Consider the following 61,820-nt stretch of genomic DNA (forward strand, 5'->3'; position numbering starts at 1 on the left):
CAGCATGTGAAGGAATGCAGCAAGTCTCTCACCTCTGGTCCCAGCAGCCCCAGTCCCTCCTTGTTTGCAATGAGTGCTGGGCATGGTCTGTTTGGAGAGAGTCTCCAGTGTCACTCCTGAAAGGCAGGGGACACAAACTGGAGGTGTGATGATGCACAAGACACATCCTTGCTGTGCAGGATCAGTACTCCACCTCAGTCCACTTCAATTTCCTCAGTAACTTCTTCCCTGACAGGACAGAGCTCACAGTGCTGTGTCATTTTGCACAGAGAAGCCTCTGTCACTGTGCACCACCTGCCCCGTGCTGTGGAGGTCTGTGGCAATAATGCTCCCTGGCACATAATTATTTTTGTCAGGAGATCTCAAAGATAACTGAAATCAGTTAGCAGTGCTGATATGTTCAGCCATTAAGTGATATCTTTACCTACCTCTGAGTGGGCTTTGACAAGTGCTCTCACTCACCACAGAAGTTAGGAGTTGTCAAGGCCAAAAATAAATTAAGTTGATGTGCAAACTCCTCTGCAGGGAAGTCACAGCTCACCATGTAAGATGCAATCAATAAAATGGTTTCAATAACCTGGCAGCAGGTGAAGCCACCTGTACACAGTGCCAGCCACTGCCAGCTCCAGGGGAACACCACTCCTGTCTCTACACGGCTTCACAACCTCCTTCATGCCTCAGGGTTGGTCGAGCTCTTGAACAAAGCCCTTCAGTTCCCATTTTAAAATCTGTGTGCAATCCCTGAGCTGTGTCAGCCATCACCAGACAGGGGAGCTGCTGCAGAGCAGCCTGGAGGAGGTGTTTGCTAGAGAGGGTCAGAGCCGCAGAATCTGAAATTGGACTCCTCCAGGGTTCAAGTCAAGGGCCTCCTTGGTCCTCAGTATGGATGAGGCTTTGCAGATTCCATTAGTTCAGAGGTGTCTGAGCTCAGTTTCCATTTGAGGCTCTGTGAATGATGTCCCACACAAGCTCCTCAGCAGGATTTGCTGCATGTGCTCAGGCAGGAGCAAATATTTCCCTGCCCGAATTTCTGGATTTGTTTTCACCATTCAAACTTTTGTCTGCTTCTCTAACTCTGGCCATATGTTTTCCTTTCTCTCCCTCTTTTCCTTTGACTTGCACTATTACCTCCTGAATTTACAGCCTGTTTATGTTGGTCATCAGCCTCAGAACCTGTCCAGGGCTCCCATCCTCTAAGCACTTGGATGAATCACTCTTCTTTGCAAGATGATATCAGTTGTCAGTGTTCCAAAACAACAACCAAACTGTAAAGTTTTACTCACCCTGTTGAATTTAGTGGCCATTTTGCAGTGACTGCAACCCAGACAAATTACAGCATTTACATATTTATTTATTTATTTATTTGTCTTCATTCCTGACCTTGGGATGGATATTTTCTGCTGTTTCTTTCAGAAGTTTAAGTGGGAATCCAGTACAAAATTTGATTGTATGTCATTTTCCTGACCACACTGGTGTTTTTCATTTAAGGACAACAGCCACAAGCCCTGTCTGAGCAGAAAGGGCTTCTGTTTGCCTCTGTAATTGCATGTACCCCACAGGGCCCTGGGGAACTGTGCTCTGACTCCTGACAGGAGAGCATGGCGTACATGACCTTGGTACCTTGCTTTTGTGGTCAGCATTTTAATTCCAGTGCTGGGTCAGGCATCTGAGGATCAAAAACCTGAGGGTTTTGTCTTCAGAGCATCTGTGTGATGCAGGAGTAAAGATGCTGCACTGGTGGAGGGAGTAGAAGGCCTGTTTGATCCACACTGTATTGTTGGTTTGTCACAAGTGGATTCTAGAAGAATTCAGGAGTGTGTCACCAGCTCTGAGATCAGCAAAACTGCTGGACAGCAGAGAGTCTTAGAAATGCTCCAGAGTCAAGAGAATGCTGCAACATACGACCTTTAAAAAGAAACATGGCCTTAAAGATGCATTAACTTAATTTCTTCAGCAAAATGGCAACAGAGGAAGAAGAAATAAAAATCCATAATCACATTTTTGTGTAGCATGAGAGACAGGACAGGAGGTCTCACAGGGCTCTGTCTCCTGCAGGGACTGGTGGGGTCAGCTGGGACCACCTCACTTACACTTCTGTTCCCTTGATGTAGGCAGGAGAAACCATGTGTCTGCAGAAGAATGAACATCCAGATATCTGATAAACTTTTCTGCCTACTCCTGGCACCTTCTCCTGTCAGCTCCTGCCAAAGTACGAAAGGACCTGCTCAGCTCTTCACTCTTTTATTTCCAGTTTCTGCTGAGGGTATCTCAGAACATTTCCTGCCAATCCCATTTTCATCCCAACTGTCATGAGTTCCACACTGATTGAATGGCAGTTACAGCTGATGTGAGACTATATTCACTGTATTAAATAGAGACTGTATTAAACAGCAGGGACATTTCTGCATGGGGTTCTACTTCCCAAGGTCCTGACTTAGAGAAGTGAATTGGTCTCAGGTCTGTGTGCAGCCCCCTGGCTGGGTTAGGGAGGAGGCTCTTGTGCCTGGGTCTATCACCACTGCCAGAACTCACGTTGTGAGAAGCTGCTGCTGAACCAAACCTCCCCTGCAGGAAATCCCCGTCTGTGCTCACTCTCTGTCTTCCCTGAGCTCCATGAAGCTGAAACCCCGCTTCTTTTGAGTTCCTGAAGGAATACCATCTTTCCAAGGGAAACTCAGATCCATTAACATACAGGCAGGGCTGGGGTTAACACCCACAAGGGGCACACTGAGCTCCGTGATTGTTCACAAGCACTTGTGCTGCTTTGCTCCTGGGGTGCACGGGCTGGGAACGCTGCTCTGGAGAGAGCCCGTCAGGACATCACCATCCTTGGAGCGCTCCCTCGGGCAGCAGAGAGGCAGCCCCTGCACTCACACACATCTCTCACCATCAGCTCCTTCTCTTGTTTGTTTCCACAAAAATGTCTCTCTTGTTCCTCCGCTCCCCGTTCCTGCCTCGTGGCCTTGCGGTGACCGCGCGCTGCCTTGACAGAAATCTCTGGCTGGAATTATGTGCCTTGCCAAGGTTGTCTTTATTTAGACAAGGTTTCTGCTTTCTGAATTCTCTTGTGGGAATGGAGGGATCATAAAACAACTGCTGCACCCCACATGGGGTGCTCAGGGGAAAGGACCTTTGATATTCGTACCTTGTTTAGTGTCTTCTCTCAGGAAAACAGGAACTTCTGATTAATTCAGAAGTGTAGGCTGAATTAATCAGACAAGAAGGATTTTTCTGCTTTGAATTTAAGCATGTCAAGCACTGGGAACAATCCCTGCTACCAAGATAGTCAGGGCAGTGACTGCCATAGAAATCCTAAGTCACTGCTTCCCTGAGCAGTTGCAAAGAAACTGTGGGTAGGGTTTCTCCTCCCTTCCCCATGACCAGAACACAGGAGGCTGCAGCACAGGCAGAGTGGCACTGAGCAGTGTGTCAGTGCTCGAGGAGAGCCTCACCCAGGTCAGCCCTCCCAGGCACTGTACCTGCAGACAGCATTTATCCTGAAGAGCTGGCACCCAAGCACAGGAAAGGTCATGAACTGGAGATTAGAGAGCAACAGAAAGCAGATTTTCCCAGGCCAGTGACAAAGCCCGGAACAGAGCGCTGGCTTCTGTCAAACTAACAACATTTTCTAAATTTATATTAATCAGGCATAATATATTAACCTGGGTTTATTATAAGCAATTTCTGTACATATTGGTAACGTTTTCATGCTGGGTGTCAAGCCTAACACAAGGAGCTGAGATAGGAACCAAAGTGTTCATAACAGAACATGTGTTTATTTTAACTGGAAACAGAATTTAAAATTGTGATCCTGCCCCTCTGTGTGGGCTGTGCAAGCTGATGAGCCAGGGCAGGAAAAGGGTCTGAGTAGAGGTATCAAGTTCATTTCCCCATGCAGAGGGATTTAGATGAATATTTCATCAGTTCAGAAAGGTCTTTGACATATAGGGATGTTTAAAAATACCAGTTATTGTAAAAGAGGTCAACATCTACTTAAAGTGGATTTCATGGGCTTTCAACCAGATAAAATCAGGCATTGCTCTTGTTTGGGTGCTGTGACAGTCCTCTGTGGTTCACCAAATCCTTCCCTTTAAGGGAGGTGGGAAATGGCAGCTTCAGACAGAAGAGATGGATTTGGTCAGAAAAGGATTTAAATCAGCCAACTAATGTTGCTGATGATGCTGCTTATTTCAGATTTTTATGTGCTCAAGAGAGATATTTTACAGTAGACAAGTAATTCCTAACTCTGGAGCAGGATCTGAATCATGGGGTAGAATTGCTGCTTCACCACTTCCAGCCTCCCTGGTGAAATGTCTGCACCCTTGCACCTTGCCTGAGGTGGAATTTGTAAATATCCCTGGCAGAATCAGCCTTCCTGCCGTGCTGGTGTGATTGATGAGACACAAATCCATCCCAGGCAATCCATAAACATGAGTGCACACATCAGTGAGGGACAAAGTTACAGTTGTACAATCACAACACGTCACGGAGCTGGGACTCCCCTGAAATAGACAATTTTCTCAGCTGCACGCGAAAGTCAAAGTACAAGAGCTGTTTTTGCCATTAGCTGTGCTGTGACTTAGTGGTTGGACTGATTATGCACATGATTTTTGCTTTTAAATGCTCCTAAATTGAGGCGTGTGACATGCTGGGTGGTTATTTACTGAGGGCTGACTACACTTTGGGATATGACTCAGTGTCTCCTTATCTTTTATTCTGCTTCAGAACTGACCCCGCTCAGTGTGAACCTGTGGACCTGTTCATGAACTTGAAATATTTGAATGTTTAACAATTGGAACACTTCACATTTATATTTTATTCTGTGGCATAGGCTCAGCTGTAAGCTCTGCTGAAAGGTGAAGTTTGCATTCAGCATCCTGATTCACCCCTGTGGATGTGGCACCTGAGGACAGGATTTACTGGAGAACACGGTGGTGATGCTGGGTTGATGGCTGGGCTTTGTGATCCCGAAGATCTTTTCCAGCCTGGATGATTCCATGATTTAGTGATTCTGTGTGAAATTGTCAATTCTGTGTTCTAACAGCACTGACTTCAGTGTGTGTGCCCTGTTTCCAAACACTCTGTGGTTGCTGGACCTCAAAAATGCTCTTCTAAATCTAGAATTATATTTGACGATCGCTGTGCCAGAAATGGTTCCTAATGAATTTCTAAGAAGTTCAGTTGAGCAAATCCCCTGCAGATGGATTCAGCACAAACAGCCTGCCCGGCTGTGAGCCTGTCTGTGTGCAGGGAGGGGAGGAGGAGCTCCTGTGCCCTGCCAGGATGGTTGGAGGACATTTCCTGCTAATGAGCAGCACTCTGTCCCAGGTGCCCTTGTGTCTCTGCGTTCCAGGTGCTTTCCTCACTCTGATCTCCAGTGCTGGCTGGATCACACATCCCTGTGACAGCTGAGGCTGCTGAGGACAGGGATGAGCTGTCGGGGTGCCAGCAGTGTCTGAGCTGGCTGCAGTAACAAATCCCTCGGCTGCACACTCCAACGCAGCCCCGAGCTGGGCACTGCCAGCCCCAGCTGCCTCAGAGGGCTGACAGGAGTGCAGAGGTGAGCAGGGGCTGGGGGAGCTCCCAGGGGCACCCTTTGGCTCTGCTGAGGGGCAGCTTTGTGAAAGGCCTTGGCAAGGGTGGGTTTTGGGCATAGGAAGGAGCTGAAGCACGTTCAGCCTGAGATGGGGCTGGCCAGGGTGAGTCGCCTGCCAGGAGCACTGCAGCCATCCCAGCACACACTGACAGAGCCTGGGGCTGGCCCAGGCACTGCAGGAGGGCTGGGACAAGGCCAAGCCAGTCTAATGAAACCCAGAACTGACCAGCATCAGTAGGAAATGCTTTGCTTGATGCTAGAAACACCTGTGAGAAACTCCCCATCCAGTGGTGTCAGACAGAAAAGATCCCAATGACAGCATCATAAGGGACAGGTACAGTGGGCAGCACTGGTAATGCTGATTTGTGCACAAAAGTCTCTTTAGGATATCCAGGTCCACAAAGAAACTTCCAGAGTGGACAAAACCTAAAACTATTGAAAATGGAAACAGATAATTGCTGACCACTCTGTTATTTGTTACCCTCCCTCCACACAAACGCAATACTCATACTCACTGCTTCCTCTATTCACTTGTGTCCTTGAGCAGAATTTCAGTTGCATCTGCTAGTTTTCAAGCACCAAAAAAAAAAAAAAAGGTTTTAAACCTTTTTGTAAGTGTCTGAATGGACTGCTGTGTTTTACACACACACACAGCAGTTTCTGCACTCACAGCACAAAGGAGCCAGAAGGCAGACACGGGAACGAGCTGGAATAACAAGAGCTGATATCCTTGCTGTCTGCTGGATGCCGGCCATAAAAGCCAAAGCCACCCACCACAGGCTGTGAGGGATGAGAATTGCTGCTGGGGAGGCTGAGCCCCCCTGCTCTGCCTCTGTCTGTCCAGCAGGGTCACCCCCTCCAACCCAGCCAAAATACGGGCAGGCAGCAGATGCTTCATGCAGATCCTGCAGTCTCACAAGGGGAAAGTTCCACCTCTCTCAGCTCCCTTCTAACTGGGAGGATTCCTCATTTGACCTGCAAGTTCCTTTAAAAATGTCTGAGTTTGGCTCTAGGCAAAACTGACTGAGCCAGCCCAAGGAGCTGAGGCACTGCAGAACTGAAATCCCAACAGCATTTGTGTCAATGTCTGAGGGGCTGCCAGTGGTGCTGCTGAGTGACACCTCAGCCCAGTGAAAGGGTGGCTCTGGGCAGGACACTGATGGCACTTGCCTTATTCCACCATTACTGGCCTTATGACTAACAGACTTTAATTATTTCCCAACCTGGGGGCATCAAGCCTGGAAGAGAGGACCACAGCAGAGCTTAGGTACAAACCTTGCTGGTTATACGTAAAAGGGAACAGCTCCCACTGTTCCTGCTGACTTCTTTTCCTAGAAATGGATGCAAGACTTGGAGAGAAAACAAACCCTGTTGATAGTCTCAAGGACAGGAGCACAGCTGAGTTCACGGGGCACAGGATTCTGGCCCTGGTTCCGCCGCTGTTCAGGAATTCTCTTCAGTAACAATTGAATAAACCTCAGACTCCTCCTTGCTCTATTTTCTGCTAATTTGGCCAATTCCCCATTTTTTAAATGATCCAAATGGCTCTCAAGTTTCATTGCATGCCTTTTGGTATCTTACTTTGCCACGGTTATGATCTTTTATTGCCACAGATTCCCTGAGCTCGGGGGTCCCTGGGTGCTGCTCCCACAGCTCCCACAGGCTCAGTGATGCCTGTTTGTCCTTGGGAACATGCAGTCAGTGATTTGGCTGCTGAATTAAAACCCTCATGCACTGCTTTGCTGCTTTGCTTTTTTTTTTTTTTTTTTTACTGTTTTGGGTACAAAATGGAAACTTTGGTTTATTTTGGTATGTGCTTTTAAAACTTGACTGAAAAGCTGTAGCATTCTAAATTATCCATTAACTTAAAATTTATGTTTTTCTAAAGAAGAGGCAGAGGTATGATGGAGGAAAACAAAAGAGCACTCTCCAGGTTATTCCCTGTGTGAGGATGAGTCAACTAAATAATTTGATATTTAGACAAGGATTTTGAGTGCATCATCTGAATTGCTCACTACAAAAGAAAAAGTGAAGAGAAAAACTCTGTTGGGAGGATGAATTCTTTGTGGTGCAGTGGACTCAAGCTCTGCCCTAAACACTGTCCTCACTGATGGGCTGTTGCACACTGGTGGCCTGAATTTGAGAGAATTCCAGAACTGGAATTTGTGATAAGACTGCCTCTCTAAGGGCCCTTAAAATACCAGCTCTTTACAAATGCATCTCATTTCACAGAATCACCAAGGCTGGAAAAGACCTCCAAGATCATCCAGTCCAACCTGTGCCCCATCCTCACCTTGTCACCAGCCCAGAGCTCTGAGTGCCATGTCCAGGCACTCCCTGGACCCCTCCAGGGATGGGAACCAGCTCCCTGGGAAGCCCTTTCCAATACTTTACAGCCCTTTCTGTGAAAAAATTCTTGCTGAAATTCATCTGATTTCCTAACTTTTGAATAGCACTGCTGGGCTCTCATCCTTCTCCTCCATAAATGTGACAAACTTCATGGGGTTGGGTGTTCTGGCAAAGCTTCACAAACACCCCAGGCCTTGATGGAAATGGAGAGGGAGGAGAAGAGCAGAGCAGAGAGAGAACAATTAAAGCAGAAAAAATGAGAACAATTGAAGCGTGCAAGTTTACTGGAAAACCTCTAAAGGCCTGGAGAAGGATAGAAGTGTGGGTGTGGACATGTGCTGGCAGGGCAGGGCAGGAGAGCCTGAGAAGTTTCAGGGGTGAGGGGCTGCTCCCTCCCCTGGGGCCAGTGCTCAGCTCACCAGTCTGGAGGCTGTGGGCTCAGTTATCCACACTCACTCCAAGAGCCAGCACCTGGTTTGCAGATAACAAATCTGTCTTGTAAGGAGAGTGTTCCTCGGATGATAGATCGTTCACAGGCTTCATTTTGTGCCTGCTTCATAAGGCAGAACATGCTCCCTCTATATTCTCCAGGGTTCTGGTATTGATCTCCACCAACCCAGCCCCAGAAGAATGAAAGTGCAATCACAGCAGGGCTGCAGAGAGTTACAGCCCAGGACCTGTGGCACTTTAATAGACCTGCCATAAATGAACAGCAAGACAAAAACAATGTGCTGTGGGAACCATAAATATGTGATTATGAAATAACAAAGCAGGATTCCCAAAGTGCTAACAACCTCCTGGCATTCCATTTAATAACTATAAATCTGCCATGGCTTCAGTTAAGTGAATTCCCCATAGCATATTAAATTCTTTGTTTACAGGGAGAGTAATTACTGTGACTTTTAGTACAAAAAGGAGATGCCCAGTCCAGGGCATGTGAAACTGAACATGGATCTCACACTAAGCTGAAAGGCTCCCTCTGACATTTGGGGGAAGCCCCCTGAACTGTTCTCAGGTAGGAGGACCCGTCTGTGCCCATCCCTGCACACACCTGCAGCCTTGCCTGTGGCGGGGGCAGGAAGGGGTTAAAGTCTCCTGGCAGTGTCGATGTGGGCAGGGATGGATTGCAATGTGCACTCTGCAATGTGCCAGTTGCAAACTGAATGGGGAGGTTTCCGTGGGAGCAGCAAGGTCAGATCCCAGCAACAGGAGCTGAGGATTTCTGGGCTTAACCTCGGCTCTGGCACTGGCTGCTTGGTGAGTTTGGAGAAACCAGAGAACTCCAGCATGGAGAGATGGAGGATCAGAAGCTCACCCACCTCACAAGGAGGTCTGGCAGATTAATTAGGGTGTATTTTCTAGTGCTCTGCGTGTGAAATGTGCCAGGACACACAGCTGATAACATTTACAAATGGCCACAGATAAACTGAGACTGCTTTAAAACGTTTGTTACAAATTCAGTGGGAGCAACAGGAATGGTCCAGATACAAGAAAGGAATGGGAATGGAGCAGAAAACCAGCTAAATGCCTTCTCTCAGGCCATGAGGCTGTCGAGGAGTGACAGCCTTGACTCGCTTCCACCACAGAGAGTGAGAATTCCTGAGGGCGACAGGCAATTACCAAATGGACTCTCAAGGACACTGGGCAGCCACTGCCCAATTCTGGAATCTGGACTGAAACTGAGCAGAAGGGAATGACCTGAATTATGCCTCAGGGAGGAGTGAAAGATGAAAATAAGACTGACGTCAATCCAGTGGTCCTCGGAAACAGTCACTGAATGGATGTTTGGGTGAGAAGAAAACAAACTGGGGAATGAAAGTAACCTCATACACAGTGGCACAGGGTAGATACTGGGGTCACAGAGTCACACACAGAATGAGGAACTCCTCTGCTGGTTTATGCTAACCCTTCCTGGAATTCTTCTGAAACAAGAGGTTGTTGCTCAGATCCTGTCAGGTTGTGATCCCTGATGGGCATCAGAGGGTGGAGGAAGCAGAAGAGCCCTGTCCTGTTCCCTTTCCCATGCACATCCCACTCAGATTCCTTTGCTCCCTCCATGCAAGGTGCTTGCAGTGCCCTGCAGGCTGTGCAGAGGCACAGACCCACAGAGCTGCCTGGGAGCATGCTGAGAGTCCTGGCCAGGAACTCTGCTGCTCCCTGCAGCAGCACAGCAGGGTCCAGCAGACTGCACCTCTCACAGGTGAGCTGGAATGATGGCAAAACCCCGGAAGGAATCAGAGACCAAACTGGTTTACCTTGGACTTTTTCCTTTCCCGAGTGCCCTAAGACCATCATTCCTGCCTTATACTCAACTCCTAATTATGATTAACCTTAATATGCCCCTTTGCCATTCCCAAGACTTCCTTCCTGTGAGATCAGTTCAAATGTGCCTTTTCAAACCCTCTCCTTCAGCAAACCCAACAGACCCAACAAATGTGTTTGGGGGTGTTTTTATTGCACACAATCTGCAAAAATACATCTTACCTTGTTTCCTCACCATGGGTGCACATGGGCTGTGAGCTGCTCCCACAGGTGGGAAATGGGAAATGGATGAACAAGGAAAGCCATGGACACCCTCCAGTTCCAGCAGCAGCAGAAGCAGAAGTGATTGGATGAGTAAAAGGATAAACAAATATATAAAACAGCACTGAACAAAGCTGAGGCGTGGGGAAGGGCTGTGCACAGAGGGAGAAGGGCTGGCCCAGAGGGACAGATTCACAGAGGGAATTCTCTCTTTCATGCCAGTAGCCTTACACAGAGGAAATGGAGTTTTCTTTCTCCTTGAAAAACAGCTTTTCCAATCTAGCAGCCCACTAACCATCCTAAGGAAAGGGACAGTTTACAAGGTGATTCTTTCCTCATCATCTTTTTACTTTATTTACCATTATATAGTAGCCTGTGCAGCTGCTGGTCCTCTGTTTTCCCCTCAAAATTTACAATTCTTCCAAAAGCAGTAAGGTCCCACCCTCAAAGTGACTGGAAGCATTCCATGAGATTGATTGCATGCAAAACCTCCTTTCACAGCTGAGAAGAAGATAGAGCTGGATAAGGAATTGTATTTCACTTTGCCAAATTAGCCAACACAATGAAGGCAGCAATCACTCAGTAAACACAAGGCAGGACGTGGCACCCTCCTGCAGATGGAGAGGCAGATCAGGCAGCACATCCCAGCTACCCAACGGGCAGCTCTTATGGGTTGGCACTGAAATTACTGAGGATTGGAACAAGAGCAGATAATCTGTCAGAAAGAACCTTTCTCTGCAGAGAAGAGGACAAATTGGAAATACAATCAATTGGCCCACTCCACACCTCTGAGACACTCTGGGGCTTTTCAATAGAACTTTAAATATTTGCTCTTGCACTGGTAAAAACAGATTCCTTTCATGTTCCTGTTTTTCTAAGTTCTTAAATCTTTTTACCAAAAAGATTACAAATCAGACTCCAACCTTCTCTGCAGCATTGCAACACAGTCTGTTCTCTCCTTCTTTGAATCAGGTCTCTGATTCTTCTGCAACTCCTCATGCCTTGTTAGAGTCAACCAAAAACTGCAGACAGTTTGGATTCTACATTAATGTCAGGCCCCAAAAGATTGTGGATGCTCAAGGACATGCAGAAATCTCGTTCTCAGATCCCCTCCCTGGCCTCTGTGGCCTTTCTGGTCACACTGGGATGTGAAACAGCCAATTCACATTTCCTTGCTGTCTGTCTTGTGGCTTATTGACCCAATGCTCAATGTGTTTGTGTTCCAGGTCTAACAGAATTACTTGTACATAAACCAGATCCATTCTTGTTTGTTCAAATCAGTTTTCTCATTGCATTGTTGTTCTATGACAACTCAGTCCCAGGACTGGAGGATCTTCCAAGCCCCACTGGACATGGGAAGATGCATGTCTGTGGCTGGGGACAAAGGCACCTGCCACGTGTGAGACAGGGACAGCAGCTGGGCTGCTGGCACCAGGAGAGCTCTGCAGGACTCACTGGGCTTAAAAAACCACAAAGGTATTGAGGGGTTGCTGTCCTACTGCGGAGCTGCAGGGAGATCAAAAAGGGAAGGGAAGGATCAATTGCCACGAAAAGAAAGAGGCAGAGAATCCTCTCCTGCTGGTCTAACTCACTGTTCTTTAGCTGCCAAAAATTGTACAGCCTTTGCCTTTCCCTTGCCCTGTGGTAAATTCATGAATATTAATGGAGAAATTATTTCTTGGCTGTTCAGTGATCTTTGGGACACGCACATTTTGCTTTTCTTCTAAACTTGTTTTTTTTGGGCGTAAAATGCTAAAAACATTTTGGCTGTTGTTGTTGTTGTGGTGGTGGTGGTTTTTCAGGTGAAAAGCAGCTCAGTTCAGGTCCTGTTCAGCAGACAGAACAGATTTAAGGCACTCAAAGCTCTGTTGTGAGGCAGGACCCAGGCAGTGGCAGTGAATTTGAAACAGACTGCTCAAGCTTTGTTTCTCTTTATTTTGGGAACACCAAACAAGACTTTGTCTAATAGCACAGAAATGATGAGCTGATATGAGCTGGTGTGAGCAGCACTAGTAAAGAGGAATGAAGCACTAAATAATTGGTTGAAACTCTTGGCTTGCCAGAAAATAGCATAAACAAGGTTGGCAGACACCTCACAGAGACTGCGATGCAAGGGAATGCCATTTTCCTTTCAGGCTGTGTTCTCTCTAACTCAGATGTTTTTCTGCAGATTTACAAACACAGTGCTCATCCCCCAGCAGACAGGAGAGAAATCCTCCTCCCCTTTCTAAATCCAGGGAGACAGTTCACATTTTAACACAGCCAGAAGCCTCCTCTCTTTGCAGAAGTGATGGGCACTGCAGAGCGTGTCCTTAAGGGACCACAGAGTGTGCCAGCCTGAAGGAAATGCTGGGTGTGTGTGGATGTGCTGGGCCAGCTCTGTAATCCACCTGGGCTGTGCTGCAGCAAGGAGCACCATCCAACAGTGGCTTATGCTCTCAGTGGCTGATGCCTGTTTGGTGCCAACAAGCCCAGAAAGTTGATGCTTTAGGCTGGCTCCAGGTTAGAACCTGATGCTGCACCAGACTGTTTTTGCAGGGTTTCAATTGTGTCTAAATGGAATTAAAAAAAAAAAAAAAAAGGGAAAGAAAATTAATCAATCAAAACAAGCAAAGCTCAGCTCTGCAGGAACTAACTGAGGTGTGGCTTCACTCCCCACCTCTTCCCGCCAGCTGTGGCTGATGTGGTCTCAGGCTCAGGAGGAGAGGAGACCAGGAATGAAATGTGGTGCTTGGCTTCCAGCTGCACAGGCACATGCAGCCATCCCTCAGGCCTCCCTGGGGCAGGAAGGAGCCAGCAGCTCTCTGCATCTGCAGGGAGAGGGACAGCAAAGTGCCAGGGGATCACGGCACAACGGGGGCAATTAGTGACCTGTAATGAGCTGGGCTTTCTGGCAGGGTGGACACCAGGCTGGCCTGGGGATCTGTCAGGATTGCAAAGCCTGACAGCACAGAAATGGCATTTCTAGTGTCTGTTTCAAAATAGGGCTGGATATCAGAGGGATGGATTCCTTGGGGGCAAGGCTAAACAACAAAATACAAATATGCACAGGAACTGCAGACCTCTGTGATTAGTGGGGAGCTACGTAACAACAAGAAAAATGTTCTCCCTTATTTTCCTGTTAGTAAAGCTGCCAGTTTCTTGATGAGACATCTGCTGATGATTTACAACCACGGAGACTTCCCAAGGAAACAAGCAACAACAGTTTATGGAAGTACCCAGAGAGCATCACATGAAAAACAATAAAGAGCTCTACAAAGGAGGCTTTGGGCAATATGGTTCCAGATACAAATTAAAATTTTAAAGATAACAAATGTCAGTTATTGGTTGAGCAAGGCCCTGACCAACACTCAATTTGGTAGCATGTCTGGTCTCTGGCCAGTGCCCTGAAGTGTCAGACAAGGGCTGCAGCCACTGGTGTAACCTCTGTTCCCAGTATGGGACCAGACTGAGGTGTCTGTGTGTGCTGCTGAGGCTGGAACTGGAGCAGCTAAGGTAAAGCCTAAGGAATGAACACCCCATGTCACTGCCCACAGCAGCAGCATTACAGAAATTGCACCTCTGCCCAAGGTGCAGAGGGCTGGGAGTCTCTCAGGGAGATTTACTGCCCTGGAATTATGTCACTAACAGGTTGTTACACTATAAGTGAAAAATTTTCAATACTAATTGGAAGGCAGCAGGAGATAAATCACCTGTTCCACCAGCAGGTTACTTTTGTGCTGCAGGAGAACGTGGGGAACACAAACCCATTTGACCTCTCTGGGCTCTCTGTAAATTATTCTCACCTCTGTGTTGTAGATGTCCTGGTGACTTCAGACTCCTGTGCTTAAAGGTTTATTTGTTTTGATTCACTGGGGGCACTTTGAAGACACTACACTACACATATTTATGACTTTTTTCCAGGTCATCTAAGAGAGGCATGCTATGATGAATGCTTTTCATCTCTACTGTCTCCCTTGGGGATGCACTATTCTAGTTTTGCTTTTAATTTACTACCAAGCACACTTCCTCCTTGTACCAGAGGGGCAGGGAAGTGCTTCAGAAAGTGCAAGAAGCAGTGAACACCAGCCAGGCCTGGATTTGCCTCTGCAGGGGAGCCCAAGGACACCCCTGATCCACCTTGCTGTCATCCTGGGGTGCTGTGCAGTCTGCAGTGGGGAATGCAGCGGCAGCATCTCAGGACCTGCCTCCCAGTGAGTGCCCCAGAGTGTGTGCTGTGCAGGAAAGGAGCCACAGAGGAGAACAGGAGAGATGGGAACCCTCCCCTTCAGGGGCTTGGCTCTAAAGACAACAAAAAGGGCTTGTCACACCAGCCCATGCAGGAAGAGCTCCATGTTCAGCGGAGGGAGGCAAGGACTTCAGAGTCAGCAGATGGGGAGACAGACAGAAGTCAAGGTACAAGAGGAATGACTTAAAAGGGCATGGGAGGTGTTCCTGATGAAAGAATGGACCCCTCAGAATCCAAGTACCAGTAAAAATATGCTTTTGAAGTAAATTATGCAGTCTTTCACCTCCAGGACATTGCATCAGAGTTTTTGTGAGCTGTGCTGTAGCAACATGAAAGAGGTGTGTTGTTTTATTGAAGTTTCCAATGGGCAGTTTTCTTCCCACAGCAGCTCTCACATTTGATCAGCACAACCTCATCCTCTCAGTCCCTCTCAGCTGAGCCCTGACACACACCTTTCCTCTCTGATATTCTTTAGATGTGTTTAAACAGCAGTGTTGGAAACTGGAGTGTACAGTGACCTCTGAGGTGTGCTGGGGAAGAGCTGTGCCTGCTGAGCACAGCAGCATTAGGAACTGTAGATAAAGGAAAACATTCTGACACTTCTTGAAATCCTCAGGGTATTCAAACCCACAGCAATAACCAAACACAGCTCCACACTGAAGCTTGGATGAGTCCTGACCTGCTGAAGGCGGCCCAAAGTGCCCACAGGCTTCAGTGGAGCCACTGAACCTTCATCAGCCTCGGGCATCTCACTCTAGGTGGGCATCCCTGCCAAGCAGTGGACGTGGGCTTATCCCAGGCTTCTCCCAGCTGCAGACTGGGAAAATGGATCTGCCAGCATTGTTGCCTTGGACCAGATTTCATACTGGAACTCATCACAAACTTGTGTATCACCTCCCTGGCTCCTGAGAAACTCCAAACTCTGCCCAAAAGGCAGTTGTGTAAGACATGGGAAAAGGTTCAAATGTGTGTTTCATTAGGAGTGAAGATTTGTGTTGCTCTCAGCGCTGCAAGGATTGATCAACTGGACCAAGCACTTCAGTCATCTCACTAAGGTGCATGAACAGGCTGTTCTGAAAATCAGCCTCCAAGCTGTCAGAGAAGGAAAACATGCTAGTGGTTCTGTGGAGGTGACAGGGATGAATTTGGGCAAAGAGAAGAAAAACACTTCAGGTGATTGTAACTGTTCCAGAAGTATTACCTAAGACATTGCTCAGCCCTGTATTTAAAGCAGGATTTGTTCCAAGATGCAAACAAAGGCATTTGAGAGGCACTGTGCAGATCTGCCTCCCTCTGATGCTGCTGGGCTGATGCCACCCCTGGCAGGGTCCAGCCAGGGAGTCCTGCTGTGAGCCAGGTCTTTGTCAAACTCTCTGGGTTTTGGGAGGTGACAATGCTCAATCAGGCCCCCCTTGCTGAGAGAAGGCTTGCAGGGTGACATGAGCACAGCATGGCAGGATCCTCTCACTGATCTGTCCCAAATGCTTGATCAAAACTCACTGAGGGCAGCAGGGAGGTACAGATGATTCCTGCTCCAGGGGCACCTGAGCTTTCTTGGGTAAAAGCAGCATCTGTGTTGGCCACTAAGGAAAGGTGCAAGGAAGGGTTAAGCAACCCGTGCCCTAAATCAGAAAGGTGCAAGCTATGAGAGACGTGAGATATTATTAATGTTCAGAATTAAAATAGATGAAAGGGAAAACATTGTCTGCACCTTTCTGCAAGGGCAAATTTTAAAGACTCTTAACCCACCCATGTGAACTCACATACCTGTCTGATGAGACAAGGCAGTCAGCAGTCCAGGATTGACACAAATAGCTAAAATATTTAAAATCTTAAGAAAACGGTATTGTTGTGTAGCTCTTAGCAGCCTAAGAATAATAGAGTGCACAGAATAATGAGGAAAATCTGTGGGAGGCAGCATTAATGAGCCTGGTGTTCTACAGGCTCCTGCCTGGTTACTGTCCACAGGTGTGGGTGGTGGAAAGCTGGGCTGGCTGCTGCTGCAGCCCTAATGGGCTCCCACCCTGGCCACAGCATCCAGGGGAGTACCAGCCAGTCTCCCTGCCCTGTGTGTGCTGCTTTCCCCTAAATCACCCTGTCTCCCTTGCTGAGAGGCAATTAGGTGAGAGCAGAGGCACATCCCAACCTGCACAGGCACCACTGAGGCTCAGAGTGCCTCTGGCTCATCCAGCTGCCTCTGCCCTGGCGGGGAGTGGGATCTGGCACTTGTGATCCTTTCTGAATCTCTGCCATCATTTTCAATGCTCTGCAGAAACGATTCCTCTTTTTCTCATGCAGCTGGAAAAAACTCCACGAGTTCACCATTTAGGGGATGTTGGCAGGGCAGGTTCAGAGACAGGTTCACAGCTGTTGACATCTCCTCCCAGCTGGGGTGGTACAAAAGGAGGAGTGTAATCAGAGTAATTCAGTAAGTGATGGCTAATGGGTTATGCCTGCAACTGGCTTCAAGGAGTGGAAGCAAAACTGTCAGACTCTGTGTTACTGGCCTCATTTCACGAAAGATTAATGGTGCAAAATGATTGATTCTGTTCCTGGCAAGTTCTGTGGAACTGTCCTGATAACATTTGAGCTCTCTGTGGCTGTAGCTATGAGTCCTTAGAGATCACCTAGTTTTAAATGTTTTTTCAGGCAACAAAACAAAGGACCACCTGTTACTCTTGGGTCTAGAGGGAAATTTTTCATGGAATGGCCCCTATCTCTGAAAAATGTTGTTTGCTGCAGTTCTGAGCAGTCACACAGGACATTCTGAGCCAAAGGATTTTATCAGAAAAAGTTTTTTCTCAGTGTCCAATGTTTTTGACAGCTCTTTGTAAATAATCACCTTGGTACTGCTCCAGCAAAGCACTTAAGGGAATCCTTAACCTTAAGCACAGGAGTATTTCCTAGATTTCACTGGGACTATTTATACACTTCAAGACGAAGATGTGTTGAAGTGTTTTGCTGGATTGGGTTTCCTCAGCATCTCCCCCTGCCCAAACTGGAGCTCACTCTGCTTTCAATGAGGCCAGGCAAAGTGCCTGTTCTATGACACACAGTCGAGTCCACCATCTTCTATTTTTTTAACTCCTCATGCATTTAAATTGACTTTGAACTGAAAAACCAAACTGCTGGTGACATACACAGCTCAGACCTCAGCCTGGGCAGAAAGTCTTATAAATACCTGTATGGGATGTTAAATTCACACTTTAATAACCATTTACAGATATAAATTACCTGAATATGTGTTGCTGGGAGAATGGGAAAGTATAATTGAAATCCGTATCAAATTCAAGCTGAGAAAAGGACATCTCTAGAACACTGTGTGATGACTTCAGCAACCAAGTATAAAGATTAAAATTCACAGAGCTTTTAAGCATAGCATATGCAGTCGTGCACATACACAGCCAGAAAATCCACTAACATTTCATCAATTTTAAATGAAACGTGAGGACCAAGTTAAAAAAAACCCTTGGAAGATGCCTGTTCAAGGAATAAATTAAAAACATCTTTACCACAGATCATCAGTCAGAACTGAAGTGTTGGCTCTTCAGGCTAAAGTACATAAACAATTTTGCAGTCTTGCTTTCAGCACCTCTGTAGTGATCAACATTCCAAAACCCCACAGCAACATTCAGACAGGGGAAAATCCAGGGCCCTGTGGATGCTGCAGAGAGGGGAAAGGGCAAGGCAACACAAACAGCATCAAAGCCAAAACTCCAGAGCTAGGAGCTGAGGCCCCAACAGGTCCCATCCCAGACAGGATGGTTGTTTGAACATCAAAAGTCTGAACTGTGCTGAGGTCTTTGCAGGTTGTGGTGTTCCAGGGTGTACAAGCTGAGGTTGTTTCCTCCTTGTGGGAACAGTGGGGTCAAGCAAAGCTCTCTGGTCAGAACCCATGTCTCGTTTGAGGCATAGAGGCTCTTGTTCCTGCAGTGATCCCACGCTGCAGCCCCAGCCCTCAGCCCTTCTCAATACATTTCTTGTGGCTGACAGTGAGAATCCTCCTCTAGATGTTTTCCACAGTCTGTATATTTCACTCCAGGAGCCTGTCAACTCCGAGAGGCTGGAACAACAAACACACTGGAACCCACATCACTGGGCAGCAGATATCTTACAGCATCTTCCTTGGTTTTTACCATCTCAGGCGTTAGCTGAGCTGCCTTCAGTGCTTTAGGGGCTGTGGGACTTGGCATCAGAGCCCAGCTTGGTGTTTCACCCAAACAGCCAGAGCTGATGAGGTTTCTCTGCAAATGCTCTTCCTCACTGGTGGCCAGGGAGAGCTGGGCACAGTCCTGGGCTCAGCACGGCCCGGGGGTGGCAGTCCCTGCCCGCAGCCCTGCTGGGCGGCCGCAGGCACCGGCAGTGACCCTGTCCCCATGGCGCACACCCCTCCTCCCCCTCCCCCAGCTGCTCCGATCCCGCAGGCAGGATGGAGGACATTGCCAAATTTTGCTTGGCTGGACTTCGATTTTTATTTTTATCTTCCACAGCTTGTAAAAAGGCTTTTAAAAGATGGGATACGTCTCTCTGTTTTCCCCACGGGCTCCACTTATTTATGACTTTTTTCCCTTTGTCTTCAAAGGGGCTCAAAGTAACGGGCTTGTTTTAAGCTCCCTCGAATGAAAATGATTCCATTCCCAGGTTTCCAGGGGACGGTATCTCCCAGAAGTTGCTTTAGGATTGCTATTCCAGGACCAGCAAGGGGAGCTCAAACCTTGTTTACGGTAGGTCCCGCACTAATTCTCTCTGCTAGCGAGGTGTTTTTCATCCCAGTGCATGACCCGGGCGGGGATGCCCACGGGATGCTCGTGCTTTGGCAGGCGGGGGCTGTGGCACGACGCGGGGCAGTGGGAGGTGGAAGCGGGCGGCCGGTCCTGAGGCAGGAAGCGAACCAAGAGCTGCGGGGGTCGCCTCGGGCCCAGCCGAGGGTGGGGAGCTGCTGAGCGCCGACACGCCAGCGCCAAAAGGAGCATTTTTCTGACCAAGTCCGCCCAGCTGCGCCAGCTGTCAGCCGGGGGGAGAGCGGGGGAACAGCCGAGCCGGCCAGGGCGGGTGGCCCGCACGCACCCGCTCCATCCGCAGCCCAGCTGGGAACCCGGGCAGCCGCCGCCGCGCCCCCATCCCCGCCCCGTCCCGCCCAACCGGGGCGCGGGGGCCGGTCGGGCGCTCACCCGGGAGCCGCGGTGCCGGGCGATGTCCCCGGCGGGCCGGGCAGCCTCATCCAGCTCCGACCCGCCCGCCGAGGCGCCAAGCCCGGACATTGCGGCGGGGCTGCGGCTCCGCGTCCGCGCTGCTCCGGAATCGCCGCTGGGGCCGCGCCGAGCCCGGGGCCGGGCGGGCGCCGCTGCCGCCGCGGCCGTCACAGAGTTAATCGCGGCGGAGCCCCGGCGCGGGGCGGTCTCCCCGCCGCGCCTCCCTCTCCGCGGCCGCCCCCGCCCGCCCCTCGCTCCGCCGCCGCACCTGCCCGCGCCCCCGCCGACAACTTTCCCTGCCTGTTGCGCGCACCGAGCTCGGAGCCCGGCGGTCACTGCCATGGGCGCCGCCGAGCAGCGCCACGGGTAGGCGGCCCGCGGGGGTCGGGCCGGGAGCGCTGCCAAGGCTCTCCGCCCTCGCCTCGCTCCGCCGCCGCCGCAGCGATCGCTGCCCCGCGCTCGGCGAGCATGGAGGTGCAGCTGGGGGTCGGTCGCGTCTACCCGCGACCGGCGGGCAGGACCTTCCGCGGGGCTTTTCAGAGCTTCTTCCAGAGCGTCTGCGACGCCTTCCAGCCGCCGCGAGAGGAACCGGGCGCCGGGCAGCCGCCGCCAAGCGCGCCCTGCCCGCCGAGTCCCCGAGCGCCGCCGGACTCCCCCGCCTGCCTGCCGCCCCCGCCGGGCTGCCTGCCGCCCCCCGAGCCCCGCGCCGCCGGTAAGGCGCTGCCGGCCGCCGGCCCCGCCATGGGCTCGTCCTTCCCCTGCGCCGGAGAGCTGAGGGAGCTGCTGGGCGAGGCGGGTGCGATTCCGATGCTGCCGCCGCCCGAGACCGAGCCGGTGGACAAGGAAGATCCGCTGGGCGACAGTGCCCGGCAGCTGTGCCGCGCCGTGTCCGCCTCCATGGGGCTGGCGCTGGAGGCGCTGGAGACTCCGGCCGAGCAGCTGCCCCGCGAGGACTGCATGTTCGCCGGGCCGCCCCGCGCCCCGCGCCCGCCTGCCCGCGACCCTTCGCCCGCCTTCGAGGCCGCCCTGGCCGCCGAGCCGCCCGCCGGGCCGGGGCTGCCCCGCGGCTTCGGCCGCGTCAAGCTGGAGAGCGCGGCGGGGCCGGCCACGGGCGGCGGCTGGGGCGGCCCGTGTCGCTTCGGGGCCGAGCTGGTCCCGCCGGGCCCCGCGCCCCCCTGGCCCACCTTCTTCGCCGAGGAGGGGCAGCTTTACGGGCCGTGCCCCGAGCCGCCCGCCGGGCCCGCCGACTGCCCTGCCGATGCCTGGTACCCACCGGGCCGGGCGCCGTTCGCCGCCCCCGCCCCCGGCATCAAGAGCGAGCTGGAGCCCTGGGTCGAGGGCTACGCCGGCGCTTACGGCGACCTCCGGTGAGTACCCGCGTCCCGCAGCCCACCGGCAAGCGCACCCTGCATTGTGCTTCCCGCCGGCATCCTGCATCCCGCCAGTACCGGCATCCCGTGCCCGCATCCCTCATGCCGCCTTCTGCACCCCGCGCCGCCCCAGCCTCCCCGCCGCGCTCACCGCGGGTCCAACCCGCTATGTCCTGGCTGTTCCCGCTTTGGTGCACGTCTCCGCTGCCGAATCTTCCCTTTTGCCGCGATGCTCTCATTTGGGACTGACTAGGCGAGATCGTGCCAGGAACACGGCGCTGCACGCCTGGTGTCCCCGCCGTCCTGTGAGGTCGTTGTGTTTATCTCGTTTCCTCACGCATCTGTTATCCCGCTTCTCCTGGCCGCTGGGAGCGGGCGAGATCGGGACGCTGAGCCCCGAAGCACGGACGGATGTTGACATCGAGTTAAAATCCTCCCAGCAACTCGTCCCGCCGAGAGCTTCCTGCCGGGAATGCACTGTGCAGAGCAGGAAACCTCGAGTGTAGTGGCAGAGAAACATCACCTGTGCTTCGGGGCTGTTTTAAGTACAGGTAGCAAATGTGTTTTAAAGTAGAGCTAGAACAGAATTTTGGGAAGGAACCAGGCGAGGAGAGATTTTTTTGAGAAGTAAGATTCAATCAAGAATATTTTTTCCTGATGGATTAATTTCAAAAAAAGGAGATGAGCCATCTCTGTAAAATAGCCGTAGAGCATTTAAAACAGTGTGCACCTGCATTCTCACCTGTCAGCACAACAGAATGTGGCCAAGCTGATGGAAATGGGAGGGAGAAAGGGCTGCCCAAGAGATTTTCTGCTGGCAGCCCCATCCAGGAGTATGTGAGGCCTCAGCTGGGGTTTGCATCGTGGGAGTCCTGCATCCACACACTCACCCTGTGATGCTTGGGATGCTGAGAGCAAAGGCTGAAATGAACAATTAGATTTTACCTCTAAATTAGCACTGGGCAAGTGCACTGCCTCTGGGCTTGTTTCTGTTTTAAATGCCCAGAGCTTCATTTGGGTACCAGGGCAATTTCCATCCATACATGATTTACTGGGGGATTGTACAGAGATGTCAAGGGCTTGGCAAGAGAAAAAAGAATAAAAGTAATGACAGGTCAGAAAGAGTGCAGCTGTGAGCAGCATCCAGCTGTGAGCTTCGTACGTGGCAGGAGCTATGCAAGCTCTGGGTGTGTCTCTGGAGCCTGGATAAATCTCTGCTGGAATCAGTGCAGAGGGAGCAGGGAGGAATCAAGTTGGAAAAGTTCAGCATTCGGGTGCTGGTGATGGCGGTGCAGGTTTGTTCCGTGTGGCCGCTCTGCCTGCGGAGCTGTGCAGTGGGGTCCCACTCAGACAGGGAATATCACACTGAGGAGAGCAGGGGTGGGCTCCCATGGAGGTCTGCAGGCAGTCTTGGAGGCTGGACTAGGCAGCAGCAGGTACATTTTGCCCGAGTCTTGCTTTAGAGATAAGCAACATCTCCCTTGTTCCTGCGGGAAGTGCTGTGTACTCCTCTTCCTCTGTTGGGTGTGCTGTGCCTTAGCGGACTTCTGTGGGATCAGCAGGGTTGGAGCTGGCACAACAACCCTTACAACACCAGTGTCTTGTCCTTTGAACTCCAAGGCTCGTACAGCCCTACCCTGCTGCTGCAAAGGTGTAAAGGAGGGACATTGTCTCTCTGTGCTCAGATGTAATTTCCAAACACCGTAAGGAAAGCGGAACACTCGTTGTGGTCTGGCTCAAGCCATGTGTGTTAATCGCTGCCAGGTTTACATTTTATCCCAGCAAAGTCTCCATTAGCTTTACAGCATGCTGCTGGGCCATTCCTGCAGCTTTGCATTTTCTCCTGGGTCTGTGGGTGCCAGCACAGGAACAGCCTCTGCTGCTCCTGGAGCGGCGGATTGTGTACCAGCATCCCAGGCAGCAGGGCTGGTGGGAAGAAGGGTTTGTGGCAGCTGAGAGGCTCTGTGGTAAAATTCCCTGATGGCTTGTCTTTCCACACTTTTGGACCTGCATCCCTGTGCTGTCTGGTGCAAGGTCTGATCTCTTGCCCTACTTGACCTTGCACATAAAGCTTTCCCCTTGCAGGCTCGGAGGATGCAGCCTCAGTGTTCTGTGGGGACAGTGAGGGCACTTCTGGGGCTGTGCAGGGGCAATGGGCACCTCAGAGCCCTGTCCCTTGAGGTGCTGCTGGGAGCAGAGGCACACACAGGCCCCCTTGCTTTGGAGAATAAAGAGCATTTCAAGGTGTGCTGCTCCTACTTTCTTTCCTCTCTGGATGGTCCTGCTGTCTGCCAGCAGGATCATGGCTCTTCCCTCACAGATGGAGTTCTCCCAAGCCCCAGTTCTACCCTGCTGCAGTTGGGACCAGGAATGGATTGGTATTTTTTGAGTTAAACACCCTTCATACGACACTAAAGCATGAGCAGTTTTTAATCTTTGAGGGAGTGTCAGGGTTAGGAGGTGCTGGCACATCTCAGAAACACTGTGGTTATTAACACAATTTGTTTTAATTTAAAGCTTTTGGTAGAGTGTCCCTGACTGCACCAGTCAGGCTTCCATGTAATTAGCAAATTAATCAGATGTTTTATTACTCTGGACTTGGAGTTGTTTATCTTTTTGCTCTGGTTGTTGCATCATTATTACCAGCAGTATTTGAGGTGACAAAATAACCCGTTTCAGGAGCAAGATGGAGCATTGTCAGAATAAATCCAAGGCTCTGCCATCAGAAGACAAATTACAGTGGAGGATTGGAGGGGGTGGCCCCGGTTTAGAATGAAATGGAATCAGAGAAGGAGCTGTTACTGAAGCAATGGAATCAAAGGGGAGAAAAGGATTTAAGGAGCTTTTGGCTCAGGAAAATCTGCTGTCCACGTAGCTTCAGACGTTTTTAAATGGCATTTGCTATGGCTGCTGTTACCCAGTGCTGGTAAAAATCCTGGTATTTGCTGGTTACCTCTGCCTTTGGTTCCCTTCCCTTCCCTGCTTAGTCTGGCTGTGGTCAGTTTGGGCCAGCGCCACGTGTTCATTCATCACCTGGCTCGATGGCTCTGTAATCGTTTCTGCTTGGTAATTGTGATAGGCTTACAGATAAAACCTGCAGTAATTCCTTCCTATGGAGGGAGGAGATAAGACTGGCAAAGAGATGAAGGAGTGAAGGGCAGCTGTTACACTGAGAGATGGAATGAGGCAGGAGGTCGTTCTCAGGGTTGCTCTCACTCCCAGTCTGTGCCCAGCAGCAGCTGCTCTGGCATCCCAGTCCCAGGAGGGCTCTGGGGACCCCCAGCGCTGCACTGGCAGAACTCCAAAGCCCTTGGGAAGGGGCTGACCCTCCTGTCTGCTGTTGTCAGTGTGACCTTTTTGCTCTGGCATTTGGCCATAGGATGCAAATATTTCTTTGAAGACAAGAGGAGAGTGGCAGAACATCATGTGGGCAGCTGGTCCCTTTGGCCCCTACGGACACATGGACAGAGAGCCTCTGGTGGCCAGGGGAATTGGGGGTGTGCTAAAGCTTGCTGTCAGTTCCTGATAAATGGAGAAGAGAAAAGATAAACAACTTTCTTCCTCAGCACCTCTCACCCTTTCCTTGCTCAGACACAGGACAACTATGATAATCCAGCCGGAGCTGGAATAGGGAACTCAGGGCTTGGTTGAATGTGAGCTGGCATGATAGGCTGTGGCAGGGTGTATGTCTGTCATGGCTGGAGCTGAGGTTGTGAAATGAGTGATCCCCTGGGGCTGGGTAACTGGAGCTGCAGGGATGTTGGAGCTGTGCTCAGCAAGGAGAACTCCTCAGGACTGAGGGAGCAGCCAAGCGGGTGCTGTGCTGGAGCACGGCACTGGCGTCTCTTTTTCCTCACTCCTGAGCATATATCAAATCTCATAAAATGGTCTCCTCATTTTCCCCTCCCTCCTCTGTCTGTCCCTCCCTCTCTTCCTTGCTCTCCTGTGCTACAGCTCTCCCTTACTGCTGGGAAGAGGAGATGGATCACCTGTCAGGGGCTGTGGAGGGCAGACATGTAGGGTGTCCCTGTGGGACCTGCCAGCTGCTCTGAGGGTACACAGCATCTCTTTGCCTCTTCACTGCTCAAAGGCAGACTTTGCCCCATCCTCCTCTAGGCTTTTCCATCCTATTTTCCAAATGTCTTGAGCTTGGAGCTCTTACACCCTCTGGAAGCTGCTTGTGCTTGGTATCGGCAGCGAGTATTCCAGCCTGGTTCCCCTCAAGTGCTGGCTGCAGTGGAAGGACAGGCTTTATGTGGCACTTGGTATGGGAAGCAGCAGCTGCAAATCAGAAAATTTTGCCAAAGAAGCAATCCACAAAAAGCTTTCAGAGTGTTGGTGGATCAGAGTCACGCAGGTATTTTGTGTGTTTTCCCGAAGCTTCGGGGCTGGAAGCTGCGCAGGATCTGCCCATGGCAGCTCTTCTCCTGCCTATGCAGCTTTTACATTCTTCCTGCTGTTTACAGATTCCCTACTGCACAGGTGTTTATCCAGTGAACAGATGAGCACCACTCCCTGCAGCCAGTCTGGCATTACCATTGGTTTTCCTCCTGGAAGAGCTTCATTCCAGACTGAGAGCTGGTTAACAATGGGAAGTGCTTTGGTGCTGCTTTTGAGCACGTCAAAATACTGATTTGGAACAGGAGAGTGTGTTTTGTAGCCCAGGGGCAGGAGTCAGGATTCCCTCTGCAGAGATGGGTTTTTCCCCCTGGGACAAGATCCCTACCATGGGAACAAGTACCAGCCCCCGGGGCTGAGCATCAGCGGGTGCTGGAGTTGGAATCCCGTCCCCGAGGCACGGAGTCCACAATTCCTGGAAGTCACTTCCTCTGTCCCCTTTCTCAGAGCGAGGAAGGTGTGGGACAGTCCCGGGAAGAATGAAAGCAGAAACACTGTAGCGAGGCAGCCGATGTGAGCGGTGTCCCAGGGCGATGCCAGCTCCCCCCCTGCAGCAGGACCCTCCAAGGCCACGCCGGGCTCCAGCAGAGACAAGAGCCCGCTCTGTGTCCGTGCCAGGCGTCACCTCCGGGTCCCCACGGGCGCAGATTGCGGATGGGCAGTGGGAGGAACAGGCTCAGAGGAAACTGCAGCAGATCAGGAGTTAGTCTCTGCATGGCGAGGGGGGCATGCTCCTGAGCTGGGAGGAAAGCTGGAAACACTGCCATATATTGCAGGAAGAAATCCCAAAATTCCCCAAAATATTGGAAATCTTGTAGTCGTGTTTTGGTGTGATGAAAACAGTTTCATTACACAGGGTTGGGAACAATTTGTAGTAGAGAACAGTAGCTCAGTTCTTTGTGTTTTTCTGTCATTCCCATGAATTCCACTCTTGGCACAGACCTTCATTCATATTTTATAAATTGCTTGTTTGAAGGTGGCTGTCCCAGTTTGCCAGTTCTTCATTGCCAGTTGCTGTCTAGACTTGGAGCACTCACTAGAGCCTGCTGGGTTGCTGTTTGCAGTGGATACTTTCTGCTAGTGATTGTGGACTAAAATTACAAAAGAAGGAAATTGTATTTATTTTATCATCCTGTGAACATTTAAAATTTATCAAATGAGTGTTTACTGAAAGAAAACTATTCAGTGGGAGACTTTCTATGACTTCTAGTAAAAACTGTTTGTTTCTGAGAGCTGCCCTGGTGGATCCCAGAGATCTGTGCAGCTGTGGATGGCTCTGGAACACTGAAAATATACAGGGAAAATGAAGATTCCTCCTTGCACAGCTCCTCAGCCTCATTACTTTGTACAAGTTAATTTTCTTTTTGGAAGATTTTCTGCAGAAGGCACGTCTGCACCTCAGACTGATGCAAAGCAAGTGCCACAAAGCCATCATGGACAGCCTGGGCCAGCTGGGGAGGGCAGCTTGGTGCCACCACGTGCATGTAGTGACGTGGCACAGGGGGCACAGGCACCTCCTGCTGGGGTCATCATTGGGTCAAACATGGGCATTGACCAGAGTGATCTGCTCTCACCTTGGATGAGCCCAGCTCTGCACCATGTTCACAGGAAAACAGCAATGGCAACACTTCCTGTGGGGGTACTGGATCCTTTCCAGCTCTTTCTTTTCCTCCAGAGATCCAGCATGCAGCATGCACAGGAGGCAGATGTCCCATCTCCTGTTGCAGCAGAGCATTTTTGCCTGGTAAACAATTAGGAGGCAGATTTGGTCACATCAGCCCTTAGTGGGTGGCCGTGCAGGTATGCCCAGTGGTGGCCCTGGCAGTGGCTGGTGGCCCTGGTATTGAGCGTTGCTGCACACTGTGGGGACCAGAGCCAGCCCTGTTTGTTAACAGTGCTATGAGGGAGCTCATTGAAATGAAAAGGAACTGGCCCAGTTGTCATGGCAAAGACTTGTGACGGAGGTTCTCCATCCATATTCTCTCGCTGTTACCAGTGCCGCCTGCCTTCCCTGAGCTGCCTGTGCTGCTCATCCATGCCCAAGCGCCCTTAATCCCCCGCCTGCTCCGGGTGAGGGGCAGAGGGAGGGACGAGCCTGCCTGGCGAGACCTCCTGGTGGGGGGAGTCCAGCTCACCCTGGCCAGGTATCTGCAGTGGGCAGTGCTCGGGGGCACCGCGGCGTGTGCCTGGGCTTTGTTCTGCTTTCAGTCCAGCCATTGCAACCCTGATTCTTCTCGCCAGCGTTTTCAGGTGAGATTCAAAGCGTCCTCTAACAGTAACAAAAACACTCCCAGTAGTAGGACTTCACCGCTGAAGCGCTCAGGAGCAGCGGTTCATTCAGCCTCCAGGCAGCTGTGGAAAAGAGAATGATCCTCTTTCTGCAGGCTGAGGTCCCACAGCAGCCCCTCGGTGTGTGAGTGCCGCAGCCCTGGCTCAGCGCTGGGGTCCCGGGGGGCCCTGCTGGCTTTGTGCCGGCTGGTGCGGCAGCCTGCTGGACCTTGCACCCCATCCATTCACCTCCGCTGACCCCGGTGTCCCTGTCCAGCCCCCGGGGCAGTGTTTGCAGGAGAGAGGTTACGGGAGTGCAGCATTGCGCCTCACATCGCGCAGGAGCCGCCGCTCCCCGGGGACCTGTGCGCAGCGGGATGGGAGGGCAGGCTCGGTTTGCCTGGGGTCAGCTTGGCTCAGCTGCTCTCATGGTGCTGCTTGCTCCCCGCTCAGCGCAGTCTGAACGGAGGCCAAAAGGAGCAAGGTCACCCGCTGCGCCCTGGCTCGGAGCTCCCCAGCCCCCGCCCGGGGACGCCTCTGCAAATAGTGACAGCGAAGTCAGGTGCTGACACGTCCTCAGGAGTGGTGGGATTGGTCTGTAGGGACACGGACCTCAGATTAAGTGATTTGCAGTAATAGAAATAATCTTAAAAGTATATGCCAGTTCCCCAGGTATTTATAGCTTCTGCCCTTTTCCCAGGCCACCCGGCCCCAGGCAGCTCGGGTGTCCACAGGGCTGGATTACACCCGTGCTGTCCACAGGTGTCCTGGTGCTTTCCCTGTGCCATCCAAAGGAGAAGAGAGCCCATCCTAATAAGTAAATAATGATTCCTGGGCCGAGCCCCTGTTTCTGCTGAGGGGGCCAGTCTGTGGTGTTGCCTGGCTGGGGGCTGGATGGACCATGCTGAGCACCTCGGGACAGGCAAGGCAGCTGTCACTCCCCAAACAACTCTAGGGGCAAAAGAGATGGTTTAAGTCAGGATGGGCGAGTCAGTGCAGAACCACCAATGCTGGGACACTGACAGTGCTGGCCTGGGACACCCTTGGCATGGGAAGGGAGTGCTGTGAGCAGCCTTAGCCAGGGCAAGCAGCTGAGGGCACAGGCACATTTACCATTTGGTGTGTCTGCCCTGAGATCTGGGTGTTCCTGGGACACTTTTGGGGTGTGCCTGGGCTGGCAGAGCCCTGCTTGGGCTGTGCAGAGCAGGAGAGCTGTTTGAGAGCTCCATGCAGAGCTCCAGCCACCCCTCATGCACTGGGCATGGCAGCAGTCATGAGGATTTACCTTTCATGTCTGTAGCCAGGTGTCTGTGACAGGCACTGCTGGGGGGATGTCCTGGGTGCTGTGTGTCTGATCCAGCTCCTGCTGGAGCCTGGGGAGGCTGGTCACAGACTCAGGGAATGGTTTTTTTTGGAAGGGGCATTAAAGCCCATTCCACTGCGCTCCCCTCTATGGGCAGGCACATCTCCCACTAGAGCACGTTGCTCCGAGCCATGTCCTGCCTGGCTTTGTCACCTAAGGATGGGGGGTGCATTCTGGTGGGTGACTTCTCCCTCTGCACCAATATGCTCCAGCAGGGACTAGACATGGGCTGGCTGTAGCCAGTGGCTTTGGGAAGAACCTCGGGACAAATCCTTCTGTGTTACAGCAGCATCCTCACCTTCCATACCCCCATCCCGCTGAGTGCTTCTGGAATTGCTGCCAGCAGGACCAATCCCTACAAACGCCAGAGGGGAGGCTGCAGATCTCCAGAATACATTTTACAGGGGATGTGTTCACCCCCTGAGATGAGGTGGGAAAACCCTGGGGTTTGCTTCCTCCCCCTTGTGCTCTCTCTTCCTGAGGGTGGATGGAGGGGCCTTCTTGTCTCTCCCAAAATGACACAACACTTCTTTCTCTGCTGTTTTTACCAGCCCTCAGCATTTTGGCTGCTCTTACAGATTTTAGCTGTGTTTGCTTCTTTGCCGGTTAGAAATGGCAGAAAAAAAGCGCTTTGACCTTGGCCTGTGTGCTGAGAACAGAGCCCAGGCACAAGTTTCTGTATCGCAAATTTCCTGGTGAAGGCTCCTGCCTCCTCCCCCTCGTGCCGATCCGCCGAGCAGCGCCTGCACATCTCCGACCTGCTCTTGGGAGGGCTGGGATGGGATATCTCGGCAGCTCCACTTTCCTCTTGAAAGAGAAATACGGGGAAGGAATTCTTGTGCTGATTGGGTTGATAGCTTTCATCTGGGAAGCAATGGCGTGCGTCAACTGGAAAATGAAATCCCCCTGCAAAGAGAGCTGGGATGATTTACTGTTTCCATTGAATCGTGTGTGTGCCTGTGCACATTGTGGATGTTCATCATCTTCTCATGAACACCACACACGGATTATGTGTGTGTTCTCTGCGGAATGAGGAACATCCCACCCCTCACCCTGGGGCCTGCAGCGTTCCCTCTGCACACAGGTCCCTGGAGGGCAGGCACTGTGCCATGTGCTGCCCGCAGGAAGGAGAGGTGGCTGGAGCTCTGCAGCCTCTGCAGGCAGCCCAGGGCTTGGTGTGGGATTGGCATTGCTGCTTCTCCCTGCTCAGACACTGAGAACCGGCCCCCAGCTCACCCCCACTCCCTCTCCTGCTGTCGGCAGTGCTCTGTGAGCAGGGCAGGGCTGGGGGACACGTGTCTGGAGCCATGGGTCCAGTGTGGACTGTAATCCCCGTGGGCCGGCTCTGGGCATTGTCCCTGTGCATGCTCCTGTGCTCCAGAACATGTGACATCGTCCCGATGAACTCAGCCTGTTCACATGGATTTCATTTTCCTGGCTCTCGGTAATTGGCTTTGTTTTCACGTGTTCCCTGTGGTCAAAAAGTCTTTTCCCTGATAATAGGATCTTCCCCTTACAAAGAAATCTATTACTTCCCAGTCTGCTCCCCAGTCCCCTGGAGCATCTTTAAATGGTTAGAAAAACAATAGTAGGACAGGGACTTTTCCCCTTTCTTGTTTACAGCACAGCCTGTGCCAAGTGCTGGGTCCTTGATTCTGGGCTGTGTTGGGGGTGGTTTGAAGAGGGAGCAGAGCACAGCGCCAGGAAGCCTGCAGGACAGAAATCCCACTGGGGCTGTGCTGAGGGCTGGGCAGAGCTGAGCTGAGATGGGAGCTAAGGTTCCAGGGGAGAGCTGTTCTCTTCTTGTTCGGTTCACCTTCCCTTTTGCCATGTGGGTGCTTAAAACCTTGGATTATGGCCTGAGTTGAAGCAGTTGTCACGTCCCGCAGGAAGAAAGTGGCAGCCTGGGGTTAGCAGGGTGGCTGGCCAGTCCCTCTGCCCTCAACTGCAGTTAGTGGAGGGGGCTCAGTGTGTCCTGCAGGATCCACTGTGGGGATGTGTTAACTCCTGGCCGTGCTGTGCCCTCCTGCTCTGCCCTTGCCCCACTGTGCAGAGCTGGGGTCAAGGCGGGTGCGCAGCCACTGCGGCTGCGGCGTGTCCTGAGATGACTATCTCACTGCTCACTCACAGAGACTCGGGAGAACACTCTCAAGGCTGGGAGGCCTAAAATTAGATGTGGCATCTGTGTTTTGGTTTGCAGGCGGGCTTGAAAGAAAATGATTCTTGGCTGCTTTCATTCCTTGCCTTCTTGGAAGAGCACGGGCAAGGGGTAGTGGGCAGGGCTTTGGTCCCTGATGTGCCACGGCTTTCTCTGGACACGGCTGTCCAGCAGGGACAGTCAAAACTCCAGCATGGGCCTGTGATAGCAGCAGGACCACCCATTCCCACAGTTCCCTCAGGCAGCCGGCTGCAGGGCTGCAGGGCTCCACTCTCCATGTTTTCCTGGGAATGCTCTCAGCCTCCGAAACAGCAGGTGTGGCTGTCCCTGCCATATGTCACTAAAAGTTACAAACTGGCATCAAAGCACGGTTTCCTAGCCCATGCCTGTCTGGATACAGTGAGCTGTAGGTATGTGCTGCTGGAGTTGGTATTGGTACAGCTGCCCATCCATCCATCCATCCATCCATCCATCCATCCATCCATCCATCCATCCATCCATCCATCCATCCAAGCCCTGCTGAGGGGCCAGTCCTGCTGTTCTCCTGTCCCAGTCCTGCACTGCTCCTGCCCCAGTCCATGTGCAGCTGGCAGGTGTGGGCAGCTGTGAGCAGCGGGCATGCCACGAAGGCCGGGGAGCCGGAGGGATTGGCGGGTGTCAGCCAATGGCTGTGAGTTGCTGGGGAATTTGCTTCTCTGTCGCCTGTTCTGCTGAGACTGGGGCTAAGAGTTGCAGGGAGACCTGGCACTAAATATGTGAAACCTTCATTATAATTAGTGTGTTTATGTCGGGGATGAGTCACAGCACGATCCGCTTGGAGGACGCGGCGGGAAGATGATAGTGTTGCACAAGTCGTGAAGTCTCCTCTAGAAACTCAGTGCTTTGCCAGCAGAGCTGAAGGGAAGTTCTGCAGATAGAGCTCGTATCCACTCCCAGACATAATAAGGCAAAGGATTTTTATGCCCCTGCAGTTGTGTCTCTGCAAAGGTTTGGTCTTGATAGAAACGTGCCTAAAAATAACCCAGTGCTGCTGGTGAGTTGTAGGACCAGCGCTGCAGTGCCACTGCAGTGATCCCCGCTGCAAGAGGGGTGCAGGGGGCTGCTCCCCGAGGTGGGGGGCTCTGCTGGTTGCTGCCATGCCCGTCCATGCCAGGGCTCCGTGCTGTGCCCGGGGGAGGGTGCTGGCTCGGGCCATGTGCCTCCCCAGCTGGGTGCCAAATTCGTGGTATTTGCGGTCTCCTCATGTTTCCGTGCCGGGTCCTGCCCTTCTTGCTGACTGTTTTTGCCTTGTGCTTCCTACAGCGGAGAAATAAAAATGCAGAATTTGCAGCACTGGTTTCCTTAGCAATAATTCCACTGCCAAAGGAAGAGGGGAAAATATTTTGTGTTTTAAATATCTGAGTCTGGGAATGAATCCTGGCATCTCTCAGCAGCCCAGCTGGGAGCCGACCACTGACCTCTGGCCATTAGCACAACTTGATCCTTGTTGCCAAATTAAATTCCAAATACATTTGGAGTTCTGTGAGACACTGAGGAGGAATCCTCTGCCTGGGGTTTCTCTTGGTAGCTCTGTACCAGATGCTGTGGTTAGCTGGGGGTGCTGGGGGACCATAGTGGCCTTGGGGGCCACATGGCCAGTTCACCTGAGGTGCTGTGCCCCATGGCTGGATGCTGGTACCATGTTCTGTTCCTCTGGAGATCTGCCTGGCACACCAGCTGTGAGAAGAGGCACTGAGAACTCTCATCCTCTCTTCCAGAGTGTTTTGTAAGCATCAGTGTGCTTGATTTTGGAAGAGGGAAAGGTAAACGTTCTCCTGTAGGTGAAGATGTTGGTATGTGGCACCACAAGTCCGTACCCTGGATACTTTCCTGGGAGCTGTAAGCCTGTACCTGCATCTGGCGTGATAGCAGTGTCTCTTGGAGCATGAAATATATGTATCAAGGATCTCATTATTTGTGATTTTCTTTACAGGCACATTTTCTTTTTGTGAGCAGAGGAGATGGATTTGAAAAATGGAAGATTATGGTGTGGCTTAAACTAACTGCATAAATATCAGTGAGGACAGAGTGTTTCCTTGGAAAATAAGTAGGATTCTCTGTGCAACAAGGATGCCAAGGTCCTGTCCTTGGTGACTCCAGGTGACTCTGCAGTCACCAGGAGGACACAGTGTAGGGCTCGGATGACCTCGGGAGTGTTCCTCAGGGCTGCAGCCTGCCTGCAGCCTTGCTGCTCCTTGTTCGCTTTTTTGTCCCCTTTTTGCTTCATAATCAGGTAAGTTGCCATCTGAAGGGACCTTGCAATGTCCTTGTGCCATCTCTTTTCATAGGTACCTGCTCTGTCTGAGGGATCAAGTGTTCCATCTTCTCTGAGCTGATTTATTTAAGCTGCTCCCTGAGCCTCTGGATGGACATCAGGCTCTGAGGCAGAAGTTTTGGTGTGAGCTGTACCAAATGTGGGCAGCAGCCTCTGCTGTGGCCACCAGTGAGGTGCAAAAGCTGCAGGGTGACTTCTCCCAGGCTTTGCATTCCAGGTCTAGCAAACCTACCATCTTTGTAAGCTCATTTTCTGCTTCTTTCTTATGGGAGATTGGAAGGTGGGAGCCCAGGATGGCCATTAAATGAGGGGACTCCCTGGCAGGCTGGGTTATGTGCACTGCCTCAGCTGCTCAGGTGGCAGGTTGGGGCTGTCCCCTGAGTGCAGGGACAAACATTGGCTGGGTCCATGCAGCTCCAGGCCTGGAGCAGCCTTAATGCACCACGGAGGGGCACAGGACAGAAAAGGGCTGGGAGTGGTGGGGCTTCAGCTGCAGTGGGGATGCGCCGTGTGAAAAATAAACTGTCAAAATAAGGAAACGGAGTGTTTGAAAACAAAAGCCCAGAGTTTAATTTGGGGATTTAAGAAGGGATTTGTGCAGCTCTGCCTGTGGAAGCTATTTGTGCCCCTTGGGCCTGAAGGCAGTGCCAGGGCTGGAGAGCCAAGCCTGTTCCTGTGAGTTGCTGATGGGAGGACATCTGCTTTCTCTGAGGTGTGCTCCTCCTGGCATCCTGCCTTGCTGGGATGCTTGGAAAACCCATTGTCATCTGGTAATATTTATTTAAATCTGGTGAGGATCCTGTTCCTGTGTGTGTTTACCAGGCCTGGGGCTCATGCTGCACCCTGCTCTGCTCTCAGATGCTGTCGTGCCTCTGCTGCCATCGCACATAAAAACAAGGCATGAGCAGACTAGAAAATACTCAAGGCTATTTAGCAGAAAGGACATGAATTCAGTGTACAAAGCTGCATGTTTATAGATTAAATGGCTGAAAGCATTTTAACAGATGAATGCTTTAAAGTTTCTGTGCAGGTCTTTTTATCTGGCTCAGTGTGATGTAGTGGCTGTGAGTGCAGGCTTGGCTCAGCTCTGGCTGGAGCCAGCAGCAGCCAAATGACCGTGCAAGGGGAGACGAGGATGTGTCCAAAGTGGGCAGTCATGCCCTTTACTGAGCATGGGTCTGGCCTCTTGATGGGAGTCACAGAACTGCATCCAGGCAGGAGCACCACAGCTGCACCAAGGGGAAGCCAATTAAATTGAATACTGCATTAGAGAATGTCATGCACAGGTAATGCTGTTTTCAAGGCAGAGATTCCCCCCGATAACATCAGAGTGTCTCAGAAATGACAATACCTGAAATGACTGGCTAGGGTTCTGTGTCACCTGAGTTCATGTGTGAGTGCTGGCTCAACACCCTCCTGAGCATCACAGATGTGCAGGTTTTGGATACAGCATGGGGAAGGTGCAAACCCCCTTTCCTCAGGGAGTTTAGGACCAGGGCATTCTGCTTTGGGGCTCCTGTGTGGGATGAGCTGGGGGTATGTGGCAGCTGCCATCATTGTCCTGGTCTGCTTTAGGGGTGGGAAGTCATGGGCAAGGGGGCAGTTGTGCCAAGGCTCCTTTTGAGCAGCCTGTGCCAGCGGTTGCTAAGATGGAAACTTCCTTTGTGGATCAGGAAAATGGTTGGCTCCTCTTTTACCAGAGCTTGCTCTTGGCTTTCTGGGGGTGTTGTGAAATGTGGCTGTTTGGTGAAATTTAACTAATGACAAACAAATGCTTCATCACATGATAGTTCCTACTCCCCAGAAATATTTGCGTGTAAGGGGAGCTCAGCAAATCCTCCACTTCCTTACAGAACCCTTCTGAAAGGAGAGTAAAACTCATCCTAGAGCTGTAGAAGAGATACTGAGGTTGTTTTTCCCTGCCCCCAAAAGCCACCAAGCTCCTTTGTGACAGCCACGACCTTGGCCTTGGGGGAAGCTCTGGCTCTGCCGCCGCCGCCGCCGCTCCCAGTTGTGTCTGCCCCGGCCGCTATCGCCCTGCTTTGGGCTCTGCAGCGGGGCTGACACTTGCCACACTTTGTGCCAGCTGTGAGCCCCCTGCAGTTGTTTTGGTCTGACCTGAGCACTCTTGTGGCTCTGTGGGCCAGCACAGCCCCACGGAGTACAGACTCCAGCCAGAGGAAAGCTTTGGAGCTGCCGGCGGTGAGGTGGCCGCTGTGCCACCTCTCGTGTCCCTCCTGTGCCCTCAACGGTGGCAAGGGGCTGTGGCACTGGCTTGAGGCAGGTGGCACCTGGGGCTTTGCCCAGAGTGCTGCCAGCCCTGCAGCTTCTCCAGGCAGCTCTTTGGCTCATTGGCCTGTGTTAAGTATTACCTGCACGTTTTGAGAACACCCTGTAAATGTCCCTTGGAAACTGGAAAATGGATCGTTAAGGGAACCATTAGCATAGCTCATTCTGAGTTGCTAGAACATTTTAACATTATGTTTTTCTTGCAATTCTCTCTCTAAAAATAAAAAAAAAAAGGCAAAGTGGCGTTGTTTTGAAGTCAAGGGCATTCCTGGGCAGATGCTTCAGCTCTGGGCAGTGGCTGCTGGCAGGGAGCCACATTGGTGCTGCAGGGCCTGTGGTAGGACCACTCCCTACCTGCCTAAACAACATCTCCTGCCCCTTGGGGTGCACACTCTGCCAAGCCTTACCCCAGGAGGAGCCTGTCCCATGGCCAGGAATCCCCTTCCGTGTCAGCCAGTGTCCTCCAGTCTCCATCCACGGGTGGCAGTGGGGACAAGGGTGACTGAGCATGGAGGGTGTGTGGGGAGCCCTGCCCAGCCCCGTCCCTGGCAGAGGCACATGTATGGGGTAGTCTCGATGCACACCTGCTGGAAGGTGTTTCTGTACCTGCTCAAATCTCTCCATACGTGAGCAGCTCTTTAAGAGCTGTTTCAAAAGCTGCTCGATTTCAAACCTGCTTTGCAGTTTCAGATAATTGATCCTCAAAAACACCCCAGGGTCCTCTGGGAGTCCCGTGTCTGTTGTCACGACACCTGCTGCTCATGGCACACAGTGCTGAGCAGGGGGGTGACAGAGGGGAGGCCTAATTGAAACAGGGAAATGAGCACTGTTGGATTTCTGACTGCACAGAGAGGAGCAAAGAGGTGTTGGGCCATTAGCAGGGATGCCTGTTATGTGTGAACCTAAAGCCCACTGGATAAATAAGACATTTTTAGCCAGGCTTTTGTGTGTGCTGCTGGTATTCCTCAGCAGGGTCTGCTCTCCAGCAGCCCCTCTCACCCAGTCCCAGGGCTCCGGAGCACATGGGGGGATGTGGGAGCATCCTGAGATGGGTGGTGAGATCACACCAGCAGGACAGGTGGGATGCCATGTAAGACAAGAAAGGAACATGTTGGTTGCAACAGGATTTGACTATGGCAGGCACGGTGCAGCCAGCGGTGTCTCCTCCATTTATTCAGTAATTCCAGAAAAACCTTGGAAATGGAGATGGTTGGGGAAGGGTGGTTGAGCTGCATCTACAGATCAGTCACTGATTGCTCCTGTTAAAGAGATGAGAAATCACTCCGAAGGTTTCTACCATAAGAACTGAGGATGAAATTGCTGCTCCAGTTACTGAGGTGGGATCTGCACAGCTCCCAGGTGAGGACAGTGGGGCTTTTCTGGTTATAAAGGTTTTTTCAAGAAGTCCCATCTTTGTCACACTCACTGTTGATGTAACCTGATTTCTCAGAGCTCACCTGCAAGCAATAAACAATGCCAAAAATGAAAGGGGATCTAATTTTACGCAAAAGTTGCAGTGACTTGCAGACTTTTAAAAGCTAATTGCACATTCAGTGGTTGCAGATAAATGAGTTCTGGTAATTAACTCAACGTGCTGGTGCTTCCCAAACTGCCTGGACACGTTGGCTCCTGATTTGGATAAGTCCCTCTCCTCCTGCCATGCCCTCTGGAAAAGCAGTTTCTCCATGGATCTGATCAAACAGATCAGATCAGGTTGGAGAGGGGACAGTACCAACTGAGAGAGGAGAATCTGGATGTGTGAGATGGTGAGATGTTGGAGTCAGGTGCTGGTGGTTGACGTGGCATCAAGTGGCTGGCAGTGCTGTGCTCTGCCTTGTTTTGTGCATGAGCTTCATTATTGAAGCCAAAATTCCATGAGCACTGCAGCAGCCAGTCTCAGTCACCTTCTGTCCCTAGGCTGTGCTGTCACTGTGTGTCACTGTCACTGTACTTTGTCACACTTTGTCACACACTGCACGCAGTGGGCAGTGTCAGCAGGGGCACCCAGCAGGGTCTCTGCATGGTCAGGGCCAGGCTTGGCTCAGTTGTTGCTCACCCTCTTGCTGCTCACTGCTTGGCTGATCCATCCCTGCATTTCTGGGTTGGTCATGACCCTGCTCCCCACGGCGTGCCCTGAGCACATTTGCTGACCCCTCTCTTGTCCTCTCTGGTTTATGCTGCAGGCTGGAGCCGGGCCGTGACCATGTCCTGCCCATTGACTATTACTTCCCACCTCAGAAGACCTGTCTGATCTGTGGAGATGAAGCCTCCGGGTGCCACTATGGAGCCCTGACGTGTGGGAGCTGCAAAGTGTTCTTCAAACGGGCAGCTGAAGGTAATGGGGACAGGAGAGGGAAGGTCACTGCCCCACTGTGGTGGCATTCTCAGATTTCTTAAACCAGGAAGGGAGGAAAATCAAGGATAAATTGATTTTTCTCTCTGGTGTTTGTAATTTCATTTCACAGATTGTTCTCAAAAAGTAGCCAAACCAGTTTGCCAAAAAATAATTCTTTCCAGTGGCATTGAGCAACTTGGTCTCTTAGAAGGTGTCCCTGCCATGGCAGGGGTGTGGACCAAGATGGTCTTTAAGGTCCCTTCCAACCCAAATGTTTCTGTGTTCTGTGATTGTTTTAGTGACCTGGTGAGAGCCTGGAGCAGTCAGTTCCTGCTTCTCTTCTTGACTCTCCAGAGTGCTTTAAGCTCCCATCAGCCCACCTGTGGTGTCAGATGCACAACTGGTGTTCAGGGGAGGCTTTTCCTCTCCTGCACCCCTTCCAGAGGATCCCTTCTGTGACTGCCCACGAAACAGCACAACCCTCTGTCCACCAGGAGCCATGCTCTGACCCTGGGATCTGTGATCCTTTTCCCCAGCCTGTCAGAAAGCAACTCCTCCTTCATGTCCAATTCCATAGTGCCAGGCTCTCCAGGGATAAGTGTGAGCCCAAATGTTCCCTCTCAGCAGCGAGGTCTTTGTTCCACCTTTCCTGGGCAATGAGCAAGCAGAAGCACCCAGCCCAGCTGTTTCCTCAGGCTGTGCCTCAGCAGTGGCTGGTTTCTACCTGCAGTTCAGAGTTGTGGTTCTTGGGCAGCAGTGAGAGCCTCTGGTGTGGAAGATGAACTGTCCAGCAATGTAACGTGCCTGTGGTCACTCATCAGGCTTGCTGTCAGGAGAAGTGAACCAACACAAGCCATCATTTTTCCTTCTTGCTGACACAATTTATGTGGGCAGCTGGTGTCACTGGCCGTGGTGTCCTCTGGAGAGGGCTGGCAGCAAAAAGAGGATGGAGCTTCTGTCTCACCATGACCTTCCCCTGTGCCCAACCTCTCCTGTCTATGAGCAGAGGTCCCAGGCTAGGGGTGCTCACCTGCTGTTGTCAGAAAGCTGCTTCTACATCAATTCGATCAATTATCATTTTCCTGCCTCTTGTTGGAGTCGTATTTCCCTCATTCCTCTGTGCCAGGAGCCAACTTGTCAGTGCTGGTTCAGGGAAGAATAGGGGCTGTGCCACAGGGGACATCAATGTTGCCAAAAAGGGCAGTCAAATAATAGTTAACAAATTTTGCATATTTCTCCCAAGTAAATCATTTGCAGATCTGTCTCTGCTGTGCACCAGCTTTGTGTCAAGCCAAGTGGGTTGGCTTGTGCAGCCAGAGTAAATAACAGATGCTTGTTTAAGTCAGCAAGTTATTGTTGATTTATAGTAAGTGGAGCCTTGGCTCTCAGTCAGATGAAGTGCCGCTGCAGTGCCTGTGTCTGCGGGTGGGTGTGGGAGCTCTGCTCCCCTGGCACCAGGGGGGCTCTGTCCTGTGGGTCACAGGCACCAGAGGTGCCCAGGGGCAGAGGGGCAGCCTGGCCTGCTCTGAGGCACGTGCCCTGGAGTTGTTCCCTCTCCTGATTGTGTTATATCATTAATTTAAATGGTAATTATGTCTCTTCCTGGTTCTTCAGCCTCGCAGTGTGGCAGAGGGTTGGGAGCGTTTGGCTGTGTTGGGATTGGGCAGCAGCCCTTTGTCTTTCCTGAGGAGCCATATGTGTGTGCAGGGGGCTGCCAAATTGTCAGCTTTCATCTCATGCTACCCTGAGGTACATGGCTAAGTCTTTATTTTGGGGAAGTGACAATAAATTGTGCTCCTTTATAGGTACTGAATGCAGAGATGGCAGGTGGTGATTTCTGTTCTAACTTTTGGTGAGTTTCCAGACAGATCTCTTCCTTCTTAAAGCTGAGCAGCATTACTGAAAGCTGATATTTCAGCGCGTTCTCATGTTTTAAAGTCCATAAAATGCCTGTCAGAAAACCTTAGGTCGCCCTTGGAGACTTCACAGCAGTAGATCAAAATGCTTCCTCATGAGAAAAGAAACCTGTTACCTTTCTGGTGCTGGTGTCAAGCCACAGCCTTTAGTGGAGGGAGCAGCAGAGGGCTGTGACTGCAGAAGCACAAACAGCATCTTGGAGGGGAGGGAAATAGCTGGGCATATAATTTCCTTTTTATTATAGTCTTCTGAGATAATAGTGAACTTATTTGGCAGGGATGCAGGGATATTTAAGGAGGTTTTATAGACATGCACTGGCTTCTAAGGGGTGAGAAAGGGAAAAGATTAAAAAAAAAAGGTTGTGACACTGATTCTTCTTCCCTTTGGACACACTGAGGGGTTTATGCAGGAGCAGGTCACCTCTGCTTTGATGGAATATTTGACAGATTTGAGGGGTTTCACAAGTTCAGGTTCAACTGCTTTTTCCAGAAAGATGCTGAAGAGTTAATAGAAAAGACAGGAATGTTGTCCTGTCTTGTTTTGCCGGCTCTTGTGATTCACAGGCTCTCTCAAGATGTCCAGGCTGTGTCCAGGCCAGCCCTGAAGCACACCTCACAGATTGGTGGGGGCTGCCTCACCTGCAGGGTCACCACCCTCGTTTGGTGACCAAGCCAGCCCTCCCTTGCAGTCACCAGCCCCAGAGTCCCTGCAGGGACAGTCCAGAGGGCTGGGTGGCTGCCCTGTCACTGGGGTGCTGCTCCCCTGCTGCCCACAAAGCAGGGCTCCCCCTCCTCATCTGCTGAGCAAAAAGCTCATCCAGCTCAGCACAGATGTTGTTTTTCCCTTCTGGCAGGACACCCCTGGGTGTGGTAAGCATGGCTGGGCTGGGTTGAAGACATGGGAGTTCAGTCCTTGTGATGCCACCCTTGTCCCTGAAACAGGAAAATGCTTCAAACAAGGCAGCTCCTGTGTCAGTGAGCAGCCCAGGGGCTCCTGCTCTCCCATTCTGTCCAGGAGGGGGATCATCGTGTCTCTGCATATATCCCTGGAGAGAAGCAGCCCTTCCTTGTCCCTCTGAGGTTTCTGAGATCTGATGGTGACCTTAGCCAGCCCAGAGCTGTCTCCACACAGCGTTCCTGGCAGTGTAGGACTGGGATGCTTTGGGCTGTGCTCCTGATGGGGCTGTCTTTAAATAGCAGAGAGCTAAATGAAAAAAATAACACAGTATTTGGCAATTTTCCTAGCAGGCGCCCAGCCAGGCTGCTGTGCAGGCTGCTCTGAGTGCCTCCATCACTCTCCATATGGATTAGTGTTCTATGTTCTGACCTGCTGAGGATTAGCCTTACACCAGAGAGATGTCTCTGGGCCAACCTAACAGCTTCCTGCCAGATTTCAAGATGACACGAAGTTAAAGTAAACGTTTGCAAAGATCCTTGCCATGTTATAAAAAAGTTTCTCCTCCTTCCCAGGCTGATGTGACATGCAAAGAAATTGAGTCTGCAGACGATTCAGTGGTGCTGCAGCATCACGGTGCTCCAGTGGTGGGTTTCTCATGACGGTTTGGGTGCTATTTGCCTTAAAATGTCATGGGGAGAGCAAAAGATGGAACAACCAGAGCGCAGGGAAAGCTCTGGGTGCTTTGCCTATGCTCACTGTACCATCTGGTAGATACAGAGGGCTATTCAGGAATTGACTTTGCAGAGGTAGTTCCTCAGAGTGGCTCAATGCTGGCTCCTGGGAGCTTTGTGGCTGAGCCCTCCTGAGTTAATAGGAGCATCACATGGGAAGGGTGCCAGCACCAAACACACAGGATCAGCTTGGGCATGGCCCTGCTGGTGACAGCCCCAAAGACCAGAGGCTTTCCAGGGGAGCTCTGGAGCCTCCATGGTTACAAGAGACCCAGGGGAGTTGCTTTCGCAGAAAGCTTGGCCTTATCCCCCAGCTGTTAAAATTCATTATATGTCCTGAAATATGAGGATCTCTGTCTTCCAAAAGGCATTTACTGGTTTTTCACATTTGCAGTTGTATATCTTGCTCCAGATGTTTGCAGAGATTACTTTGTTGTCTGGAGGAGAAAGTTAGTCTGGGCACAACAGCTCATGTGGCAACAGGCTGTTAGATGATTCCTCTGGATTGAGCAACTCACCTCCATAAATCATTATTTTTAGTCAAGAAGACCTGGAGAGCAGTTCTTCCCCTTGGCTCCCAGTGTGTGCTGTGGTCCCAGGAGATGAGTGGGAGAGCTAGGAGGAGGTGGAAGTGTCCTTCTGCCTGGTGTGAGGGGGCCCAGGAGGGGCCCAAGGTGGGGGGGACATCCCAAGCAGAGGGAACACTGGCACTGCAGTGTGTCCATGGTGGGGCTGCTGCAGAGATGCTCTCTTGGGGTGCCTGTGGTGGTCTGGAAAGCACAGTGCTGGGTGTGACTTCCCCCCTCACCTGTGCACATGTCAAACAGGACCTGGGGGGCAGGAGAGCAGGTGGGGCTTCTCTGGGTGACAGCTGCAGTGTCCTCAGCAGGACTGCTGGGGAACACCCCGGAGTGGGTGTGCGGTTTGGACCTGTATGTACAGGTTTGTAAAGCAAGAGCCTCTGCCTTGGAGTGACATGAGAAAACACCTCTGTTGTTTGCAGGGGAGAAAAGAAAAACAAAGAAGTAGTTTCGGTGTTAAACTCTGGAGAAGGAAAAACAGCACATTTATCTTTAAATAAAGAGCAGCTGATTGCAATTGTCTCACCTTGCTCTGGAATGAAGAGAGTGAATTGCCCTGAAATTAGAAACAGGTCTCTCTGTGTGAGAGGGGAAGGAACTTCCCTCCACTTCAGAGGGAAGGAACTCATGCACATTCCAGCCACCCTGCCATGTTCACCTGCCTTTTAGAGCTGGTGGTTCCTCTCCTGGTGGTTAAGGAGAAATCTCTGCATCCCCAGGAATTAGGGTGAAGTGAGCTCAGCTCATTCTCATGCCCAGCAGCAGCAGCACCATGACCAGCTCTGGCTGTTGGATTCTCTTTCATTACTGGCACAAAGAGAACAGCACAAAGCAAACAGAGCTCACTTGTGCAGGACCAGGCAACAGAGAGCAGGTTCCTGCCCCAAAGAGCCTGTCCATGAACCATGAAGCTGGCCTGGCCATCTCAGCAGTCACTGTACCGTGACCATGGGGAGAGCTGCTGGCTGTAGCTCACAGCCTGTGCTGCTCTGGGGCGGCACTGCCATCCTGCAGCCTCCTCCAGCGTGCCCTGTTTGTCCTCTGGGCCCCTCTGCCTGCTCCTGGCTCATGGGAGAGGCTCCTTCTCCATGTCCCTTCTCAGCAGTTCTGGAGCTGGGAGATGCTGCTGAGGAGCAGATGGGAAACAGCACAGTGGCCTCACGGAGCAAGGCTTGGACTCCACTACCAAACCTCCCTCCCGTGGGGACAGAGCGGGGCGGGGATGAGCCCATGTGTTGGGGTCTGTCCAGATCCTGGGGGTGAGCAGGGGACTGGGGCTATGGGGTGCTGCTCCTGAAGAGCTGTGCCTGATCCTGGAACACCCTTGGGGGGGCTCAGGCAGCCAAATCTCCTTCCAGCTCTCTGTTCCCCAGAAAGTAGGGCGCCTGTTTGTGAGTACCTAAGAAGGTTGAGTGTGGCCTCAGTGCTCAGTGCCCCTGGCACAAAAATAACTCCAAGTAACCCAGTTTCATCTGAAGTTCTTTGTTACTCATCCTCCTCCTCAATGAGCTGCTGAAAGGGAGGATGGTGTTTGTGCTCCCCTTAGGGTTCTTAGGGATTTAGGTGTCATCAAGGCTTGCCTGAGTATCCCTCTCATGGGAAATGAGCCAGGGAGAAGGTGAGAAGAGCTGTTCTGAAGACAGTGTTAAAATGATTTAACAGGTGTGAGATGTGGTGAGTAATGCAGGTGATAACTGAGGCACAGGGGTGGGTGATGATCCACTTTGAAGAAGACAGTTCTGAGAAGGTCAAACATGGGGTGTTTGTGCAGCCCCTGAGCTCTGTGAGGAGTGGGCTGGGTGCTGAGCCCTGACAGGGGTGTCTGTGGGGGTGACAGTGGTAGCTGGTCCTGCCAAAACTGAGGCCAGGCACAAGTCGGGGGGACCCAGGAACCCCTTTGAAAGCCTCAGGCAGCAGCAGTGAGGGCAGAAATGGGGGAGGTGTGGAGGTTGTAAAATCTGTGCACCAAAATTGGTGCATCTCATGTCAAAACTGGCATATTAAAGGGTTGGATTCAGACTCATCCTATTCATAGATTCCTGATGACTCCAAAGGGCTATTCCTACAGGAATGCAGAAAGTAACCCCTTGAAGGATGATAAATAAGGGCCATGGGCTGGTTTCCCATGTGGGCTGCCTGTGGGTCTATAAGCTTCACCTCTCTTTTGTGTGCTGAGTCCAGTTTGGTTTGGAGCAGCCTGAAGAACGCCAGATAAATCCTGATCCAGTAAATGTGTTCAAACTTGACAAGAAAAGTGATGATTCTTGGCTTGTCTGGCAAGTGGGGCAGTGAAAAAAAGCTGTGGCCTGGAGCTGCATGAGCTGCTCTCTGAGCGAGTGCAGGCTTAGTCTGAGGTAAGGGTGACTCTCACCATAAGTAACTTCTGAATTTCCTGCACCTCCCCCAAACCCATGGCTGCACAAGGTCCCCTCTACAGGGAGTTGCTGCTCCCAGTTCCCTCCTGGCTGACTGCAGATACATCCCAAGGGACAGGGTGGCATCAGACTCACCTGGGGAGCTGCTGCTCCCCAGCCCCAATATCTGTAACCTGGAGGCAACAGACCCAACTGGTATCAATAGCTTGCACGAAAAATAATTGAGCCCCAAAAAGGTCTGTAGAGCATCTGAGGGGACTGATGGGTGAGTATTGTGGCAGAAGGATCGAATGGTGGGGTTTGGTCTGGGAGAAAACCCCCAAAAGCCATGCAATGGCTGATGGATGGATGACATTGGATGAATGGATGACGTGGGTGGATGGATGACATTTAAAAAACGAGAACCAAACTCACCAGGCTGTCCTTGGTGATCCCAAAAGAGCCCAGCCTGTGTCTCCATTGGCACCCAGCACCCATGCTCTGTCTCTCTGGTGTTTTAGGCAAACAGAAGTACCTCTGTGCCAGCCGCAACGACTGCACCATCGACAAGTTCCGGCGGAAAAACTGCCCCTCCTGCCGCCTGCGCAAGTGCTACGAGGCCGGGATGACGCTCGGAGGTACGGCCGGGGTCCCCTCCTGGGCCCCAAGTGTCACTTGGGGGATGAACAGTCAGTAAGTGGCTGGAAAATGAGGCTGATGGATGCACCCTCAGGAAACATTTTCAGGATTCTAATAGCAAAATGGGGAATTTCAATAGTTTTTGTTTGTGTTTCAGGAAACATATTTTTCCCCAATTTCAGATCTTGTGAATCTAAAAAAATATAAACAGCAGGGTGAGTTGGTTCTGGCTCCTGGAGCCTCAGAGCAGAGCACTCCCCTCTTTTGATGGGATTATTCCAAGGCAGAAAGGAGCAATTTCTTGGTGAAATTACAACCTCAGTGTTTTCTTTTGCAGGATGGAAGCTGCTCCTGTGTCCCTGGTGAGGGTCCTTGTTACAATTTGTCTCTGTTCCCAAACCTGTAGCCCTACTAAAACTAACAGGGTGCTGATATCCAAAACCTGAGGTTTTCTGCTCATAGTCTATAAGCTAGTGTTGATCACTGTGTCTCCTTGTTGAATTCATTTGATGAGATTCTTCCCTGTGTGGTGAGGCCCTAGCACCAGGTGCCCAGAGGAGCTGTGGCTGCCCCATCCAACTTGGACAGGGCTTGGAGTAAGCTGGGACAGTGGAAAGTGTCCCTGCCAATGGCTGGGGATGGAACTGGATGATCTTTAAGGTCCCTTCCAACCCTGTGATTCTGTGAGGAGGAAAATATCCTGGGAAAGGGTGCTGACAGACCTGCCCCTGCTGGGAAGCCCTGATTTGAGGGGGCTTCTGGGGCTGCAGAGAGGAGCCCTAGCAGTGCCAGGCACAGCCCAGGGGGACAGAGGCAGCCCAGACTGCTTGGGTGTGTCAGCATTTTAGGTAAAATCCTGACCCCATTGCTGGGATGGGCTGAGCCCCCAGAGCTGCTGGGCTGTCTTGAACAACACTGTCTTGAAGGACTTGTTCCTGAAGTGGCTCTGGTTTGTGACTCACCAAGGAGCAGAGGGATTTGTTTGATTTCTCCCCAAAGGTTCCAAAAGGCAGCGCTGTCCTCCCTCCCTTTTCTTAGCTTATTTTTAAGTGCTTTCTTCTAGTGAAGTTTCCATAAGTAGGAGAAGACATACATCAGTATAACCCTCTTCTGCAGGACACACTGACAAAATTAATGCTAATACGGATACCCCGCTCCCTTCTTTTTTCTTCAGCTCTTTGGGTCACCCTGACCTGTTCTGCCTGGTCTATTTTACATTTGGTTTGGATGTCGGTGTAAAGGCAATTGTTACAAACAGGCAAGCTTGTGGTTGCCCACAGTAACCTCTCCCACAGCGGAGGCAGGGCAGTTGAAATCACTCCCAAGCTCCAACCAGTTGTTTTTAACTGGTGGTTAATTACAGTCACTGATGGGGTACATCCCTGGCTCTCGTGGGGGAGGAGGAGAAGAAGAAGGAGAAGGAGGAGAAGGGGGAGGTGACACACTGAATGCCTTCTGCAGGATCTGCTCTGGAACAGGATGGCAATGTGTTGAAGCACTTCATTATTGATTGAGATCACAGTGACCTGCAAGCTGGTATCCACTAAGCAGGATCTTCTCTCTATAGAGAGGGAAAAGATACTGTAGAGAGGGAAAAGGAAAAAAAAAAAGAGCAAAAAACCAGTGATAATGCTGCTTTTAGTGTGTTGAGTCCTACTGGTGTGCTGGCCTGTGCCCACCATCCCACTGCACCTGTGCCTGCTGCTGGGGAAGATGCTGCAGGGATCCTGCCAGCCCTGAGCCCAGGAAATGTCCTGGTATGGGCAGAGCTGCAGGGATCCTGCCAGCCCTAAGCCCAGGGAGTATGAGAGGTGCCAGGGGCTATTCCTGTGGGGAACTCCAAGATTCTGTGCACACAGCCAGAGCTGGCAGCTACCCGAGCTGCAACCCTGTGGGTCCTGGCTGGAGCAAAAACTCAAAATACATGTAATTCTTTTAATTTTGTTTATAGCAGGGCTAGAAATCTCCTGTAGTAACAGCCAAAAGCTTGTGAAAATCCAGGCTTGAGGCCTAATTCAGGCCTTAGTCCTAATTTAGGTTCAGCTGCTGGGGGCAGAGCAGAGCTCATGTCTCACCACACAGTGGGTATTGATTCCAGCCAGGGGGAATTTGACACAATTTTTGCAGAGCCATTGCAGTAGTTACAATCAGTGTTACAATCAGGCTGTACCTGATGTTTCGTCTGGTTTGCCCTTGACTTACAGCAATTGGATCTTTATTACAACTTGGTTTGTTGATTAAAAACCCTAATCTTATTGATTTTCTGTCCCCACAGTGGGTATTTGTCACCTGTGACTCAATAACCCTTTTGCCTCCTACACAGCTACCCAAGTGACATTCCTTACCAACTTGCTCCAAGATGTGTTGCCAAATCTTCAGTGTCCTCGTGGCTTCTGCAGTTTGCCAACACCTATCAGCCCTTGTCTGCTGACCTCAGTCCATCTGTTCAGTGATCATCCTTAATGTTCATCCCTATTTTCCCATCCATATATTGCCATATGAGCTGGTTGAGTAAAAATGGTTAAGTCTAGTTTTGGGGTAAACGTAGAAATGAGAAATGTTTGTAAGAAACAAACCTGTCTGATGTTGCTTCAACACAATAATTGCCTTGAGATGTGTCACTAGGGGGTTTGCAATAATTCAGCAACACTATATGCTATTACATCCTTCAAGTTCTATTTAGTCATGTGGTGGACCTGATTGACTCAGACCTCTTAAATGTGTCTGCCACAACCAGTAATGTTATTATTATCAACTGAAATTGTTGTGCCAGACAAGACTGATAGCTTGACAGGTTCAGGTTTTTCACAAGCCTGGTGTGAAGTTCATAAAAATAGCAAAGGGCAGCAGGTTATAAATCAAGTCCTGTTCAGCTCCTCAGTGTCCCACTGGCAGCTGAGCTTGACATGTGCTGCAGGATCTCTCCACTGTAGTCAGTGCAAGAGCAGCTTCTTCCAGGTCTCCATAACTTCCCTAAGTCCTGGCATGATGAAAATTGGTGCTGGAGCCCAGAGTGCTCCTTCCTCAGAGCTTCAGAAGTGTCTGTAAGGGAGATGCTTAAAATGTGCATCACTTTGGCCGTGGCTGAGTGTGCTCCTGGGGGTTCTCGCACTGGTGAATATTTTATTGTGATATATAATTGTGTCCTTTAAGATTTTTTCCAAATCCATCCAATAGTTCCCCAGAGACCCCCCAGGTCAGCTTGCAGGGCTTGGGGCAGTGCTGTGCTACAGCTGTACCTCGAGGCTCCCTGGGCCCCTTGTCCCTGCTGACAGCCAAGCAGGAACATCCCAGTATTGGTCACATATCCTAAGGTTTCTCCCACGTTGGTTTGAAGAAGTGCAATGTAGACTTCTACCCGGCTTAGCTCATCCTAGAGTAAAAACATTGCAGATGTCTTTAATTCCAATTTTAAAATTTTTGTTTATATTACCTACTGAGTAGGAGCCACCACCACAAAGGGGTTTGGCAGAGGTGACAGAGTAGAAGCCAGTCTACCTCTGAAGGTTTTCTCCACCTGGTAATGTCAGTATTTCAGTGCTCCTGGAATGCACAAACCCAAGGCCTGCCTGATAGCACAGTTATCACCCATTGTCACAGAGGAGTCTGGTTTGTGGCTGCAGTTTCAGAGCCAATGCAGTAGGTACTTGCTGTCTTCTCACTTCAGTCGGGATCTTTTCATACTAGATAATTAAATATTAAGGGGAAAACCCCAAGCAATTAAAGCAAACCATATGTGTGTTTTGTACATGTGGGTTTGGCTTTGCTGACACACATGACCTGGGGCAGTGGTTATTTCTAAATCCAAACTCTGTCACAGGCTGCCCAAGTGGAGTCACCATCCCTGGGGGGAATTAACAGATGTGTGGCTGTGGCACTTGGGGATGTGGGTTAGTGGTGGCCTTGGCAGAGCTGTGACTTTGGAGGTGAGGGAGAGGAGGCTGTATTAAATGAGTGGCTGATGGCCAGAGGCCCTCATACTGTGCTGCAGCACTGTTTTCCTCTTGCTCTCCTTTATTTTTATTAATCCTTTCCTGTCCCTTTTTACAGAGAGCAGAGTACCAAAAAAAAAATCAACATTTGGAATTAATTTCCAGAGCTGCACTTTGACTTGACATTTTTATGTTTTACTGCTTTTTTTTCTAATTACAGCTGAAAGGTAATTTGAGATAAGCATCATATAATGAAGGAGCCAAAACCCCCAGGACAACTGGTTTGATGTTGTATTACCTGCTGAAGCCATGGGCTTTTGTTCTCTAATTAGCTGGGGTTTGGATTCAGTGAGGGCTGGCAGTAGGTGGTCACCTGTGCTAGGCAATGTCATGCTGGTATCAATGAGGGGAACATGGACTCCCCAAAACCTCTGGTATCACACCTCTGGAGTGCTGCAGGTGTGGTTTAAGAGCCAGGTGTGTGGGGAAAGCTCCTTTTCACGTTGGGCACAGGCACAGTCACCAGCTGCTTTGGTCCCCCTGCCAGCTGCCTGCTCTGCTGATGGGGCTCATGAGGCTGCACAGCAGAGTGAGGCTGCCCAGCTCGGGTCCACTCCCCCTGGGTGGGGACTCCAGGGAAACAGCCCTGGAACCACCTGCTGGCTTCTGAAATGTGTTTTCTGTAATATGTGTGCAGTGTGTTTGGGAGAGCTTGGCTGTGGGGCAGCAGGCTTTGCAGGGAGAAAGCTTTTATCTCGGATGCATCCTGCTTCGGCCATGGTCTGGGATGGAACAATCCCACTTGGACATGCAAGTGCCATGATTTTTCTCCCTGGAACATGACTGTATGCTGAGTTTATCATCTTGTGTTGCTCCTCTTTTTAATTGCATAGTAGCAGTAGTTTGAGTCAAGTCAAAACCTGTTCTCTCTCTTCCCTGGATCTTCCTCTCTGTTTTTAAGTGGGAGTTAGAGACCGGTCATTGCAGAAGATATAAATGATGTTGGTTCTTTTCCATGTCAGATTAACAACAAAATGGATTTTATCACACAGTGTGCTCTCCTCTTGTCCTTAGGCGAGAACTGCAATGCCAGGTCAGTCCTTGGGCAGTGCCCACTGAGGGAGGAGCTGCTGCTGGTCATCACTTTCCCTTTCCTCATAACTACAATGATGGAGCCAAGAAGCCCTGACATGTTTTTAACATATTTTTAAGTACTAGACTAAACTGTATCTTTCCCACAGCCCGCAAGCTGAAGAAACTGGGTAACCTGAAGGCACAGGATGACATGGAGGGAGCCAGCTCGTCCAGCCCAACGGAGGAGCAAGCTCCCAAGCTGGTGATGACACGCATTGATGGCTACGAGTGCCAGCCCATCTTCCTCAACGTCCTGGAGGCCATCGAGCCTGGGGTGGTGTGTGCTGGCCATGACAACAGCCAGCCTGACTCTTTCTCCAACCTGCTGACCAGCCTGAATGAGCTTGGGGAGAGGCAGCTGGTCTACGTGGTCAAATGGGCAAAAGCTCTGCCAGGTGAGAGGGAAAGCAAATAAATCCCCTCCCAGTTCCAAAGCCCATCTGCACTGCTGGGGAAGTGCAAAGGGGGTGGTCTGCAGCCCCTGTCCCATCACACAGCTCCTGGGGGACCATCTCCATGGGCAGTGTGTGTGTCCCCTGCCTGGGAAGCAGCCTGTAGCAGCGTGGGACTTGTCTCTAGAGGGGCTGATGATGAGAGAAGGAACTGAGGGGTGATGGAATATGTTGGAACTTATACTCTGGGTTCAGATAGTCCGTGGTCAGTGATACCATGTGGGCACAGGGCACTTCCCCCATGGCAGGGCTGTAGCTGGTCTGGGCTCAGGGTTCTGCTCTTCTCCCTCTCTTTCCACGGAGGTTTTGCTCCACTTCCAAGCCATGTCTGCCAGCCCTGCAGAACTGCCCTCTAGACAAGGATCAGCCCTGTCCCAGGACCCACCTGAAGTGATGAAAAGGGTAAATAGCAACATGGCAGAAGAGAAATGAAGAATCCCAAGGGCTTTTCCTGGCACTCACCCAGGTTGCCCATGTGATAGCCTAGTGTGATATACTTGTGATGCTTCAGAGAGGTAATAGGGGTCAGGAATTTTCCAGGTGCTGGTCAGCAGGTGCAGTAAATGGAGCATCCTGGTGAATGATGTGTTCATTGAGCTGGACTGGCAAGGCGTCACTGCAAGGTTGGTGACATGCTGCCTGTTCCACCTTGTAATCCTGGAACTGAGTGAGTGGGATTGCAGAGGGCTGAGCTCAGTCTGGGCACAGCAGGACCCAGCTCACCTCCCAGCATCCTGGAGACTGGGGCATGGGGCCAGGTCCTGCTGCCTTCTCCTTTCTGGCCCCGCTCAGAGGACACCAAAGAAAAGAGGAACACCACTCCTTGTATGTGGGGGGTGATACAGCCAGAGGAGGAGACTGAGGCACAGTAAGTTTGCCACTCTGCCAAACCCTGGTGATGAACTGTGGTCAGGTGTCTGACGTTCCCAGGAGTTTAGCAGCCCCCTAGACTGGTGCTCCCAATGGGATATTTGTCTGCATAGTAGCAGAGTCGTTCTGTTTCTGCTATTCTTGAGTCACTTGGCTTGTAAAACCAGGGACAAATCTTGCTTCCTCTTTGGTTTGTCTATACCACACATCAAGATCCACAGAGACACCACCAAAGCCACCTGGCATCCAGGGCTGAGTCTACCACTGCAGTAGTGCTGATGGAGAGTGCTGTGGGAAGTGTTTTCTATCATAACCACCCCTTTATCAGAGGGTTTTACTCTCCTGAACTGCACCTGATGCCCAACCCCTCAGTGTATAGCAGTGCCTGCTGCTGCCCTGCTGCCCCCTGGGGCCAGCACCGATTGTGCCAGGGTGGCATCTGGGCAAGGTTCATTATCCAGCTTGTTTGCCTTGAAGAGCTCTCCAAAGCACAGAGATCTTGCCTCAATGAGTTGTAATTATACACTGGAGCTGTTAAATTGCTTTAGTATTTGATTGAAATAATGCATGATTGCCTTGAAACTCAATTATATTTGCCTATTTACAAGTATGTTGAAAAAAACAGCGTTGGAGGTGGTGTAAGCATGCCTGGGGTTTAACTCTGGGATGCCATCTGGGAATGGTAATTTGAATTTAGTTGCTATTTTTGTTTCTCTTGCAATGTAGCTGAGGTTTCCATGCTCATTCCCACAGTCAAGAGATCCATGCAGTGTGTATGGGGCAGGAACCGGAGCACCTGTAACCATGGTGGGAAGCCTAGGGGCTGCCTGCTGGCTCTGAGCATCACATGAAAATCCAGTTACTTAAATTGGTGCAGTCCTAATGGGACTTTCTCCCCTCTTTGTCGCTGAAGTTCCCTTTCTTCCCTTCCAGGGGCAGGTTTGTGCTTGTCTATCCTTGATTCCCAGTCAAGGTGGGAGCTCCATGTCATAACTCATGTCCTGAGACATGAGCTGGCTGAGCTTGGGCTGTGGATTGACTACGTTGTCCTAAGAGAAGCGCTGCAGGAGAACTGGAGTCTGCCTGGAAAGAGCCATGGAAAATGCAGGAACCCAACAATAATTTGTAACATCCCTCCCTCATTGTTTATTAGGATTTCGCAACCTGCATGTGGATGACCAGATGTCAATAATCCAATACTCTTGGATGGGCCTGATGGTGTTTGCTATGGGGTGGAGATCCTTCACCAACGTCAATTCCAGGATGCTTTACTTTGCTCCAGACCTGGTCTTCAATGAGTAAGTATGAAACAACAACAGCCCAGTGCTGGACTTTGGGTCAGCCCAGGTGACAAGCTACACTTAGAGGAGTTACACTGAGCTGCCCAGCCCAGCCTGGCTGTGCCCAGCCTGCTCCCCACTGCCACCACCCATGGTGACCTCCAGGAGCAGTGGGGGCACTGTGATGCCTCTCTGGGTCCTTCTGCCTGCTCCCTCAGCCTTGCCATGGAGCAGCAGAAGCTGGTGTGGGGTGAGGGGCTGCTCCATTTCTGCCCTTCTGCTCTGGGGTTTGAATTCCAGCTCTGTTGGGTATCTAGGGTGAGCAGAGATAGAGATAAAATGTACTGTAAGGTCCTGGTGGGCTCCCCTTGATGCACCATCAGCTTAGAGCTGGGGAGGGTTTGCTGGCACTCAGATAGAAGAGCCTGAGCCCAATAACCAAGCACAGCAGCAGGCAAACCCCCACCTGCCTGGGAGCTCCAACTCAGCCTCATATCCCTCACAGACAGAAATGTTTGGGAAATCATTGCAGTCGCTCTGCAGACAAACGCTGCAAGTCCCTTGCAGCCATCTGTGTCCAGTGAGGATCACACACAGGCGTTCTGGAAAATGCTCCATTCCTGCATGTGGCACCCCTGGGACAGAGCTCGGGCCCTTGGCAGCAGGCTGTGCCAGGCAAGGGGGTTTGCTGGGTCAGGGAGTGTCCCCTCTGTCACACACGTGCACTTTGGGCTCCATCCGTGCCTGTCTCACCCTGCCAGGTACCGCATGCACAAATCCAGGATGTACAGCCAGTGCATCAGGATGCGGCACCTCTCCCAGGAATTTGGGTGGCTTCAGATCACACCCCAGGAGTTCCTCTGTATGAAGGCTCTCCTCTTCTTCAGTATTAGTAAGTATCCACACCCTTCCCTCCACAGAGCTCCAGCACCTGCTGCTGCATCACCCTTGAGGCATCTGGTGCTTTTCCTGTGCCTGGACTTCCACTTCCCAGGAGGAGGCTGGGGATGTCCCCTGCTTCAGCCTGCCTCCTGCTCTCCTGTTGTTGTCACTCTCTGGGCTCCTCTCACTGTTTCCTTCCCCTCCCACCCAGTTCCAGTGGATGGCCTGAAGAACCAGAAGCTCTTCGACGAGCTTCGCATGAATTACATCAAGGAACTTGACCGTATCATTGCCTGCAAGAGGAAGAACCCCACCTCCTGCTCCCGGAGGTTTTACCAGCTCACCAAGGTCCTGGACTCCGTGCATCCGGTAAGAGAGGACAGGGATATGTCCAGCTGTACATATAATGTCCATCTAAATGCATAAGACACAATATTAGAAAATAAACTTTTCACAGTGAGAATGATCATTTCCTTGAACAACCTGCCCATCATGGGAGGAGTTCAGATGCAATTGGAAAGAGCACTGGATAGTCTCATCCAGTTTTCCTTTCCCAGGGAAGGTGGGACCTCTGTCATGTATCTTCCCAGAGAAAGCTCTGCCCAGGGACTTGTTTAACCAGCTCTCTTCCTTTCCCAGATTGCCAAGGACCTGCATCAGTTTACATTTGATCTCCTAATCAAGGCACACATGGTGAGCGTGGACTACCCAGAAATGATGGCCGAGATCATCTCTGTGCAGGTTCCCAAGATCCTGTCTGGAAAAGTCAAGCCTATCTACTTCCACGCACAGTGATCTTTCAGAGGGACCCCCGTGCTGCCATCCCCATTCCAGCCATCTCCTGCCTGTTACTTCTGCACTACTGTCCTGCAGTGCCTTGGGGAATCCCTCTGCGGCGGTGGCCAAGGGGACAGGCAGTGACAGACCTGCTGGGATTCCTGAGATTACTATTTTCCTGAGGTACCTCTGAACTGAACGCCTGGCGCCGACCTCTGCCTGGCACTAGCTGCTCACGGTGATGGACAGGGACTGGTGGGGGCAGTGGCACCATGTCTGAGTGTTCTCCTCTGTTTGTCACTGTGACTCCAGCAGCCCAGGGCCACAGGACAGCAGAAGAAGTGCCAGTGGTTGGTGGGTTTGGGGTGATTTTTATAAAAAGAATACAACACAAAGCAGGTTGCAGCTCCGCGTTTGGGTGTGGGTTATGTCGCCAGCCTCCTTCTGGATGTTTTGTTTGCGCTATGGTGCTGGGAAGCAGATAAGTTCAAACATTGCAGAAGAGAAGCAGAGCAGAGCTGGGGGACAAGGCAAATTTGTGGCTGAGGAATTCATGGGCCCTGCAGCCACTGTGGGATCTGCTCTGGTCAGCTTGGCCCTGAGACCGGCCTGCACTGCTGAGACACGAGCGATGGAGCGGACAGGCTGCAGCACAAGGCCTGCCAAGGAAGATCACCTGGGAAATCCCCCAACTATGGCTGGCTCCTGTTTTCCACCTGGGATGCTTTTCCTATGGCCTGTCCAGCTGGGTCTTGTCTGCCCCGCTGACCCCCGGGTGCTCAGCAGTCACATTCCTGTCCTTGCCAGCTGCTGCTCCCTGACAAAGCTGAACCCACCTCTGAAAGTGCCTGATGCCCTCGGACCTCACACCTGCCTGGCTCCCCTGGGCACCTGCAGCCCCTGCCCCCACACCTGCTCTGCTCCTGTCATGGCTCTGCAGACCTGGGATTCCAACTATGCTCTTTCCCTTCATTTGTCCCAAATATTTTGTCCCAACTATTTTTTCCCAATGCCAGCAGATGAGTGTTCTGGAGCCAAGACCAAGGCCAGGGTCTGCGGGACCTGTAGGACCATGGGACTCCTCTGAATCCTGTCCATGGAGAGGTGGCTGTGGGAACTGGCTGCTGCCTCCACGGCTCTTTGAGGGGCTGTAAGGGAAGCACCAAGAGACCCCCTGCCCTTGGATGCAGCACACACAGCTCCTGCTGAGGGCAGTGGCTGATAGCAGCCCAGGAGGACACCATCATGCACTCACTGTCCCATGTACACGGTCCTGTATGCACCACACCACCCACACACCATCCCTTACACACCACCCACACCCCATCCCATGTGCACCACCCCACACACCCAGCCTGTCTCCAGCACACACACAGCAGCCAAGTCTCTGTGCTCTGTGGTGTTTTAGTTGCCCTCTTCCTGCACATCCTGAGTACATCAAAACCACCTTCCCAGACCCAGACAGGCTGTCAGTGACTGCACACACACAGGCTGGTGCTAGGGTCACACATGCCATCATGGGCTGTGACATGGCCTGGCATTACCAACCCAGACATCTATGAGGGATTCTTGTGCCAGCACAGACAAACAGCAAACTCTGCACCTTCCCAGGGCAGTGAGCACACCCAGAGCCCTGTGCCCAGCTCTCCAGGAAATGCCATCATGGTGCAGATGCTCCATTACACTCTTGGAGTAACAATTTCCCTGATACTTTCCAACCTTTTGGTGGGATTTTCATTATAAGAAGGAGTGGGGAAAACGCCCCTATGGAAGGGAAGGATTTTTCTTTGCAATGGTTTTCCTTCCTCTGCTAGATAGGGCTCTGATCCTGCTCCTCCTCCTGAAATCTTCTCATGTAGGCAGCAACAGAATCCACAGGTGAACTTTTTGGCTGGCAGCCAGCAGGTTGCTGCTCTCAGAGGCCTCCCCATCTCAGGGGGCTGCTGGCATTTTTAGTGCTGGTGTGAGCTACAGATATTTGCAAATGAAATAGTAAAAAATTCCAGCTGGTGCATCCTTGTCTTCTGGAAATTTCCCTGGCTCTTCACAGCAGATCTCAGTGAGCAGATGAGTGGTGATTCCCAGTTCCTGTTATCAGCTCAGGCTCCAAGCAGTCGGAACAGCAATTTGGGAGAGCTTTGTGCTTCACACAGGCTCATGTCAGGGAAGGTTTGGTTGGTTAATGAGTGTGGCAGTGTCCTGCTGGGTGTTCATCTGCTGGAAGACTAAAAGAGGCCAAACCTAACAGGGATTTGCCCACCCTGCTTTGCTGGTGGGAACACCATATGAATGAGAAGTGGGGGAGCAGGGGAAGGATTCTGCTTGTGTATCACCTGCCTCATGTGTGTCACCCAGCACAGCGAGTGCTGAGCGAGGCAGGAGCTCATAGGGAGCACCCCCAGCCCAGGACAGAGGGGCAGTCAGGGGCATTGAGGTCATGTTCTCTGTCTCTTCGCTATCACAGTAAACTTCTGCAACTTGTTAATTCAAAAGCTGGGTTTTTACAATATGATTACCAGGAAATGTGGGAGCCAGGATTTGCAGCACCTGTGTGTGTATTTGCTGGGGGAATTAATGATGTTTCCATGTGGATTTTCATGAGCTGCTGCAGGAACTGGGGAAGAAGAGGCTTTAAGAAATACCAAAGTCCAACACCTGCCATTTATCTTTATGCTTTTTCTTTTGCATTTTCTTGTCTACTTTTGCTTTAATAAAGCAAGGAGAATTTCACCGTGTTCACAGTCCCAAAGAAGCTGTCCCTGAGGCTCTCCTTGGTCTGGCTGAGCCCTGGAGTTGGGACCCCCTGGGTGTCACAGCTGAAATCAACCATCTCCATGTTCCCCTGTGGATTCCCTGACTCTGCTCTGGCTCATGTCAGAGGTGTGGGGGGTTCTGAGCTGGCTCAGCCCATCAGCTCCTGCCCAAGGCAGCAGATGGAGGACAGGGGATACAGACCTTGGCATCTCCCTGGGAGCAGTGTTTGTGCATGGATGGGCACCATTCCATAACAGAGGGTGTGGGATAAAGGATGCTGCCTTTTGTGAGGGCAGGAGGGACACTTCCTCAGCCCTGTGTCATGCCAGAAGCGGTGAGACATCAAATGGTGCAATGGCATGCAGCATTCCCAGGGCAGGTATCACCAACCTGTGCCCACCTGAGCCTGACAGGCTCCTGCCAGCACCCCCTGCCTCAGCAGGGAGCTCAGCTCAGCAGGAGCTCTCTGCTTGGAGAGGCTGTGGTTGAGTCTGGAGAACTGGCAGCATCCACATGCCACTGCCATAACGTCCAAGAGGCCCTTTGTGCTTGGCTCAGGGAACAGGGTGCTCGATGAGGGAAGTGAAGCTGGGGCAGGACCCTCCCTGCAGTACCACTCCTTGCTCTGGGCCATGGGGTTGTCCCTGTGGTCTGTAGGGAATGCTGAGGGTACCTGAGGTGTCACCGGCCTCCCAGCCAGCCCAAGAGCTGCTGCCTTCAGTCACCTCCCACCACCGGCCAGCCCTGCAGTCCCTGTGGTGTCCCTCCCCTGGCTGAGCTCTTGCCCTGGATGTTTCAATAACATGATGTATGCTAAAATTATCTATCTCTGTATAAAATAAAGGCATGGCCCATTTTCTATTGCTAAAGATATCTATTTAGTGACATGCTCTAAGAGTCCTCTCTGGTTGCACACTGAGGGACTGGATGCTCTGCAGGAGATGAGTCAGAATGTGCCAATTTAATGGAGACTTTTAAGAATTTTTCTGGCTGGGTGATGCCCAGTTTGCAAAGGTCCCCCTTTTAATGGCATGCACAGAGCACACACTAGCACAGGCTGGGGTTGGTATCACCTTCTCCAGCCTTCCTGTGTCTTCTTGAGGTTAGACAGGGACAGTGTTTGCATTTGGGGAACAATGGAGTGTCCCTTGTTCCTTCCCTCTTTGACTTGCACAAAGTGTCCTCACACATTTGGGCAGAATGCTGGGGTCACAGAGAGTGTCTGTGTTCCGCCTGTGTGCAGGCCCAGGGCTGGCTGCGGGCACTGCGGGTGGCTGTGGGCAGGCAGGGTGTCCCAGCCCCTTCGGGTGGGTCAGAGCCTCCCCTGCCCACTGGTGCCTGCTCCTTCCCTTCAGCAGCAGAGGGATGCTGTGCTTGTGACTCAGAGAGTAAATCTCTGCACCCACATAAACCCTTAGCAAGTGGATAAAAGCTGCTCTCTGTGCCGGATATTTGGTGTTCTGTGGCAATTTTATGCTGTTTCTCTTTGTTAACATGTCTCTGTAATAATAAGAGTTCTCTATTTGATATATTTTACTTTCTTTGTAATAAGCCAAAAAGCTCATTGCTGGTGCCTTTTTGCCTGGGGGGGCCTCCCAGCCCACAGCTGTGTTCCTGGGAGTAACAAAGGCCAGTCTGCAATTGCTCCTTCCACCAGAGCTGAGAGAAAGACAGAAGCCAATGCCACAGCACTGCCAGAAGAAAAAGAGCCAGCAGCCTTGGAATAGCAAAGAGACTTTGGGGTATGATGCTGGTTCTTTCCTGGGGCCTGGCTCCAAGGTGAGGGCTGAGCATGGTACTGGGTTATTGGGCACGCCTTGGCCCCATTTCCATGGGGCTGTGACCCTGGAGACCCCACAAACCACGTGATGCAGGTGCAGAGCACACAGCCTGGTCTGGCCCACTTTGGAATTGCAGTGCTTTGCTCAAAATATAGCATGACCTGAGGGTAAATTATCCCAGAGAAGGAAGGAATTAGATGGATTGCTGACACAGCTGTTTTCCTTTTTTTTTTTTTTTTTTTTTTTTTTAATTGGAACTGAATGCTTTGGATAAGGAAGAGAGAGCCCCAGAGTGTTTTGGTACCGTGGGGGCTGGACTGTGGTGACAGATGCTGCTGGGGCCAATGGGATGCAGTGCAGGATGCCCTGGGGACAACTGCAACTCACAAGTTCCCATGTGGGACTGAATGATGTTTATTTGTGTAACCAAAGAGAGGGGCCTGCCTGGCACCCAGGTAAAGAAACCGTGCTGGGGGTAAATGAAAATTCTCCTTTCTCTTTCAGCCATGCCTGGGGCCCATGTGAGCCCCCAGCCATGCCACAGGGTGGCTCCTCACGCTTGGTGTTCAGTTCTTTTTGTAACCTGAAAATCTGCTGTTGTTCTGAGTCCAATAAATGCAGAATCTGGTTTGCTGGAGCTCTACCCTCTGCCTGCATTTGGCTTTTGTGTCGATTTTGTGCATGAAATCGCTGTGGGTGTGATGGCTGCCAGCAAGCAAAGGCGCTGGAAATCAGTGGGTCATTTGCCAGTAGATGAGGCTGTACATTGGATCATTGTAGGCTTTCTTTCACACTCAGATTTCACTATTAATCACGTCTGAACTCGTAATTCAATTACATATCAATTGGCTAATCCTTTAATATATTCCTCTTTGGGTTTTTTAAATTGAATTTCAGTTGATTAATGTATTTCTCAAAGCAAGGAGCTAATAAAGGCCAGTGTCCTCCTGCTCTTGTCATTGTTTTTGGTATCTTTATGAATAGTTGTAAATCCATTCTTCTGCAACGTCTTTATAAAATTGACCTATGCTCTCTGAGTAATAAAGAAGACGCTTATCAGCCACTTGTTAATTCAAGGCACAGATGTGAATCCTGCCCAGGGCCAAGATTTGATTCACTGAGACAAAGCAAAGAGCTTGGGAAGAAAAAAAAAGCTCATTGGGCCACAAATAGCTGGCAATGCCTGGTGTGTAATTGCCCAGCAGCAGTCCACACACCGTGCCCTGTGAGCTGAAGAACAGTGTGCCAAGAGAATAAAAACCCTTGGGTTTGTCATCCACAAGGAACCTGATCCCATCCCTTGCTCTGAGTCACAGTGAAAAATTATTGTGTTATTTTCAAAATTCACCCTTAATGGACACTGAGCAGGCCTCAGTTCCTCGGGGCTGGTGTGGCTGATTGGGTACCTGCCAGCATGTCAGTCCCAGTGTGACCTGCCAAATGGCCACTTGGACACCAGGGATATTCAGGAGCCACTGGTCCAACGCTTCATGGGATGAGGGACTTGGTCCCTCAGTGGCTACACATCCTGAGCTTACACTGGCCTTGTTCTCTTGTGGCCCCAAACACATGTGGCTTGAAAACAGTGTCTGTGGGAGGACAGTGAGGCCACCACTTGGGAGCTGCCGGGTCAGAACTGAAGCTGAAGAACAAATTCACCTCACTCACTTCTTCTGCCTTACTATGCTCTAGCAACCTCTGCTGCACATCCTGCAACCCACATCCTACACCCTGCATCCCCCCTGCACAGCTCACCGGCACCTACAGGTCACAGGGGAGCTGCTGACCTCCCTGACCTTTCCTGGCTGCTGTAGCTGTGGGGCCTGGCAGCAGGGTGACAGCCACCATGCCAGCGCTGGGGATGAGCCACATGCCAGTGGGCTCCAGAGCTGCCTAAGAGACACCTTGGCTCCCCGGCAGAACAGCATGCCAAGCTCACAGGAAAAAGTCCAGTTACCATGAAGAAGAAGTCAAGTGAAAACATGGAAACGTCATGAAAACCCCAAAATGGCCTCATGCTTTAAGGTCATTTATTTGTTCTTGTCCTCATAGCAGAAAATGGGATGTTTTTAAAACAGACAGAAGTTCTGTTTCCAAAAATACAAAAAAAATGACGAGTTGTCAAAAAGCCCTTTCAGCAGTTCCCTTCCCTTGGGGGTCTGGGCGTGCCAGCGCTGTGACCCTGCTGTGCTGGCAGCCAGCCCTGTGTTCCTGCCATGGTGTCAGGGCTGTGCCTGTGCTCCCAGGACAGGCCAGTGGCAGCCACAGACCTCAGTGGGGTCACGCTGACTCGAGTGCCCTGACACAAGGGACACCAGCCAGCGCTGGGGTTTGCTCCTTACCCGAAACTGCTGCTGCCTCCCTCTGCCAGCGGTGGGCAGGTGCCAAGGGGAGGGCAAACAGGGCCTGCCTGGCACGCCACGTGTCCCATCCCATAGGAGCAGGGTGGGCACAGT

The 61,820-nt window shown here is 51.3% G+C and overlaps 1 protein-coding gene across 1 annotated transcript; it reads left to right on the forward strand.

Moving 5' to 3' along the window:
- The first annotated feature begins 20,116 nt into the window (after positions 1-20,116).
- On the forward strand, positions 20,117-60,174 carry AR (androgen receptor). Its single transcript, XM_084213345.1, has 8 exons — positions 20,117-21,255; positions 38,232-38,383; positions 45,385-45,501; positions 50,676-50,963; positions 53,044-53,188; positions 53,932-54,062; positions 54,264-54,421; positions 54,692-60,174. Exons 1-8 carry the CDS (start codon positions 20,357-20,359, stop codon positions 54,845-54,847), a joined length of 2,046 nt encoding a protein of 681 aa, XP_084069471.1. The 5' UTR covers positions 20,117-20,356; the 3' UTR covers positions 54,848-60,174.
- Positions 60,175-61,820: the final 1,646 nt, after the last annotated feature.

The sequence above is a fragment of the Fringilla coelebs genome, assembly GCF_963513975.1.
Source record: "Fringilla coelebs genome assembly, chromosome: 11".
NCBI lineage: Eukaryota > Metazoa > Chordata > Aves > Passeriformes > Fringillidae > Fringilla > Fringilla coelebs.

Excerpts from the sequence above, each read along its gene's own strand:
- AR (XM_084213345.1), top strand. The coding sequence starts at position 20,357 with ATGGAGGTGCAGCTGGGGGTCGGTCGCGTCTACCCGCGACCGGCGGGC. Across the intron at positions 50,964-53,043 it reads ATGGGCAAAAGCTCTGCCAG|GATTTCGCAACCTGCATGTG; the intron begins GTGAGAGGGAAA and ends ATTGTTTATTAG. Across the intron at positions 54,422-54,691 it reads TCCTGGACTCCGTGCATCCG|ATTGCCAAGGACCTGCATCA; the intron begins GTAAGAGAGGAC and ends TTCCTTTCCCAG.